Genomic DNA, 72,089 nt, shown 5'->3' on the forward strand with positions numbered 1-72,089 from the left:
TTGAGGAATCTTGTGGAAGAGTTGTGGGAACACAAAGGTGGCAGGGACTCCTCAGAAAGACCAACAAAATCAACTAAACTGGACCCTTGGAGGCTCCCAGAGACTGAATCACCAATCAAAGATTGAGCTTGGGCTGGGCCAACCCCTCCTTCACATATGTAGCAAAAGTGCAACTTAGTCTTCATGCCACTTTCCCAAGAACTGAAGTGAGCATTGTCCCTGAGGCTGTTGCCTTCCTATGGATCTTGTTTTCCCTAACTGGGCCACATTTCCTCAGTGGCCTCTGGGAGAGGATGCACCTAGTCATATAGTGATTTGTTGTGTCTCAGCCCAAGCTACCCCATGTTTGGGGGCCAAAGTGTCTAGGACGTTCTGTCAATGTTGGGACCTGCTCCAGTCCGCAGGTCAGGGTTCAGCAAGAGAGAGAGAATGGACTCCAGGAATGGAGACCAGACAGAGTGTGATTCAATCCTGTTTATTCTTCAGTCTCACTTCTCTCCAAGTCCCAAGTCTTGAGTTCCTAGTCCCTAGTTTCTAGTCCCTAGTGCCTAGTGCCTCCAAGTTCCAAGCTTCTTTCCAAGCTCCCTTCCAAGTGCCTAATACCTAATGCTTAATAACTAATTCCAAGTTGTACTCTCTAACCTAATTCCTAGTTCCAAGTTGTACTCAACTCTTCTGTCTGCCTCTTGCCTTTTATATGTCTCACTTCTAAGCCACGCCTCTAAGTCACACCTTTAAGTCATGCCCTTAGGCCTTGTCTCTAAATCTGATCTCTAAGTCACACCCTTAAGTCTCAGCTCTAAATCACAGCTTTAAGTCTCACACACCCAAGGGAAAATCCTGGGTATCTAAAGCAAGATGTTACCAGAGTGTGCTCAGCTGTTGTAGGCTGATGTAATCAAGTCTCTTTTCAGGGTATATGGCCCAAGATGGCTGCAAGGATGATAGCCGCTTTCTGTTGGCTCCCCACATTGTTGTGCCAAGTTGGAGTTGTGATACCCAGGCGGACCAACCCCATCTCAGTGGAGAAAGGCAAGGGCAATGAGTGGAGAATCTCTGGGAGAAAGTACTGAAATGAGAAGGGGAGCTGATACTGAGATGTAACGTGAATAAATTTGTTTTAAAAAGTCTCCATTTACTGTAAGAATTGTGTTGCTATTGCTAGGTCTGTTTCCCAAAGTCTAACCACAACAACCCATGAACTTGACTTCTTTTTGAGAATTCCCTACCCTCCTTAATCACTCTCTGTCTTTGGATTTCCATTGCTATGAAGAGACACCATGACACAGGCAACTCTTATAAATGAAAACATTTATTTGAGACTGGCTTATAGTTTCAAAGATTCAGTTCATTATCATCATTGTAGGAAGCATGGCAGCATTTAGGTAGACATGGTGCTGGAGAAGGAACTGAGTGTTCTACATCTTTATCCAAAGGCAGACAGGAAAAGACCTTCTCTTCTATACAGGGCACAGTTTGAGCACTAGTAACCCCCCAAGCCCACCTACACAGGGATACACTTCCTCCAGCGAAGCCACATCTCCTAATAGTGTCACTTCCCATAGGACAAACATATTCAAACAATCACACCCTTCATAATAACATGGAGACCACATGGCGTTTTTGAGAATTGGTTTTGGCACTTCATTATTGCTCCTTGGTCTCTTCTAATACTCCTGAAAAGGAGATGAAGAAATGGGCTCCATTGTTCTTTCTAACTAGAACCAGAGAATGTCTTTTACTAGCTGCTGAGTGCACCCAGGAAATAGCAAGATTTCTTCAAATTTGGCTCATAATTGTAGTAGTGGTCTTATTCTCATCCAATGACATTAACATCTGAAGGGCCCAGAAAGGTCACACCCGCCTTTCAAATTCTAAGGATAGACCTCCACTCTGGACCCTAGGGCTGAAGGGCTACCTCAGAAGGTGCACACGATCAGAATTTCCAAGGCTCTGAGGGATGCTTTTGTTTTCTGGGACTATCAGAGTAAACTGCTGTGAAGCAGCAAGCATCTATAAAGGCCTCTATGGTAAGCCATAATCTGATCTGTTGTAATCCTGATCAGGAATGGGTTTGTGTGTGCTGCTAAAGAAGTGGCTAGCACTGGCCTCAGCAATTCAGCGGTGCCTCAGCACTTCCCCCTCAGCCCCCCCCCCCCAGAAGCCCACCCCTGTTCCTTCTGGCCACCTGACTCTCCCTAAAGATGCAGCCGGTGCCAAGGCCCAAAAGTACTCATTCCAATAGCAACTCCCTAAGTGTAAACCCCCATCCTGGGAATGAAGGTATCAGCCTAAGAACAGAAAAACAAATGCAGCTTTCAGCCTCCAAGCTGGCATCCTCTCTAATGGATGGCCAAGCACGCCCCAACACAGGTGGCTTATGGCCTTGGGAAAAGCAAAAAACATACATCCTGAGAGAGAAATCAAGCCAATTAAGCGTTCCCAGGCAGTTTCGACCAGTTTGTAAAAACATTATAGCTTCACTATCCACCGTGTAACCCTAAAGCCCTCATGTAACCTGCTTGTATATATTCCCTAAACCCCTAGACACTGGGCCTATACTTTGCTCTGTGCAATTTGCGGTCCAAATATGGGTTTGAATTAAAGGCTCTTATGTTTGTCTACAGCAGATATGGCAATTCTTTGAGATCTCTTGGAAACCCCAAGACCTGGGCATAACACTGTGGAGGTGTATTCAATGGATTCCAAATATTCTCCCATCCAGTGCAAAAAAGATGTCACACTGTCTACCTGATGATTCTTATCTGGTTTTATGTCTGGTTTATCTTATCTTTGTATGTTGTGTCTTTAGCCACATTTTTTATTCTCTCTGTCCTGTTTTTGGTTGGTTAGTTGGTTAGGGTTTTTTTGTTTTCGTTTTTATTTTTTATTTTTTTGTACTTTCTTTGTTAATTAGATTATCTTGGACTTGGAGGCACTCAACAAATAGGAGGGGTAATAAGTCTAGCAAGCCTATCAGCTTTCTAACCTATTTTTTAAAAATTGGCAAAATTCACCCTCTTTTAATCAAGGGGGATTATGAATATCCTATCACCACAATCTATGAACATTCTATGAAATTGAATGGCCTACATGTAGATTTGACTGACTCTCCCAGAGCATCTTTGATTATCATATAATCTGGCAGTGGTAAATGTCACCCCTGGTAAGCTTGGCCACACAGATCAGGTTTAATACATCTTGCCTTAGCCTGAAGCAACTTTACCACCCAATCCCTGATGAAAGTCTGTCTGGTCCAATACAGGCAAGGTGGCCATGCCCTAATTGTCTGCAGATGGGCTCTTCCAGGGCCTGTAGCAGAGTCTCAGAAGCCCCCTCTGGAAACTGTTCTGCAGGACTCACAGAAGGACTAATCATTCCTCCATCCATATAAACATTGTTACCAACTCTATTCTACCCTCCTCATCTCAACCTCCATATTTGCCAGCCCAGACCCCACTATCATGACCTTACTCTGTTCTTATGTCTACATCTACCTCTGTCCTACCACCTAGCTTTTCTCTACTTCCGTCTATTTTATCAACCCTTCACAACCCCACACCCACCAAAGGATCTGGTATGATAAGTTCCCCTCACTTTTCCTTGTTCTGGGGTGACATGTCCTTCTGTTTTTGCTCCCTTATAGACATTTTCTGACAATTGTTACCTGTATGTCTGTAGTGGAATGAATATGCTTGCCTCAGAAAGTGGCACTATTAGGAAGTGTGACCTTATTGGAATATGTGGGACCTTATTATAGGAAGTGTGCCACTTGGGCTGGGCTTTGAGACCCTCCTCCTTGTTGCCTGAAAGAGAGTCCTCCTGGCCACCTTTGGATAAAGATGTAGAACTCTCATACCAGTACCATGTCTTCTTTGACAGTGCCATGCTTCCTGCCATGAAGATAATGGACTGAACCTCTGAAAGTGTAACCAGACTCAATTAAATGTTGTTCTTATAAGAGTTGTCTTTGGCTATGGTGTCTTTTCATATCAATAAAACCTAAACTAAGACAGTGTCACTTTCTCCTCTATAGATAACTACAGCATCCATTTCAGCACTAATTCTGGTTCCTTAATTTCTTAATTAATTGATTCTAATGTTTAAACGTTAGAATTTCCTCATGTGGGAACAACTACCAGGAGATTCTCTGTACCATCTTTCCTATCAAAGAACAAGAACAGATTCTTGCAAAAGCTATTGAAGGACACCCTGGAATAGCTTGAGTGGCTTATGGTCAGAAGGTAGAGGCAATTGATTGCACTTTACCAAGATCAAAACTGCAAGTGGGACTACAACACACAGAGAGGTAGAAGGACACACAGTGAGTACCACCAAGTTCTGTTAGAAGGGATACAACAGACAGCCTGAAAGCCCACTAACATATCTAAGGCAGCAGGTGTGAAACAGGGCTCCAATGAATTTCCTTCAGCTTTACTGGAACACCTCCTGGACATCTATCAGTTACATACCCGTATGTGTTACTAACTTGATCATCCATCACAAAAACAAAATCTAGAAACATTGTTACTCAATCATATTAAAGATGGTCCCTTATCAAAAATTCAAGAGAAACACACAATTCTATTTGGAGAATAAGGAACATGACTAATTTGAATTTGGAGGTAGGAGCCATTATATTGTATTGTTAAAAATAAGTTTCCATTTACTGTAAGTGCTGTATTGCTGTTGCTAAGTCTGTTTCTTGGGGCCTGATCTGCCCCAATGTATGAACTTGGCTTAATTTTGAAAAGACCCCATCCTCTCAAATCACCCTAATAATTTTGAAAAAAAAATTATTGAAAACCTACATAGTGTTAAGATTTTTCTAGCCAGGCTGTGGTGGCACACGCCTTTAATTCCAGCACTTGGGAGGCAGAGGCAGGCAGATTTCTGAGTTTGAGGCCAGCCTGGTCTACAGAGTGAGTTCCAGGACAGCCTGGGCCATACAGAGAAACCCTGTCTTGGAAAAAAAAAAAGATTTTTCTATATTTTTTTATTGCTTCATTGTCTCTCTTCTGTAAACCTGCTTTGAAACTACTTGATATTGTACTTGTTATAAAGGGCCCCAAGAAATGGATGTGCATTATTTTCTTTAACCCAACATAGGAGGCTATAGCTGGACAGCTCTGGGTTGGTCCCAATAGAAGTCAAGCTTGCTTTAAATTTGACTCAAAAATATGGCAGTGGTCTTATTCTTGCCAGGTAGGATGAACAAAATCTAGTTTTATGATCCATAGAAAATGAACATTTAATTCAAAATCTAATGGAGAATTCATAAAAATACACTGTGCTGTGGATTGGTGAGCACCAGAGTGAGCACTTGCCTAGCTTCTAAAAGGATATGCAGTCCCACAAAACCCAGAGGAGGGTGGACTCTCAGGAGCTCTAACCCACCCAGGATTTTAGGTAAGGAGGAAGCAACACCTGCCCCAAACAGGGAGTAACTGGGACCCACTGGGACCCATTAGGACCCAGGAACTCACTCCTGGCCAGGGGCACCGGTTCCTTCCAGTCTGTGCCTGAGCACTGAGCAGATCTTGAACTTCAGCTCTACACCCAATCCCACAAAACCCAGAGGAGGCAGGACTCCCAGGAGCTCTAACATGCTCAGGAACATAGGATCACAGGATCACCAGATCTTGGGAGATTGGTCACACCAGGGTTTCTGGATCCTAGAAGCAACCTGACTCACAGGAGCTCTTACACCTAGGATCACAGGATCACAGGATCACAGAGACAGCTGGACTCTGAGGAGTTCTGACACAAGCAAGATAACAGGAAAGACAGGCACCAGTCAGAAACAGTGAGTGCAGGTACCACTAAAGATAACCAAATGGCAAAAGGCAAGCAAAGAACATAAGCATCAGCAACAAAGGGTACTTGGCATCATCAGAACCTAGTTCTTCCACCATAGCAAGTCCAGAATACCCCATCACATCGAAAAAGGAAGATTCAGATTTAAAATCACCTCTCATGATGATGATAGAGGACTTTAAGAACTACATAAATAACACTCCCAAAGAAACTAAGGAGAACACAGGAAAGCAAGTAGAAGCCTTTAAAGAGGAAACTCAAAAGTCCCTTAAAGACTTACAAGAAAACACAACCAAACAGGTGAAGGAATTAAAGGAAATGATTCAGGACATAAGAGCAGAAGTAGAAATGATGCAATCTCCATCAAAATTCCAACTCAATTCTTCACAGAGATAGAAATAGCAATTCTCAAGTTTATTTGGAATAACAAAAAAAAAACCAGGATAGCAAAAACTATCCTCAACAATAAAAGAACATCTGAGGGAATCACCATCCCTGACCTCAAACTGTGCTACAGAGCAATATTGATTTTAAAAAAAACTGCATGATATTGGTACAGAGACAGGCAGGAAGATCAGTGGAATAGAACTGAAGATCCAGAAATGAACCCACATACCTATGGTCACTTGATTTTTTTACAAAGGAGCTAAAATCATACAGTGGAAAAGGGACAGCATTTTCAACAAATAGTGCTGGTTCAACTGAAGGTCTGCATGTAGAAGAATGCAAATCAATCCATTCTTACCCTCTTGTACAAAGCTCAAGTTTGTTGGGAGCCGACTTTTAGCTGAAAGCAGTTATCAGCTTTGCAGCCATCTTGAGCCATATACCCTGACATGAGACTTGGATTACAATAGCCTACAACAGCTGAGCACACTCTGATAACATCTTGCTTTAGATACCCAGGACTTTCCTTGGGTGTGTGAGATTAAAGGTGTGTGACTTAAAGGTGTGACTTAGAGATCAGATTTAGAGACAAGACCTAAGGGCATGACTTAAAGGCATGACCAAAAGGCATGGCTTAGAAGTGAGACATATAAAGGCGAGAAGCAGACAGAAGAGAGATCAGAGAATCAGACACTTTAGAGAGTACAACTTGGAGAACAATTTGGAGTAACAGAGATTCAGACACTAGGAGTAGGAGTAGACATTAGACACTCGGAAGAGAACAGGATTGAGTACAACTAGGAACTAGGACCTCAAGACTTGGGACTTGGACTAGGAAGAGAGACTGAAGAATAAGTGGGATTGAATCACACTCTGTCTGGTCTCCATTCTTTGAGTTCATCCTCACTCTCTTTCTTGCCGAACCCTGACCCACAGACTGGAGAGGCAGCTTGGGCTGGGAAACAGTGGCCGCCAAGCATGGAGTGGAGAGGGCCGCAACATTTTTGGTGCCCCAGGTCAGGCCTCAACATTTTTGGCACCCAAATGTGGGCTAGTGCAGTTCTCAACATTTTTTGGCCGCCCAAACATGGGACAGCTCGGGCCTCAACACAAGTTCAAGTGGATCAAGGACCCTCATATAAAACTAGATACACTGACACTAATAGAAGAGAAAATGGGGAAAAGCCTATAACACATGGGCACAGGGGAAAAGTTCCTGAACAGAACACCAATGGCTTATGCTCTAAGATCAAGAATTGACAAATGGGAACTCATAAAATTGCAAAGCTTCTGTAAAGCAAAGGACACTGTCAATAGAACAAACCAGCAACCAACAGACTGAAAAAAAAACTTTACCAAGCCTACATCTGATAGAGGGCTAATATTCAAAATATACAAAGAACTCAAGAAATTAGACTGCAGACAATCAACCCTATTAAAAATGGGGTACAGAGCTGAACAAAGAGTTCTCAAATGAGGAAACTTGAATGGCTGAGAATCACCTAAAGGAATTTTTAACATCCTTAGTCATCAGGGAAACGCAAATCAAAACAACCCTGAGATTCCACCTCACACCAGTCAGAATGGCTAAGATCAAAAACACAGGTGTTAACAGATGGTAGTGAGGATGTGGAGAAAGAGGAATACTCCTCCATTGCTAGTGGGATTGTAAGCTGGTACAACCACTATGGAAAGCAGTCTGGTAGTTCCTCAGAAAATTGAACATAGTATATACCTGAGCACCCAGCTGTACTACTCCTGAGAGAAGACCCAAAAGATGCTCCAACATATAACAGGGACATATGCTCCACTGTGTTCATGGTAGCCTTATTTATAATAGCCAGAAGCTGGAAAGAACCCAGATGTCCTTCAACAGAGGAATGGATACAGGAAATGTGGTACATTTACAGAATGGAGTACTACTCAACTATTAAAAACAATGAACTCATGAAATTCTGAGGCAAATGGATGGAACTGGAAAATATCAACTTGAGTGAGGTGACACAATCACAAAATAACACACAGGGTATACACTCACTGATAAGTGGATATTAACCCAAAGGCTCACAATACCTAAGATACAACCCACAGACCACATGAAGCTCAAAAAGAAGGAAGACTGAAGTGTGGGTGCTTTGGTCCTTCTTAGAAGGAATAACAAAATACTCATGGGAGCAAGTACAGAGACAAAGTGTGGAGCAGAGACTGGAGGAGGGACAGTCTGGCTTTATTAGACATATGCTCCTGACTCCCACCTTTGCTTGCCTATATCCCAGATGGGACCTGCCTTGCCTCGAGTTTTAGACCCTGTGGGACAAAGAATCAAAAAGAGAAATTATAATGACTCTTGCATTTTTTAAAGGTGACCAGTTATTTGGTCTCAATCATGTACTGGTCTAGAAATAAATCCAATATTGAAAAAAATAATCTTCATTTGGAAGGTGGGATCTGGACATTTTCAGAGACATATTTGGAAGTTAGCTGCAGTTCTCTATGGTGTTATGATAGCAAGAGATAAAGTTAGGACAGGATCAGGATTTCAAACAATGGTTAGTGCATATGTTAAGACTCTTATAATTGTCAAGCTAAATTTGGTTTAGTCTCTTTTACAATATTTATTGTAAGTTGCATTGACTATATACTTTCTAATTGTGTTAGTGTGTTGAAACCTGGCATGTCTGTCTGTTATGGGGGTCTATCAACCAGCTTTTATCTTACTGCTGTGAGGTATTAGAAAACCTTGATTCTCTGAAAAAAAATTGAAAGTGCTGGAAGAAGTGAGTTAGACTTTAAGCAAAAGCAAGAGGGTAATGGGCTTGATTATTGGTGGTATAACAGCTTTAATTACATTAATTGCTAGCACCACTGCTTCTGCAATTGTTTTGACACAAGAAGTTAAGACAGCTATTTTGTTAAATATTTTGTTTTGCTAGAGCAAAAACATGTTACTACTCTGTCGAGTATACAAGAGGATTTATATAGGTGTTTGGAACTATTGATTGATGTTCTATATCCTATTCAAATTATTAGAAGGAGGTTCAGGGTTTAAGAGTTAGGAGCTATCTCAAGTGTCATGACAAATACCATTGGAGTGGTGTTACTTCTAAAACTTACAATGATAGTCATTATAATTAGAAAAAAGTTTAAAGATACCTATAGGGTTTTTTTCATATTTCTAACAACTCTCTGGATGTTTTAACTTTGCATAGTGAGATTATAAATTTAAAGAATGCTGCTCTTTTGAGCTTTGATGCTGTAGATAATGCTGATAAAATTATCTATGGCTTGACGTCAGTATTTCCATTTTGGTCAAACCTCAGGGTGCACGCCTTGAATCCCAGCACTTGAGAGGCAGAGGCAGGTGGATTTCTGAGTTTGAGACCAGCCTGGTCTACAGGATGAGTTCTAGTACAGCCAAGGCTATACAGAGAAACCCTGTCTCAAAAAACCAAAAAAAAAAAACAAAACAAAGCAAAACAAAACAAAACAAAAACAGAAAAACACACATATCAGTGCTGAGAAATGGCTAAGAAATTCACATTCAAACATGAAGACATGTTTGGTGAGATTTTTCTCTTTCTCTACAAATTGTGAACAATTTGTTTAAAGAGTAATGGGAAAGGCAACTCATATAAAACATCTAATTGGGGCTGGCTTAAAGTTTCAGAGGTTCAGTCCATTATCATCATGGTGGGAAGTGTGGCATAGTATAGGCAGACTTAGTGGTGGAGAAGCCAAGCATTCTGCATTTTGATCCACACGTAGCCAGGAAGAGGCTCTCTTCCACACTGGGCTGAGCATGAGCACAGGACCTCAAAGCTTACACCCATAGTGATATAAGTCCTCCAACAAGGCCACACCTACTCCAAAGGCCATACTAGTGCCACTTTCCATGGGACAATCTGATTAAAAACACCACACAGGGTTTCTATTGCTGTAAAGAGACACCATGACCAAAGCAACTCTTTTTATATTGGTTATTTTATTTATTTAAATTTCAAATGTTATCCTCCTTCCTGGTTCCTCCCCCCACCCCCATCCCATCCCCTGTCTTCCTTTCTTATAAAAAAAAAAAACCATTTAATTGAGCCTGGCTTATTTTTAGAATTTTAGTCCATTGTTATCTTGCTGAAAATATGGCAACATCCAGGCAGACATAGTGCTAAGAGAAGGAGCTAAGAGTTCTACATCTTGATTGGCAGGCAGCAAGAAGCAGACTGGATCACATTGGCAAACCTTGAGAATATATGATCTCAAAGCTATGCCTCCACATGAGAACATTTCCTCAAAAAAGGCCATACCTCCTCCAACAGGACACAGCTGTTAACAGTGTCACTTCTATGGCCAAGCATTGAAACACATGAATCTATGGGGTCCATACTTATTCAAGCTACAGCTGTGCTCTGTAAATAAAAAAAAAAAAAACCTAAATACAGGATTTTCTACAAAATATTCTTTAAGTATCATTCAATACTAAAGTAATAAAACTCCTTAAGTAACATTTTCAATTAGCATAACTTGATTTTCACCACCAGTAATCACTACTCAACTGAAACTCAGACTGGCATGGAACTGAAGGATTAGAATGACTATATATTAAACTACTGAGTTTCTTAACCTACCATGGAACAAAAAAAATTTAAAAAAAAGACTTATACCTACCAAATGGATAAACATGGAGGATAAAGTATAATAGAATGTTCTTTTCTCCTTGGCCAAGTGAGATGTGAAAATCATTCACACAGAGACCACAGGCTTGCAAAATAGGTTTCACTAGAAACCTAAGGATCAATAAAGACTGGAAGCAAGCAACTAGACTGATACAATTTTTTGATACCAAGCATGGTGCACAGGTCTAGGCATTATCCTTCTTCCTGAAAGGCATGCACAATAACAAGGAATATCATCATATAATTCAAAGGGGATCTATGAGTAATTGTGTTGGTACAGTGCCATTATTCTAGAATTCACAGAGAGAGGCAGGGGCAGGGGCAGGGGCAGGGGCAGGGGCAGGGGCAGGGGCAGGGGCAGGGGCAGGGGCAGGGGCAGGGGCAGGGGCAGGGGCAGGGGCAGGGGCAGGGGCAGGGGCAGGGGCAGGGGCAGGGGCAGGGGCAGGGGCAGGGGCAGGGGCATAGGCAGAGGCTTGATCTACCAGGTGTTCTGAAACAGACAGGGCAACAGACTAAAACATTTATTCAAAAAAAAAAAAAAAGCACCAAAGCAATTCAGCCATACATGAATGAAAATAGTGCCTTTGTTGTGCCAAAGAGAAAGAACAATTACAAATTTTAAAATAGAATTAAGTGATCAGAATGATTTAACATTGTTTTCCAGTTTTGTTCTAATCTATTCTGCATTTTCCAACTGCAAATATAGTGTGGCCTTTGTTCTCACTGCATCCGCACTGCAAGGTGTAACATCAAGAACTTAGCATATGAAGACACATTTCTGAAAGCAGTATTTACATCCTAGTACACATACATCTCAGATGGAAAATTAATGTGGAGTAAAGATTTGCTTAGTAAATGCTAATGTTTTCAAACTATACTGTGGGATTCAGTAAATTACACTTCAGATTCAATCAAATCTGCACTGGTTCTTCACGGGACTAATTTCTAAACAGCTCTTAGGGTGTGCCTAATCTCCAGGCACAAAGGCCACATGCTTGAATTGTCAGGCGAAACAAAAGGGGAGGTAGAAAGCACGGATTAGATTAAAGTCCAAGATCATTGTAAGTCTCATAATAGCATGAAATTCCTGTTTTCATACAAGAGAGAATTCAATTCCTCTTCTAGATTATTCTCCTATAAATATCCTGGAAACTATAAGGTAAATGAAAATAATCCTCATAAGCACCAGTTCATATGATCTAAAGTTTACTGATCTAAAGTAGAGATATTCACAAGAGAATTTTGAACTTTTTCGGTGCAGTAGCAGATCACATCTCTGGTTCAGTCATATGTCTGTTTCCTAACCCTGTAGCTCCACTGGAATTCTGTCCCTGCCCTCATTGCACAGCTGACTCATGATGTCTTCAGGCTGTCCCACAGGGTGTTCTACAGATGAAGGAAGTTTCTTGTCCCTATAAGATCCTGTCTGAGTCCTGTTTTGGCTGCCAAAAATTTAGCTCCTGAAGTACCTCTAGGAATGACCAGCAGGTTTCTATAATTGGGCTTTTACTCTGACCTTCCACAAATACTGCTGAATGTTCCATTCACAGAGACCTCTGTTTAATTGCTCATCAGCCCTCTGATATGGTGATTGTCCCTGTTCCACAGACTTGCATCCTTCTCAATCTGTCTGTGTTCTTTCATATAATTCCAGCTTTGAAACAGCCTGGACCTGTTTTGTCTTGCCTAACCACAGGCATACCACCACCACAGACAAGAATTACACATCTTAATGGTTACAAAATGAAGAAATCAATATTTTGTGAGAAGTACAAGATGAGATGCCTTTTCAGTGTGCAAAAGTTTCTAAACTTGACATGGCACTAGAAATCTGTACCAATTAAGAATAATGATCTCAGGGTCAGCTCACAGTGGGTGCATTGGTGCTTGCCCATGGAATAAGTTTCAAACTGGGCCATTCCTTCAGTTCCTCCAGTTTAATTTCGTGATTAATTTTCTGGTATTTCTATAGCAGTAGCATAGTTTAAAGATTTTTATGAAAGATTTGAAGTGGAATATTTGTGAAAGACTTGTAGAATGGAATTTCTCATGTAAGACAGGCCACGAGGCTACCACAGGGATTTCTGAAGACCATAGTAAACACACATTCCAATGGTCTTTGGAATTTAGACACCACTCTTGTGCCTCCAGGTGGGTCTACTCACATAAGAATACCTTTAACAATATTGTAGTATTGCAGCATTAGAAAAAGGTGGAACCACTGTATTACAGAAAAGGAGTTACAGTTAGCTAAAACAGGGGTGATGTGCTCAATGTTCCATGCTCCATAGTAATGGTTGGTCACGTTATAAGGGTTCCATTTGAATAGAATGTATAGGACTCAGGAGCATCCTATGTAAGGCTGCTATTCCCAATTTTCTGAGAACTGCTAAACCGATTCCTGAGTGGTTGTTCAGTTTGCAATCCCACCAGTAATGGAGGAGGTTCCTCAACAGCATGTGCTGTCATTTGAGCTTTTTATCTTAGCCATTCTGAGAGGCATACGATTGAATCGCAGAGTTGTATTGATTTGTATTTCTCTAATGATTAAGAACGTTGGAAATTTTCTTTAAGTGTTTTTCAGTGACTAGAAATTCCTCTGTCAGAAAGCAACAATGCCAAACAACCAGAGCCCCCCAGGGTCTAAACCACCAGCCTGGGAGCACATAGGGAGGGACCCATGAATCCAGCAGTATATGTAGGGGAGGATGGCCTTGTCGGGCATAGGTGGAAGAGGAGTTTCTTGGTCCCATAAAAAATGAACACAGAGTGTGTGGGGGAATGTGAGGGTGGAGAGGGGGTAGTGGGGCGGGTAGGTGCGGGCACTGCCTCATAGAAGCATGAGGAGGGGGGATAGGAAAGGAGGTTTCTGGGTGGTGGAAGTGGGGTAAGGGGATAAAATCTGAAAGTTAAATATAATACCCAATTTTTTAAAAAAAAAAAAGAAGAAAAAAGGGGAAAAGGAGAAAAAAGAGAAAAAAGAAAGAAAAAATAGGAGATTTAATAACATAAAGGGAAGGATTTGGAAATATAGGAGGCAATTTATGTTAATGGAAACAGCATCATAGAAACTGGAAAATCACACCCTCATAGAAGCACAAGGAGGGAGGATGGGATAAGGGGTTCCTGGGTGGTGGGGGAAATGGGATGAGGGGATAAAATTTGAAATGTACATATTACAACCAATTTTAAAAAGGGAAAAAAACAAAGAAAAGTTGCTAGAACCAACATCTTTAAAAAATGTCAAACATCTAGGAAAAAAAAATTTTCTTGATACTAAAACTTGTTCTGAGAATTGTATATTGCAGAATACACACCCTTGGTGTATCTACTCATCAAGCATACTGAGCAGACCTGCCCAAACCTCTGATGTCCTGGAATTCCATCTGGATGCAGTGAAGACACAGCATCAGAGGCTTATCAATTTACTCTTCCCTCCACCCCTCTTCTAATATCTCAACGCCCATAATCAGCTTGAAGAAGCTAAAGAAGAGTCAGCGCCCCTGTTCCCTGGGCTTGGGGACTAAGGTGGTTAATTCTGTCTTTCTACGGAAAAGTAGTGGTTTTGTTGGAACAGGGAGGATTAGCTAGGACTTATTGCATAGCCATAACCTATGGTAGAAATCTGTATAATTAATATCAAGATGAAGGTATAATTTCTTAAATGGTACAAAATTTACTTTGATTTCAAATTTAAGGTTTTCATTGGTACGAGCTTCTTATTGATATAAAAGTGAGATGAATATTGATACTCTCATGGGCATTGTGCCTGGTAGCTTTGGTTTGAAATTTACCAGCCTGGATAGTCATAGACCTTGTGGATAGGTAGACTTGGTGGATAGTACCAACTTAGATAGTGACAAGTGATTCATTGGCAGAGTCATAGTGACCTGTTCCCTGAACTTTCATCCAGCTGATACCCTGTTCTGGAAGATATCTGTACTCGACCTGAGAACACCTACACTCTTGTGTCATCCCCTTCACAACATCCTGCCTTTATGTGTGTATAACACTTGTGTGAAAAATTATAATCAGTGGTTTGATCAGACTGTAGACAAGCGACTCATTCTTTATGTCCTTTGTCCTCCAGTTCTTTCTTCCAAGTCTTCTGATCCCAGTTCAATGCCCTGTCGGACTGGGGCAAAGGAGGGAGGGCCTAGTCCATTCTGGGTGGTGCCATCCCTGGGCTGATTGTCTTGGGTTCTATATGAAAGCAAGCTGAGCAAGCCAGGGGAAGGAAGTCAGTAAATAACATCCCTTCATGGCCTCTGCATCAGCTCCTACTTCCTGACCTGCTTGTTTCTAGTCCTGACTTTCTTTGGTGATGAACAGCAATGTGGAAATGTAAGCTGAATAAATCCTTTCCCCCCCAACTTGCTTCTTGATCATGATGTTTGTGCAAGAATAGAAGCCCTAACTAAGACAAGCTCCCATTTATTGTTCATCTTATTTAACATTATTTTGTTTAGTTACATTCCAGCCATTGACCCCACCCCAGTACTCATCCCACACACTTCTTCATCCCATTTCTCCTCCCACTTGCTTCTGAGGGAGGATTTCCCCTCTCCCTCCTCCAACTGGCACCCCCTTCCCTAGGGCATCAAGTCTCTTGTTTTGGGGTGAAACATAATGTAGATATCTCTTAAATTCATTTGTTTCATAACATCTGTTAGTTTCACTGTGTCTCCTTTTAGTTTCTGTTTCAATGACCTGTCCAGTGGTGAGAGTGTGGAGTTGAAGTCTCCCACTATGGGTCAGGTTCAATATATGTTGTGAGCTTTAGTAAAATTTCTTTTACACATGTGGGCACTCTTGCATTTGGGGTATAGATGTTCAGAATTGAGACTTCCTATTGGATTTTTCCTTTGATGAGTATGAAGTGTCCTTCCCCATCTCATTTGATAACTTTTGGTTGAAAGTCTATTTAACTGGATATTTGAATGGCTACCCCAGCTTGTTTCTTGAGACTATTTGCTTGGAAAACTTTTTTCCAGACCTTTACTCCGAGGTAGTATCTGTCTTTGTCACTGAGGTGTGTTTCTTATATGGAGCAAATACTGGATCCTGTTTATATATCCAGTCTGTTAGCATGTGTCTTTTTATTGAGAAATTGAGTCCATTGATGTTGAGAGATATTAAAGACAGTTTTTTTTTGTCAGTTCCTGTTATCTTCTTGCTGGGGTGGTATTTTGTGTGTTAGATTCTCTTCTTTTGGGTTTGTTGTGAGATGTTTACTTTCTTGTGATTTTTTTTCCCTCCTTGTGTTGCAGTATCCTCTGTAAGTCTAGATTAGTAAAATTATATTGTTTAAATTTGGGTTTGCCATGGAATATCTGGGTACCTCCATCTATGGTGATTGATAGTTTTGCTGTGTATATTAGCCTGGACTGGCATTTGTGTTCTCTTATGGTCTACATGACCTCTGTCCAGCATCTTGTGGTTCTTCAAGTCTCTGTTGAGAATTCTGGTGTAATTCTATCTGCCTTTATATGTTACTTGGAATTTTTCTCTTACAACTTTTAATATTCTTTCTTTTTCTGGCATTTAGTATTTTGATCATTATATAACAAGAGGATATTTTATTCTGGTCCAATCTAGTTGGAGTTCTGTAGGCTTCTTATACAGTTATGGCCATTGCTTCTTTGAGGTTAGGGAGATTTTCTTCTATGATTTTATGGAAGATGCTTTCTGGCACTTTGAGCTGGAAATCATTATTCTCTTGTATTCCTATTATTCTTAGGTTTGACCTCTTCATTGAGTCCTGATTTTCCTGGGTTATGAGCTGTTTACATGTTGTATTTTCTTTGTTCAATGTGTCAGTATCTTCGACGGTACTTGTTACCCCCGAGATTCTCTCTTTTGTCTCTTGTGTTGATGATGCTTGCATTTGTATTTCCTGATCTCTTTCCTAAGTTGACCATCTCCAGGGTTGCTTCCTTTTTATGTTTTTTTATTGTGTCTATTTCTATTTTTTAGGTCTTGGACCACTCCGTTCAAGTCCTTCACCTGCTTAATTGTATTTTTCTGTATTTCTTTAGGCACTTATTTGTTGACTGTTTAAGTGCTTCTACCTGTTTGTCTGTATTTTCTTGTATTTTTAAGGGAGTTACTTATATTCTCCTGAAGGCCCTCTATCATTTTCTTGAGATAGTACTTTAGGTAATTATCTTGTTTTTCAGGTGTGTTAGGGAATCCATAGATTGCTGTGGTGGGAGAACTGGGTTCTTATGGTGCCAAATTGCATTTTCTCCTGTAGATTATGTTCTTGCATGTGCCTTGCCTCTTGCCATCTCGTTATCTCTGGTGTTAACTGGCCTATGTGGCTCTGACTGGATCTGACTTCCATAGTGGCAGGAAGAGCTTTATGATCTTTGTTAGAGCTAGCCTCTTTGGTGTCAACTTCGACATTGTAGCTTCTTGTTCCAAATCTGTGATCCACACATGATCTTCCAGGTTTCTCCATTGGTCTTGGTTCACTATTCTAGCTCTGCTCTCTGTAGCATTCTAGGCTCTGGTTGACTTCACTTTACTCCTGATTGCTGTTCTTGGTGATCATCCCATGGTACTGGCATCTACCAATTTGTTAGGCTCTTCTGCTGCAACTAGGATTTGCCAAAAAACCCTTATAGACTCCCTTCATAGTGACCATGACCAAGGCAGCTCTTATAAAAGACAACATTTAATTGGTGCTAGCTCACTGGTTATGGAGATTCAGTCCATTATTATCAAGGTGGGAGTATGGCAGTGTCCAGGAAGACATTGTACAAGAGGAGTGGAGAGTTCTACATCTTCATTTGATGGTGGCTAGGAGGCTAAAAAAAGTTAGGTGTTTTGGGAAGTCACAGGTCTCTTAGCCCATTGCTGCCAACCTAGTGCTGCCTTCATCCTGCCATGTCCTACTTTCACTGCCAGATGGTGATATTGTTGTTTTCCTGAGTCAGAAACAAGTTGTTTTCTGAAAAGTATGCCAAAAGACTTCTCATTGAAGAACAGAACATTCCTGTTAAAAACTCTGTTGTTTGTGGAGAAACTTGTGGCTTTCTAAGATGTGCAAATTAGCAGTGTATTTTGGCACAGCATTAAAGAATGCAGTTACAAACCAGGCTCACAAACACATAGAAAATGAACACCTCTATGCTAAATTAAAACAGATCAAGACAAAAGTAAAAAATGAACTAAAACTGGAGAGATGTCATGTTTCAGGAGATATTAGAAAAAAGGACTGTGTCCGGCTGGCTCCCAGCCTGACCTCCATGTTCCAGCTCTCAGTTCCCACACTAATGACAGCACCAGCTGGCCAGTGGTGCCAGCCCAGGACCCACGAGACCTTGGCGTGGCTGCTGCCTGTGCAGGTCAACTCCAGGGTGTCCAGTCTCAAAAACCCAGGGAATATTCACAAACCCCATGAGGCAGATATAAGAATTCTAGTAGGAATGAGACTCTTAATGCTTAAAGTTTTATCAAATAGATTTATATATCAACAAATACTCAATACACAATATTCCCACACAATTGGAATTGTCCCAATATCTAACCTTTTGATATGAATAATTACTCAAGACTGCTTAGAGACACTTACGTCTGCTGCCATCTCCTCTTTTTCTCCTTCTCCTCCCTTCCTCTCTTGTTTCTCAACTCCTAGCCCCACCTACCTCTTCTCTAACCAATGACAGATCTCCACTGCAAATACAATGAGCAGGAAAGTCCTGCTACAGTGTCATACTAGCAATGGACTAGCAAAACTGAAAACTCACACACAAAGTAACCAGAGCCAAGAAGAGTAGACAGCAAAAAACAATCTTACTCAGGGCTGAAATATAAAGAATCAATGAAATAAAGAGTTGGTTCTTTGACAAAATCAACAAGATAGAGAGACCTTTATCTAAACTAACTAAAAGTTGGAGAGAAGTTATCCAAGTTAACTAAATCAGAAATAAAAATGGGGACATAATAACAGACACTCAATAAATCTAGAGAATCATAACACATACTTTAAAAACCTCTACTCCACCAAACTGGAGAAAATGCATAATTTTATAGATAGGTACCATATTTCAAAGTGAAATCAACATCAGATAAACATATAGACATGTTTAACTACTAGTGAAATTAAAACAGTCAGTAATTATCTGCAAACCACAAAAAGCTCAGGGCCAGATGATTTTAGAGCAAAATTAGACAACTTTCAAAGAACAATTAAAATTAAAACTCATCAATTATTCCAAAAAAGAGAAAAGAAAGGAACATCACCTGTCTTAGTTAGGGTTTTCCTGCTGTGAGAAGAGACTATGACCAATGCAAGTCTTCTAAAGAACAACATTTAATTGGGGCTGGCTTACAGGTTCAGAGGTTCTGTCCATTATCATCAAGACAGGAGCATGACACTATCCAGGCAGGCATGGTGCAGGCAAAGCTGAGAGTTCTACATCTTCATCTGAAGGCTGCTAGTAGAAGACTGACTTCCATGCAGCTAGGATGAGGGTCTTAAGCCCACACGCACCGTGACAAACCTACTCCAACAAGGCCACACCTCCAAATAGTACCATTCCCTGGGCCAAGCATATACAAATCATTACATTGCCTGATTCATTTTATTAGGCAACAGTTACCCTAATACCCAAAGTATAAAACAGTACAAAAAAAGAGTATTACAGATCAAATGCCCTTATGAATATACATAGAAAAATACTCATAAAATACTTGTAAGGAGAACCTCAGAACACATGGAAAAGATTAGCAAACACAATCAAGTAGGATTTGGCTCAGAGATGAAGGGATCATTCAAGACGCAAAATTCAATAAATATAATCTACCATACAACAAACTGAAAATAAGGCTTGGTCATGTCATTACATGCTGAACAGGCCTTCAACAATATTGAAGATTTCTTCTCCATAAAAGTCCTATACAGATAAAAGATATGAGGGAAATACCAAAACATAATACAGGCAGCTTCCAGCAAGCTTAGAAACAAGGTCAAATTAAATGGAGAGAAACTCAAAGCAACTCCACTAAAATCAGAAACAAGCTGAGGATATCCACTCTCTCCATATCTATTTAATAAAATAATTGAAGTCTTAGCTACAGCAGTAAGATGACGGTAGGAGATTAAGAAGATACATAGTGGATTGGAAAGAAGTCAAAATACCCTCATTTGTAAGTGATATGATAGTATTCATAACTGATCCAAAAATTCCATCAGGGAACTTCTAAAACACATAAATACTTTGGAATTCAAAGTAGCCTAATACCAAATTAATGCACAACCAGCCTTTCTATATACAAATGATAAAAACACAGGCAAAAAAATCAGGAAAACAACACTTTTCACAATTGCTTCAAAAATATGTTAGTGCTATCTAATTGCTCTTGATGTTTCCTTTTTTGCTTATATTTTAATGCTAAATAGTGGCCCTAAGGCCTAGTTGTTCCTAGGGATCAGAGTGTCTGCAGGCATCCAAGTGGAAGCTCTGTAACCTTGCCCCCCAAGTTATTCCCAACTAGCAAGTCAACATGCCTACAGCCAATACCTGGGCAGAAGAGAGTTGGTTTGTGGAAGGGAACAGAGAAGAACTGTGGGGAGGAAGAAGAAGGTGGAGAGTGAGGAAACCTAACGGACTAAGAGTCTTAGAATAATGGCCATTGTTGACTGGCTACTTGGGGTTAAAAGCAGCCCAGATAAAACATGGGAAACTATAACAGGATTAATAGCTGGAAAATAGACATAATAATAGCGTAGAAGATAGATATTTTCCCAGCTCTATGTCGATAAAGGCTTATTATAAAGATTATGTCTTTTTTTTTTTCTGGGAAATTTATCAGGGAAGTGAATAATCAAAGGCTGAGTAGAAACTAAGGTTGGGATTAAATATTTTGCATAACACTGCACAAGGAACTGAAAGACTTGCATTATTAAAAAAAAAAAAAACCCAGTTTTTGAAGAAAGAAATTGAAGAAGATATTTGAACTTGAAGCAATCTCCCATGCTCATGGATCAGGAGCATTAACACAGTCAAAATGGCCAACCTACCAAAATAAATCGATATATTCAATGCATTCCTTATCCAAAATCCAGCTTGTATGTTACAGACCAGAGTGATAAAGTGATGTGCCAGGAACAAATGCCCTTTCCCTTGAAAATTCACGCAGTTCTATGCCCATTTTCCTTACCATCCTGATCCTGACCCTGTGCGTAGAGTTTTACATGTCATAAACTCATGATAGCATTTTTTTTTTTCCTGGCTATCAAAATTTCTATTGTGCTATCACTGTATTTTCTCTTACATGAACTGGATTTTGTGACGATGTTTTCCTTCATATTATGATTGTTAGACTATTTTCACAGAAATATTCAGTGAAATATTCAGTAGAACACTGCCCTGTTCTACTGGTTGGACTTCCTACAATGACTTTTGTCCCTGGAGCTGCACAGACCCTCTCATCATTCTCTGTCCCAAACCTTTTAATCCACATTTTCATCTCATTAGTCTTTCTTGTACTTTTATGTATGTTTTGAGACAGGCTTTTGGGGGGGGGGGGGGGAGCCAGGCTTTTTAATTTATTTTTAGTATTTTGTGTTGGGAATGGAACAAAAGAAATATCGGAATTTAAGGTGTCGGTTATATTTTGCTGTGCGTTTTTTAGCCTTTGAGGCTTGTAGTCCAAGCTAACAAGTGAGGCTGCCTATCATCTGAGAGGTTTAGAACTCACTTTCAGATATGGTGCAGCATCCTTCCAGGGCAGCCTGACAACGGGAGCAGTGTGGCTGGAAGCCTGAGACTGAGTGGAAGGGACCAGAATCCCCTGGGAAAGGGAAGGGGCGCAAGGGGAGGGGGGCAGAGGAGGGGAGCGGGGCGAGGCTACTGGAAGAACCCGGAACGTGACAGCGAAAAGAAAAGAGCTGGGTGGATTCTACAGAAACAATTAACTGTTGATAGTCTTTAGAGAAGCTATGTCACCGGAACCAGGCTGCGGTGGGCGGGTCTACGAGAGCGGCTCCAATGATCAAGCCTAGAGTGACAGGAAAATCCTCCACTCACCTTCCTACATGAATGAGCTCCTAGGTCCCTAATTGTGGACTGGTTTCCCAGAGTGAACCGGTGTCTTAGATGTGTCTGGACCCCGAGAAACTCCTTAGACCCGGTTTCCTGACCGCGGACCTGGGAGAGTCAGCAGTCGGCAGCGCAGCGGCGGGAACCGCAGCCTGGGGACCCTGGAACCTCCCAGGTCAGAGGAGCTGCGGGGCTGGGAAACGGGCGGGAGCGGAGCAGGGGGGTGTTTTCCGCAGCTGCTCTTAGGAGGCGGCTCCCAAGGATTCTATTGTGGATACCTTACCATTGTGGGGCAGTTTGAGATCCTATGAACTGTAGTTTATAATGTTCTTTTCATTTAGCCTTACAATCATAATATAACTCGTAAAAAATCTGGTAGAGTACTTGCAATATCTGCTGTTTCCTATTGTGTCAGTTATAAAGCTCCTGGAACGTAAATTCATTCATGCTTTCTAACTCCCTTGTTTTTACTAATTGCTTATTCAAGAGAATGCCTTTGGCCCAGGTTAAGAGGCATCCATAGAGATACCTTTGTATGTAGTAATTATATGAGGAACCAGTGCAGATTTATTGAACCAAAAATATACTTTATTGAGCGCTATTGTTATGGGTGTAAACACTAATATTTACTAAGCAGACTTTTCAGTGGCCGTGATGTTTCCATCTGAGTTGTATGCAGTTTAGGATGTAAGTAAAGCATTTGGAAATGCTGAGTTTTTATGTTACACCTTAGGACTAGGCAAGCCCAGTATTGCAGTGTGAGTGTTATCAGACGGCACTATTTAAGTAGAAAACCCACTATAGATTAAAGTGTCAGAATGCATCTCTTGAATGATTATGATCACACACGTGTATCAAAAAATTGTCTCCTCAGTTGAAGAAAAGCGCTCTGACTATCCATATGTGGCCAAGCTGTTGTTTTTTATTTTAGGGTTTGTTATTCCGTGGTGTGACTGCAGACTTCTTGTAGGAGGAGTGGGAATGCCTAGATCCTGCTTTTGCAAAGACCTCCTTTTGAAGGAGTGCAGCAGTCTGGTTTCTGTGAGTGACACTAGTTTTTTTTTTTGCACTCTCCCTAGCTCCTCCTCAGGATTCCTGGGGAAATGACTCTGCATGTGTCTGTGTGTGTGAATGAGTCTCACATCTCACAGAATACAATCAAATCCTTACAGGGAAAGAGACATTTTTATTTGTGACATTTTCTCTTTCCTTCATGTTTATTTTTGTCCCATGAAAAGTTCCTGGTGCTTTCTGAAGACTCTTTCCATTATGCAGGTGTCACACTCCTCAGTCAGTCCTGCACCTGTGAGTCTGAACTAAGATCCCTGGATGGTGAAGAGAGGAGACTGTAGCAAAGGATCCAGGTATGTTAGAGGGATGGAGGAAGACTTGGGAAGTGTGGAGGCTCAAGTGACAGTGGAAAGAGAACATGAACTTGGATTTGACAGATTCTGTTTCACTTCAGTTGTTTCTAGATAATTGCACTGAGAATATCACAATATTCCTGTTTTAGATATTAGAAGGCAAATATAATCTAATATGGTTTTGTGTGTGAGGGATGCTGCCCTCCTCCCATTCACATCACTGATCATATCTTCTTACCAATATTAAATATTTTTATTATTATATTTTAATATATTATTTAGTCCGAACAATGGATGCCTCTTAGTTTTTTTCTGCTCTTAGAGTTTTAGAACATTTTGCATTGCCTTTATATTCTCAATCTTTTATGTTTAATTTCTCCATTTCCTAATATAATGCTCACAAAATGTTGATAATATTTGTTTGCTCAATATCTCTTTATAGTATTCAACTCTGTACATTACCTTCCCATTGATATCTGCTCTCTTCTGTCTTCCTATCAACTCTCAATGTTTTGCACTGCTATAATTTTGATATATTTTGATGTCACCCTTCGGTTTGATGCTTCTCTCATAGTTTTTAAAATTCTTCTTGGTTTTTCTATTTATATTTCAAAATGTCAGTAAGATTTTGGTATTTAGAATCTTAAAACCATCCTTTTATCTTCCTTCACGTGATTGATTGAGAACATGGTAGGTGACTCAGTATTTATCTTTTATGTGTTCTGCCTTCTATTGATGTCAGCATTCCAGGCTCTTAGAGTTCTTCTGAGTTTCCTTGAGACCTAACAAGGTCTTGGCCAGCCCCGTATGCATGCTGTGAGAGGATGATACCTGGCCAACCTATGTTTATAGCTAGAGACATCTCTATTTATTAAAACAAAATTAGAAGGTACTTTTTGAATAATATGAGTGCTCACTTACATAAAAAAAAAATAGGTCTTTGGTTCATGAAAATCCTGTGCCCATGCACATGTGGCTAAACTGCTGTTTTTATTTCACGATTTGTTGACAGTTTTGTGGCTGTGGACTTCCTGCAGGAGTGAGAATGTCTAGACCCTGCATTCAGGGCTTTAATTCAGAGACCCTCTTTTGGAGAAGTACAGCAGTCTGGATTCCGAGGGTTAGCATAGTTTTCTTTCAGTCTTCCTTGCTCCTCCTCAGAGTTACTGGGAAAACAACTTTGCATGTGTGTGAATTCTGTATGAGTTTCACATCTCATAGAAGAAAGTGAAATCCTTACAGAAAAAAGACACATTTGTCATGGTATTTTCTCTTTCTTTCATGTTTATCCTTTTGGCAGGTGTGAGCTTCTTTCATTTTTGTTCCATGAAAAGTTCCAGGTACTTTCTGAAGTATCTCTTTCCCATATGAGGGTTTCCCACTGCTCAGCCTGATCTGCTCACCTGTGAATCAGAACTCAGAGCTCTGGATGGCGAAGACAGAGGAGACTGTAGCCAAGGAGCCAGGTATATTAGAGGGATTGAGCAAGGGGTAGGGGTGGGGGTCTCAAGTGACAGTAGAAAGAGGACCTGAAATTGGATTTCTCTGTTTTCCCTTTAATCAATGAGTCTAGAAAATTTCACTGAGAATAATATTATATGTGGTAATATGGATTCAGTTATAGGCTGTTCAGTAAGTTGTTAGGCATCTAAGTATTCGGTTAGTTTTGAGTCTCTGAAATGACTGTTGCCCATTGAAAATAAAGTTTGTTTGACCCAGATTGAAATCAGCACTAGGCTATGGGTGTAAACCAAGACATTTGAACTTGTAGCTAATGTTAGTAGTAGATTTCTTCCTAAGACCTGAGATCTTCCTTATTGTTGGCTTTTGGCTTTGTTACCAGTGTGACCATGAAGTTTTTTTGTTTTTTTGTTGTTTTTTTTTTTTTTTTCTCCTGTGCAGCTGGCCTCAGATTGCATCAGAAAACCTTCTGTTACCCACCAAATAATCTTGCCACTGTGACACCAATGGTCTGGCCTTGCATGGCAGATTGGGATTGTAGCACACAGGATCCAAATCTGGGTATTGTAGAGAGATGGCATGAGGTGAATGCTCCCAGCCTGTGAGGTGACTTGAGGATATCTGAGAATCCCAGAACAGTGTGACAAAGAGAAAGCATACTTTCTCATCAGAGAATCCTGTTGTACTGTCAAGTAAGCTGCATGCCTGAGGAAGTGGCCTTCCTGGTAATTTCCTCGTGAGAAAAATCTTTTGTTTTACTTAAACTAAGCAATATTTAGAAGAGTTGGATCTCAGGCAGATTTCTCCGTCTGCAAGGAGGTTAAGGTCACCTTGAACTCAGATAAACTACTGTTTGAAAAACAGAAGCTAGTGAGAATTAGAAGCTGTGAGAAATCTTTATTCTGCTTGCCCATAAAAGATGCTGGAGAATTCAATAAAGAATTCAGTGTTTCACGTTACTCTGCATCCCCTGTGTCCTGATTGCTGCCACCCTACCCAGGGACCCTAATGCACTACATGTTGACAGGGAATGGACATTGATACCTCTGCCCCGTGCTTCAGTCTTCATAGCACTTTTTTTTTTTTTTTTTTTGAGACTATGAATGCTACATACAGGGAGTCCTAGATATTTGTAGACAGAATGAGTGGTCTGATTTGAGTTTTTTTTTTTTTTTTTTTTTTTTTTTTATCTCAAGAAGTTCCACTTGCTTTCTGACTCTCCTATATTGTCACCTTTTAACTTCTCTCTCTTCTTCTTGAGTTCTGTATTAATTGATGCACCATGTTGTGTTATTCCTAGTTAGAGTAGAATAATTAGTTTCCCTTTGTTGTACTGTTTGCGTTAGCTTTGACTCTCTTTGTCTTTATTATTCTGAAGTATGCTTCCTCTGTTCTCACATTCTTGAGAGCTGTTGTACTTAGCAAATGCCGTATTGTACCACAGGACTTTCATGTATCTATTGACATAGTCGTTTTTCTTCTCTCCCTGCATCTATGTATTTGGTGTCTGACACTGATTAATTTGTAAGGATTGAAACAGTCTTGCATTCTTGGTGTGAACTCAGCTTTCCTTCCATTTCCTTGTAATTTAGTGATAATCTCTGTGTCTGGGTAGATCCGGGCAACTGGCCTGTGATTGTTCTTTAGATATTTCTGTGGTTTGTTTGGGCTCACTTGCTTTGTGTGTCCAGGTAAAGCCACCATGGGATGATGGCTGTTCCTCTTCTTTGTGTTTTAGGCAGTGTGCTCCTTTTGGCTTTCGTGTAAGGCTTGTCTAAGAAAAAGAGAACTTGATGCTAATCTGTCCGACAGTCGTAGAGGAAACCCTGCTTCAGTCTGAGCACTTGCTTAATGTGTGTTCTCGTTTTATAATGTAGGAAGTTGACTTATTCACTTATTTCTAGGAACTCAAGTCTGATTTGTGTATAGCTTTTTACAGCAGTGCTTAAGGTAGTGTTGTCATCATTGTCATACATTGCTGTATCCAGTTTTTAGCTCTAGTTTTAATACAGAGTCAACTATCTTAGTTTCAATTAGGTGAACAATGCTTTGTCAGTACTTTAGTCTCTATATAGAAACAAGAGTGTTATGTTGAATTATTAGCTTATCATTCAATCTATTTTATTAATTTGTATATAATCTTAGTAATACCTTTCTTAATACTACATCAGATTGATGTTGCTCAGACATTTAAGCCCTCAGGTACATAATTATGACAAATGTCTTTTTCAACCAGTGCTTCTTGCTGCAAAATTTGTCAATATGTCTTTGTCTCTCCACTTCTGTGTGATTGTCTTTCCTGATCTGGCACTCACCCTGACACTGTAAAAAACTGTTCTTGGGACTTCATGAATTCTTTTTCACTGTTCATTGGTTTAAGTTTCCACGGTAGCTAGTTAAGTTGTTAGGGTCTGTGAATCGCTGAAGAATGATACCCCAGACTCAAATAGTACGCAAAAGCGAAAAGCGTTTTTTCAGTAAACTTACATGAGGGGTACCCACCATCAAAATGGAGAGTCCCTGATTTAGTTCAAAGACTCAGTTTTAAGGCCAAAAAGCTGAACCTCAGGGATGGATTGGTGACTATTATCCTGGTTGTCTTCTCTCTGGCACTAACTAGCTGGATGCTGCCATGCCTCTAACTTGATGATTCTGTATTAATGTTGCCTACAATTTGCCACTCCTATGAGATTTTAAACAAACTTTATGAGCTGAATTGTAATATTCTACCTTTCCAATAGGTTCACCTGAGTTTCAAGTGATAATTATCTCACACAAAGGTGGGCATGCAATGAAGCAGAAAAAAGTCCATCTTGAAGGAGGATTGAGTTGGGAAGATACACTTTCCTTCGGGGAACAGTGTACAGTAGACAATGATAGAATGGCTGTAACTTGATCTGATGTCAAGTTTACCATATTAAGAACAAGCATAATATTTGCCATATAGACTGAGCCATTGCATGGTGTGTCTGTTCTCCAGCACAGCACAACAGACATAGGAAGTACATGTAATGCATGTGCCAGGTAGAATGAAATAAAATGTCTTCTATGTATTTTCTACCACCTAGAAATGTTGACAGCATTTTTCTTACTGGGTATAAGTAGGCCTATCCTCACTTTTATATTGTATCATGTGGATCATCATATCACAAGCCATCTTTTTCATAGCCTTATCCAATGTCCCTTTTGATACCTTTACTCTCTTCTTATCTTTTCAAGAAGGAAGGCTCTCCCACTTCATGCTTTCGCTTTCCTATAGCTGTGTTTTGAGTAGAGATTCTGTAGAGAGATTATAATGAACAGACTTCCATTTATTTCTTTAAAATATTATTTCAGTATATCAATGTTCATCAAATTGTATCTTGAAAAACCAAATCATCATCATCATCATCATCATCATCATCATCAGTCATCTCTTTTGTAATGCCAAGTAGATGTTAGTAACTGAACTGGACTTTATTGTTTTTTATTTTTACTTTTACTTTTTCAAAACTGATTTATTTTATGTATAGGACTACTCTCTCTCTACATATACACCTGCATGCCAGAAGAGGGCATCACATCACATTGTGCATGGTTATGATCTATTATGTAGTTGCTGGGAATTGATCTCTGGACTGCTGGAAAAGCAGACAATGCTCTTAACCAGTGAACTGTCTCTCTAGCCCCAACTGCACTTGAAAAGACATTACATAATCTGAACTGGAGAGAAATCTAAACTGTAGTGATGGTGGCAAATCCTTTATCTGCTTCTCAGAAAATTCATGGTGGAGAAAGACCTTCTGAATGTATGCCATGTAGTAAGTCATTGTATACATTGTGTATTAAAGAACTGAAGTGCCTAACTAATGAGAATTTGTGTAGCACTTTTGAAAAACTTAGGTCTTTGAAATACTGCCATATCTCACCTATATCACAAAAATGTCTCTAATATCTTTGGTCTCTTTTACCCCAACACACATTTTGTCCCACAGCATATAATAAATGAGTAATTGTCAATTGCAGGGTCTGTTAATATTCATGACTGTGGCCATGGAATGCTCACAGGAAGAATGGGAATATTTAGTCTGTGCTCAGAGGACATCATACCTATATGTGATGTTGGAGAATTATAGCTATCTATTTTTTGTAGGTAAGGATGCTCTTCTTATAGAATGCCTGTTACATCTTTTGTATTTACCTGCTTTGTATATATGTAAAATGTCTGTACTGTCTAAAGACCCCAGTAATGAGGAATATTCTGGTAATCAACATAATCCTATCACAGTACTTCTTTTACCTTTTTTGTGTTAGATTCTGAATGTTCTCTCCAGCTCTCTTATTTTCTCCCTCAGTAAAAGACAGCAATACTTTGTAACCGTACTATATATAGCAGTGATATGAGCAATGGAGACAGCTTAGGTGGTGTGCTGGTACTAGCCATGTGAAGCAGGCCCATGAATAACACCCCTCTGAGACCTGTTTGTCATCTACTGTCTCAAAAATTCTTACAGAACATTTTTAGTATTCTTAAACTACTGGACAGTTGGGAAATCATTTGTAGAATCCTCTTTGTCTACTGGCACTGTAATGTCTTAGAAACCCAAATGAATTCTGAAATTTTTTTATTTGATATTTTATTTATTCACATTTCAGATATTATCCCCTTTCCCCACCCAAACCCCCATTAATCACCTATCCCATCCCTCCTCCTTTTTTGCTTTTATATCATTTAATTTACATGCAAGTATTAAGGTCAGTACTAGGTGGAGGAACTAGCAATACAATAGATGTTAATAGTCAAGAACAAGCAAGACAATACACCCAGATAGTCAAAGAATACTCAGGACAATAGACAGAGTCCCGTGATCACTCCTGTGATCACTATTTCTAAGGGGTTATCAGGATGACCAATTTTTTTTTTTTTAATATGGAGATCTAACTCATAAACTAAACCTGTTCCCCTGTGAAACAGAAGGAAGAATCCAATAAGGGGGAGAGAAAATCTATAGTGAAAATCTATATTGACTATTTTGGAGGAATTGAGGTAAGATTAGTGAGGATTTCAAATGACAGTGGAAATGGGATGGGAGGAGCATGGAAGAGATAGCCCAGTAGTGAATAGCACTTGCTTGTTTTAAAAAGACATGGATTATTTCTCAGCACCTCATGATGGCTGGAAACAATCTGATGGCTTCTTTGGACCTCAGTAGGCACCATGCACAAACACAGAGCTCATTCATACATGGCGCATAACACTACTACCCATAAGCTAAAATAAAAATGTAATAAAAGTTTTTTAAAGCAATGAGACCAAATGGGACATAAGATTGATTTTGTCCCATTTGGTTTATATAGAAATAGTTCTACAATATTCTAACATATGTCATCTCTGTATTAACCTGTTACACTCAATCCTGACTTCCTTGGTAATGATTAATAATAGTAAAAACATAGTTTATTTGACCATGTGTATGTATGATGCTATTCTTATTACATCAGTATCACTTTTTTGTATACATAGCAATAATAGCTAAATTTCATTACCTTCATTTAAGTATTACTGTCTCAAGGTTTGTTTCCTTGATCTTTTAACTTTGAAGGCTTTAGTAGTTCCTTTATATTCTTTTTCTTTTGTGGTCAGTTTCCCCTGATATAATGACAGCAGTACGTTGATAAGGATTGTTTAGTATCTGCAGACTATTAAACTGTCTTTGTTGTCTTCACATTGATTTCTCTTGTCGTTTTTTAACAGTTTCTACTGTAATAATTTTAGTTGTTTTGGAAATCTCGGTTTAATGTTTGGAAGGTCTTGAATGCTATGCTTTCTCAAAATTCCAAATGTAGTTAGGATTACTTTGTTCAAAAGCAAATTGCTTTGATTCTTTAGAAAACAGAATCCTTCCTGTTGATTGTGTTCCTGTGTCTGAGTGAGGACGTGTTACCCTTGTGTCACTGATCACCTGTCATGTATGTAAGTTCTGTTTTGATTTCCTGTTACTGCTAAGTGCATGTTGATCAATGAGTATTAATCAATGAATGCAAAATTGTACAGTAAGAAGCCATTTATACAAAACCACCTATGTTATTTGAAACTTACTTGAATTCCTTTGCTTGTTTAATTGTAGAAGAAGCTGCACACTGACCTGCATGGTAACTGCAGTAAGTTGAATCCCCATTGACTCTGTCCTTCAGTTCCTTCTATTGCTTTGTCTTAAAGATTAGTTACTAGAGGATCTTGAGTGTGTACACTGACAAGGCAGAGAGGATATCTGTATGCACATTAGTTGAGAATTTTGTCTATTACTAAAAATGTGTGGCCTGAAGCTTCCAAACAGAAGATTGGTTTCAGAATGAAGCACCAGATAGATGCCAACTCTGATGGGTGCTACTCACTGAACACCCATAACAGGTACCCTGAGTGTCAGAGAGAGTTCATCATCATCTCTCATTTCATTGTTTCTTGTAAAATGAAATTTGTGTGATTATTGAGCATATGTAGAGACCAGTGCGTTGAACAGGTGAAAGGATTTCCTTTGTATGATTGGAAGGGTGAATGTGTGGGCTGTTAACTCTGTGGGGCAGCATCAGGGAGCCTGGGATCAAGAGGGCACCTGTGAGACCCTTCAATCCTGAACCCTATCCTGATTCAATGAATAGTTTTTATACAGATAATGCAGAAGACAGTTGCAGAAATGAAATCAGTTCTACTCCTTTCATGTCCGTTTTGTTAAATTTATATTACATTTAACTAAATATATATGCATATATGAGCATGATTGGGAGATTAGGAGTTGACCTGTTCATCCTCATCTCCTAAATGGCTCTACTTCTAGAGGAGATACCCCTTTACTGTCTGCTACGAACTGCCTGTAGAAGGCAGTTATGGTCCCAACCTCAGGGCTCCTCTCAGCCTTGATGAAATGCTGATGGACTCAATCTTTTGAGGCATTTTTTTGATAAACATAGAGGACTCAGGTCCAGAAGTTTTTCACTGCATATTCTCCATCCTCTGGCTCTAGCTCTTACATTTTCCCACTGTGTCTTCCAGGATGTTTCTTTGTCCTGGGTCAGAATAAAGAAGATAGAAAAAGATGACAAGAGACCTTGCACAAGTTATGTCTTATGTCGTGCAAGGTTTATGTTTTTTTATGCTGTTTTTGTAATAAGGTTTTTTCTGTGTTTCAGCTCTGGCTGTCCTGGTACTCGAGTTGTGATCCAGGCTGGCCTTGAACTCGCAGATCCACCTATCTCTGCCTCCTAACTGCTAGGGTTAAAGACATATGCCGCCGTCACCACCACCCAGTAACCTGCACAGTTATTAGCAAATACAGCATCTTATAAACAGTTTTTCCTAAAAATTAGCATGGAACATTATCAGAAAAATGTACAGCAACAAGAAGACTGACTGATGAAGTCTGATCACAGCATTTTACTTTGAATGTAAGCAGCAACTTAAAATGAATTTTGTCTTTGGGACCTTTTAGAAAAACAAGAGTAGTGGTCTCTCATAGTGCACATGACCTATCACAATCCCTGTTCTTGATTATATTTCAAAATGTGACAAGAATTCTCTCTGAAAAGAAACCTAAAATCCAGTCAGAAAATTGTTAGTGCAATTGTTTCCTTGTCTGCAGCTCTCATAAAGCACCATGACCAAAGCAACTTATAAAAGAAAGAGGTTACTTTGGCTAATGCCTCCAGTTGATGAGTCCACTGTGGCCTGGGTGGCTGCTAGGAGCACCATTTGGATGAGATAGAACGCTGAGAGATCACATCCGAAACCACAGTCACTAAGGGGGGAGAGAGAAAACTAAGCTGGCTTAGGCTATTTTTATTTCCTGAAAGCCTACCACCAATGTCATGGTTTATTCAATAATGTTCCAGTAACTAAACTTCCCAAAACCTTGTGATCAACTGGGAGCTTAACTTCAAATACATAAACTAATGGGAGATGACCTCATTCAAACCAATATAATCAGTCTTCTAATATTCATGCTAAAATTGTGCGAAAAGGTAAATTTTAGAACGTTTCTACTATCAATGTAGAAAATATACTTTTTATGTCTTGTTTGGCTCTTTTGTTTTTTATTTCGATAGCCATGATTGGCTTGCATCATGATATGGAGACTAGGCAGGCTTCCAACTCACTACTTACCTGAGCCTCCTGAATGCTGGAATGAAAAGCTTAACTTACTGTGTCTGCTGTGAATTTCATGTTTATTTTTTAAAATATTTCTGCTTTAATACAGCAAGAATCTTGCCCATTTGTTTCACCTATGATATCTTTGAGTGATCCAGCTCCTTCACCTTGTATTGAAACTCTTATGTTTGTCCTCTCTGTGCTATATCTTGGTGGACAGGCTCTTTATTGAATTACCATTAGGCGCACAGAACTCTTCATTCCTTGTTTGATTTCAGGTTGAGGATTGCTTATATCTCTATTTTTGTAGCTTGTGATGTTTACATCCTACCATTTCTTCATTATTTCCTCAGCCATTTTCTACAGCTCTCTTGTCCTTCGATCAGCTTGTCCCTGTCCCCTTTCAGTTCAGGACCTTGTTTCCTCTTTCTGTCCCTTAACCTTGTCGAATACTCTTTGGATTGTATTTTGAGTTGTGTGTCATGAATTTCATTCAAGTTGCATGTCGAAGGGAGCACTGATATTGTACTAGTGATTTGGGGTGGGTCTGATCTATCAGTGTTTGTCATATTCCTTTGGTTCCTTTAGTTGTCTTTTGCTGTGTGGCTTTAGGTCAAGAGGCTGGGATTTCAATGTTGGATGTTATGCTTAAGGGTTGATAATCTAGGGTGGGGGAAGTACTGGGCTATAGCATTCTACTACATCCAGCTCTGGTGAGAGTCCTTTCATTTTTGTTCCATGTAGTGTATAAGATTGCTACCACAATCCTACAGTTTCTTTATACCTTTGCATACGGACTGGGCTTTGATAGAAAGTGGACCTCAAGTGGTCCAAGTTAAAAATCCTCCCTAAATATCAATCTGTGCCAAGTGTATGATTTTTTTTCAAAAATCATTTCCAGAATCTTCTATCTTGTTTTCTGTTTGTCTACTATAGATGAATGGATTAGAAATACAGCTAATGTTGGGTCTCAGGTTTATGATTCTACTCTGATAGAAGAAGTAATTTCTCAGCGTTTTAAGAAAAGTCAAAATGTCAAATGTTTTAATTGTGGTAAGCAAGGTCATTTGTAATGGGATTGTAGGCAAAGCATTCCTGGACACAATGCTTTTCCTAGAGATACAAAAAATTAAAGATCTATATAGAAAAGGCTTCTGAATTGATTCTGCAAAGAAAACTAAGACTTCATCAATTAGTACGAATAGACCAAACAGAAATTTGGTACCCTTCACTAATGCTGAAATTACCCCATTATGTGCAGCAGATGAACACTGGCAAAGAGCTTGTAGTAAGTTTCTGGGAGAACTTAACAACAAATAGCCCACAAGCAACATACTTCAATTTATAAAAAGAGCTAATTGAATTCTCAGTTGTATAGTTAAAGGGACACCAAATTTTAGATACCCTACATTCTGTACTGATGGAAATAAATCAGGGAAGGCAGGTTATTAGTCAGGGTATTCCTAGGGTTTCTACAGGGACAAATGTGCAGCATCTTTAATTGGTGTTTAACTGATTGTTGTAAAGTTGTTAATTTTTTCATTTCAAGGCTACTCTTTTTTTTTATTCTTTTTTTCTTTTTTATTGGATATTTTATTTACATTTCAGATGTTATCCCCTTACCCCATTTCTCCCCCCTCCCCTGCACAGGATTCCCCCTCCTCCTACTTCTATGAGGATTTGCCCCCACCTACCCCCCCCCACTCCCACTTCCCCACCCTCGAATTCCTCCACACTCGGCATCCAGCCCTCATGGGACCAAGGATTTCCTCTCCCTCCTATGTCCAACAAGGCTATCCTCTCCTACATATGCAGCTAGAATTATGGGTCCCTCCCTATGTGCTCCCAGGCTGGTGGTTTAGATCCTGGGGAGCTCTGGTTGGTTGTATTGTTGCTCCCCTCAAACACTTTCAGTGTTTGTGTTGATCACAAACACTTTCAGCTCCTTCAGTCTTCTCTCTAACTCCTCCAATGGGAACCCCTTGATCAGATCAGTGGTTAGCTGTGAGATCTGCCTCTGAATATGTCAGACTCTGGCAGACTTCTAAGGAGACAGCTATATCAGGCTCCTGTCAGCATGCACTTCCTGACATCCACATCAGTGTCAACCTTTGGTGACTGCACATGGGATGGATACCTAGGTGGAATGGTCTCCAGAAGGCCGCTCCTTCAGTTTCTGCCCCACACTTTGTCTCCATATTTGCTCCCATGAATATTTTGTTACTCCTTCTATGAAGGATCAAAAGCACCCATACATTGCTCTTCCTTCTTCATGAGCTTCATGTGGTCTGTGAGTTGAATCTTGGCTATTTCAAGCTTTTGGGCTAAGATCCACTTCTCAGTGAGTAAATACCATGTGTGTTCTTTTGTGATTGAGTTACCTCACTCAGGATGATATTTTCTAGTTCCATCCATTTACCTAAGAATTTCTCGAATTTATTGTTTTAATAGCTGAGTAATACTCCATTGTGTAAATCTACCACATTTCTTGTATCTATTTCTCTGTTGAAGGACATCTTGGTTCTTTCCAGCTTCTGGCTATTATAAATAAGGCTGCTATGAACATAGTGGAGCATATGTCCTTGTTATATGTTGGAGCATCTTCTGGGTGTATGCCCAAAAGTGGTATAGCTGGGTCCTCAGGTAATGCTATGTCCAACTTTCTGAGGAACCTCCAGACTGATTTCCAAAGTGGTTGCACCATCTTGCAATTCCACCAACAATGGAGGAGTGTTCCTCTTTTCCACATCCTCACCAGCATCTACTATCACCTGAGGTTTTTGATCTTAGCCATTCTGACTGGTGTGAGGTAGAATCTCAGGGTTGTTTTGATTTGCATTTCCCTGATGACTAAGGATGTTGAACATTTCTTTAGGTGCTTCTTGGCCATTCAGTTTCCTCAGTTGAGAATTCTTTGTTTAGCTCTATACCCCATTTTTTAATCGGGATATTTGGTTGTGTGGAGTCTAATTTCTTGAGTTCTTTGTATATTCTGGATATTAGCTCTCTATTGAATGTAGGATTGGTAAAGATCTTCTCCCATTCTGTTGGTTGCTGTTTTGTCTTATTGACAGTGTCCTTTGTTACAAGGACACTCTTCAACCCAGATGAAATCATTCCTGATCAATTCCAGGCAATGTGTAAGGTATTTAACAGCAGCCCTTAGAATTGAAGGTTTTCTTGATACTGATAGTTTTGATAATTTTCTATTTGGAGGCTTTCTCTCTATTCTCCACTAGCAAGGGTCATGTTTAAATCTATTACTGTATCTCTACGAAAGAAAATTATGGCCACAACGGCCATCAGGGTTCTAGTGGCCCATTTGTATCATCGGGGAATTCCCATTTATAGTCTTGGGCAAAAAGTGCTCAGGAGAGACTACCTACTCCCATCAAGAACCTTGTCTCATCCTTGGGTAGTCATACCTGCCCCTATTAGACATTTAAAACTTTTATTGTCAACTTTTATTGAAAGTTGAGAGTTAGTTTTCTGTAGTAGGTTACTGACCAATGTGTTCTTGGTTTTTCTGTCTTACTGCAGGGATTGAGTGTTGTCATGCAAAGAGTTAAAGGTGGCAGGGGGTTGCCTTCTTTTTCTTTTTAGATTTGCAGTCCTTTTCCAATGCAAGCCTTTCATGTAGCTACAACCGTTGGATTTAGGAAGTTTAAGGGCAGCTGTGTCATTGGAGTGTGGGGTGTAACCTCCATCCAGTGTCTGGTCTCTCCATATTTAAAACATGTGGAGTTAGACAGTGTTTAAGGTTACAAAGGCTTAGGTGAGAAACAAGGCCTGATAAGAGGCAGTCCCAATGTCATGGGATCCACTTATTGTAATGTTCATTTTCTAGTCTTTGGCATGTCTGAGCCCCATGTTCATTCCATCCCAGATAAGAATTTTTTAGGGCCATCTCTTTTGCTCTGGGGGGGGTCTGTATTTTTCGGTCTAAACTGGCTTGCACCCTTAGTATAAAGTCCAAGAGAATTTTGGTTAGTGTTTGTTTTAGGAAGGTTAGTGAGGAGGCCTCTCCAGGTCCTGTGAACAAGAAACTTAAATGGCCCCAGGAGTGCACATAAGTGAATCTGCTGAAAGAGGACAGCAGAGAGTAAAGTCTGCTAAATCTCTGTGGAAAAGTTACCCTGGACACACAGCTGCTCTTAGTTCTAGTTTATTAGGTGAAGGAGGGGGTGCCTTTGTTGTGGTCTTATTTTCTGATTATGTAATTCATTTCTCCTAGCCTGTATCTGACATTCTCTAAACATGGTTTCCCACCTCACAAGCAGAGGACCATGGAGAATAGATAGGCATACATCTCTCCAGACTTGGGAGGGTAAAAGGTTGATATTGAAATTGCAAAATAGAGTTGATCCAAGAGGCATGAATTCCATGTTTGTGGATGACTTGTCATAATTCTTTTAAGTCTGATTTGGGGAGGAGCTACCAAGCCACCAGACATTGTCTGGATACATGTAGCATAACCACAAAGGTCCCAGTGTTTGGAGATTCTTGATGCCTGGAACATTGCAGCTGAGGAGGCTGGGGATAATTGTTCCTAAGCTCTCTGAGATTACAAAGATGCTCAGTGAGCATGGGGAGTGGTGTTGTAGGTGATGCTGAGTGTGGTGGAGGGTTTATCTGGGTGTCTTTAGAAGCCTTCATCTTAATTTGTGGTTCTTTGTCTTTTGTAACCAATGAATACTCTTAGATCAAAGAGGGAGTACAGTGAGAAGTAATGTTATGGGTCAGGGAGTAACTTCTGTCTAATTAGATCAATTGCTTTTTCTAAAGTGACCAAGTCAGCTAGTGGACAATCTTGAGTCTTCCGACTCATTTGATTGTTCCCCTTTATCTCCCTGACCTTCTTCCTCTAATATGTTGTCCGGATGCTTGAGCTGTTTTCTTTTTCTTTCATTTTTTGTTTTTTGTTTTTGTTTTTGTTTTTTTTTACTGGATATTTTTTATTTACATTTCAAATGTTATCCTCTTTCCTGGTTCCCCCCACCCCCAGAACACAGTATCTCATCCTCCTTTCCCTGCTTCTATGACGGTGTTTCCCCACACACACACCCACGCCTACCTCCCCACCCTCGAATTCCCCTACACTGGGGCATTGAGCCTTCACAGGCTACATATGTGGCTGGAAACATGAACTCTGGTTAGTGGTTTAGTCCCTGGGAGCTGTGGGGGGTCTGGCTGGTTGATATTGTTCTTTCTATGGGGTTGCAAATCCCTTCAGTTGAGGGATGTTTTCTTAAATACTGCTGGATGTCAGCTATTATGCAGAGGAAGGAGAGCAGCAAAAGATAGCCTTCCTGGACTTCCTTTTTACAAACCAGGTACTCAATAAGGGTCAAGACTTCTAAGTTGGAAATATCTACCCACAGGACCTATGGTGTGAATTGAAGTACCTCCTTCCAGAATTCTAGGCCCTTCTTTTTTGAGACTTTCAATCTTCTTGATTTAAGTAAAGCTTTAAAGGAACTAATTTGAAATTCCCCATTATGGAAAAGAGAGGAAGTGCCACCACTGGGGTTCAGCATTTATGAGGCAATTCTGCTGCTCAGTTATTGAGAAGACCTATCAAACATGAGCCTGCTGACAGATTTAAGAGACTGTCAACAGTTCTAGGGAGTTTTGAATGGTTGCTGTGTAACCAGGTTTTTTACAAGAGGCTATAGGTTTATTGCCTACACTCAGTCAGGCTGTTGGGTCAAAAAGAGGGCTGGTAACTTTTAGGCAATGTCAGGAAGTCACCCAGATAAAGAGGTGTCAATTTTTCCACAAACTGTATCTGGCCCTTTGAAGGCACAAACTGAAGGTAAAGCGGGGGGGGGGGGGGGGGGAAGGAAGGGAGGAAGGAAGGAAGGAAGGAAGGAAGGAAGAGAAAAGAGAGGAAAGGGGATGGCTGGCTGATCCTCAGGGGAAAATGCTGCCTGTTCAGTAGGGGGTACTCCAAATTTACTGAATTTCAGGGGTTCCTATTTAGGTGCCAGCTGAAGTAGCAAGCAGGGTTTGAATGGTTGTAGGTATGGTGTAAAGACTTCTGGAAATCAACTTCACTGATTAAGGTATATAACTTCATGTATACCATCAGGCATTAGGTATATAAAGGTTTTTTGGAGTTACAGGCTGAAAGGACTGTTTGGTCATAATACAGTACCTAATTAGTATACAGAAGAAGGGTTAAGCTGGGCTTATGTGCTAAACCATGGAGCACTTACAGGAAGCTTTGTGCAGAGTCATCCTCCAGATGAGGTCAGGCGTGTGTGATTGGAGACACTCTCTGTGTAAGTTCAGGCAGGAAAGAGGAAGAGGAGAAAGTGAGTCCTCCATTTTGTGCTGCAATTTGAGAGCTTTCAGGGCATGGTGAACTGCAATGTAAATAACAGGCTCTTCCACCAGCCATGAGGAATAGAATTTTTAAAAAGTTAGGTTACAAAATAGGCACCCTCATCAACTAGTGTTCTAGGGAAAAGAGAATACCCACATATAAAAGAATGAAACTAGGTCCAAAGTAATGAATTACTGAAACTTGACTGTGTGCAAATACAATATTGCATAGAAATGGTAGTAACTGAAAGTATGAAGAAACAGCCCACAGAATTGAGAAGTTTAACAGTATCTATTTCCTAGTAGATAGAATACATAAGCATCCAGAATTTATCAAGAAGGTGAAAAAAAATCCAAGCCAAATAATATTATAACCATTAAATAACAAACGACCATGCACAAAAGCAGACGAGACAGCCAAAATATAAATAGCACCATTAGGAGATGTGACCCTATTGGAATAGATATGGCCCTGTTGGAGTAGGTGTGTCACTGTGGGTGTGTCACCTTTTTCTAACGCCCTAGAAGCCAGTCTTCTAGAAGCCTTCAGATGAAGGTGTAGAACTCTCAGCTTCTCCTGAATCATGCCTATGTGGATGCTGCCATGTTCCCATGTTCATGATAATGGACTGAACCTCTGAACCTGGCAGCCAGCCCTGATTAAATGTTGTTCTTATAAAAGTTGCCTTGGTCATGGTGTCTCTTCATTATACATTCTCTAATGTTTTCTAATAGATGAGGTTATTATGATGGATTTGTCACATTCATTAATGTGTAATGTTTGGAGTTTGCACAGCTGGTTTTCAATCTTGCTTTGATTAAGTATTTGCTTGCTACGCTACCCTTTGGAAATGTAATGTATATCCTGAGCCATTGTATATTAAAAATATGTGATATGCTTTTTTCCCTATAGGTTTTTATAAGGGAATACAGTTAAGATTGTATGAATCTCAGAAGAGAATTTTAAGTCTTCATGTGTCATGAACTATTAGCACTTGATAAAATGCAGGCATAAATTAGATTTACAATTTAGGAAAAAACTCTTGTTTAGTTTCTTCAAAGCTTGAATTTTGTCTTACAAGTCTTTAACTTGCTTGATTAGTGTAAGTTCAAGATATTTTTTATTGTTTGTAGCTATTATAAAACAAATAGTTTACCTAATTTCTTGCTTAGTTCATTTGTTATTTGTATGTAGGTAGGATGGATAAATAGATGGATGGATGGGTAGATGATACATACATACATACATACATACATAGATACATACATTGAAGTTATTTATCAGATGTAGGAATTCCCTGGTAGAATGTATATGTATATATCTCCATCCTTTGGAGATAATGATACTTTGACTTCTTCATTTTCAAGTTCTTTTTTCTTGATCTCATTCAGTTCTATTATTATTCTAACTAGAACTTAATGTACTACATTGAACAGGTAAGGAATGGACAGCCTTGAGTTGTTCCTAATTTTAGTAGAATTACTTCAAGTTTCTCTTCACTTTCAATATGTTTAATTATTTTCCTTGTGTTCCAATTCTATCTGTAACTTGTATCATGAATGGCTTGGATTATGTCAAAGGCTTCTAATGCAATGGTAATATGGATTTTTTTTTCCAGTTTGTTTATAGACTGGATTACATTGATTGATTTTCTTAAATTAAACAGTTTCTGAATTTCTGTGATGACGCCTACTTGGTCATGTTGAATCTTTTTGATGTGTTCTTGGTGTTGGTTTGCAAGCATTTTATTGCATAGTTTTTGTATCTGTATTCTTAAGGAAACTTATCTCTAATTCTCTGTCTTTTAAAACAAATGTGGTTTGGATATAAAGGTGACTGTGGCTTCATAAAATGAATTTGACAGTGTTCCTCTCTTTCTATTTTGTGAAATAATTTGAGTAGTAGTGCATAAAAACTTTTTGGAAAGCTTAGTAGAATTGTATGCTAAAGCTGTCTGGCCTTTGGCTTTTTTGTTTGGGATACTTTTAGTGACTGTTTCTATTTCATCAGGAGTATAGGCCTATTTAAATTGTTTATCTGATCTTGATTTAACTTTTGTATATAGTATCTATTGAAAAAAAAATTATCCATTTCATTTAGATTTTCCAATCTTGTGGAGTACACGTTTTTAAGCAATGACCTAATGATTCCTTTGGTTTCCTCATTACCTATTTTTATGCCTCCCTTTACATTTCTGATTTTGTTAATTGGAATAATTTATCTCTATTTTTAGTTACTTTGGATATTGGTTTATCCTGTTGATTTTCTTAAATAATGAACTCTTTTATTGATTCTTTGAATTGTCATTCTTTTTCTATTTTATTGATTTTGGACCTCAGTTTGATTATTCCTTGCAACTTATTCTTCTTGTGTATAATTATTTCATTTTTTATAGAGCTTATAGGTATGCTGTTAAGTTGCTATTATAAGATATCCATAACTTTTGGATGTAGGCACTGTCTGCTATGAACTATCATCTTACCACCACTTACATTGTGTCTCATAAATTTGGGTGTGTTGTGTATTTATTTTCATTGAATTCTAGAAAGACTTTGTTTTTAATATCTTCTTTGGAAATATGAAAATACAGAAACATTCTATATAGGACTCTAGTGATATGAAAGAAAGTATCCCCAATTGGATTATAGGGAATGGTACTTTTAGAATATGTGGTCTTGTGAAGTTGGTTTGGCTTGTTGGAAACAATTTTTTACTGTGTGTTGGCTTTGAACTTTCATGAGCTCAGGCCAAACCTAGTGGCTCAGTGTCTCTTCCTACTGCTTATTGATCCAGATGTAGAACTCTCAGCCACCTCTCCAGTACTACATCTGCCTGCATGCCACCATGCTTCCTTCCATGATAGTAATTGACGAAACTTCTGATTATGTAAGTCAATTCCATTTAAATGTTTTTCTTTATCAGAGTTGCCATGGGCATGGAGTTTCTTCACAGCAATCAACTCTAACTAAGACAACATTCATCAGGGAGCTCCTTTCCCAAAACGTACTATTGTTTCACCGTCTGTTTATCCTGCCTTCTGCATGGTACACAGTTAAGGTACGTATCAGAAAGCTTTTATTAATTCTTTTGATCATCCACAAGAAGATATTTCAACAACAACAATAAGCCTCTTCTGAGAGTGTCATTCTAGAAAATTGTTATTTTACTAATGGTAACAAATATAACCAGAAATTGGTTTTGGGATATTTTCAATCATACACTAATCTCTGTTAGCTTAAGTTGTTCATTTTCTAGTGAATCTTCACATATGTGTTAAATATGGGCAGGTCTTGAATTAAAGGCTCAAAGCATTTTGCCCATCAATATGTGAACACCCAAGAGAAGTCTTATACACGTAATGATCTTGGGAATGATTTTTGAATCCTCACACTTTTTTTTAACACAAATGATACTACAGAAAGTTGAAATAAGATATCATAACCACAAATATTACTCTATTGGCACACTGGAGAAAAACTTTATGAATATAAAACTGTGACAAGTGCTTTAATTTATGTTCAAACTTCAAAGTCCAATAAGGAATCCACCCTAGAAAACAGTGCACAAAAGAAGAGACTGATAACTACTTTGATACTAAATACAACTTTTGATAAAAATGAATCCATATTAGAAAGAAATCCTACCAATGCAGGAAATTCAACAACAATGGGCTGCCTTCCAGGGCGAATGTGACAGGGACAAGCTCCCTGCATTCTCCAAAACTGGAAGCCAGCTACAATTAAATGTTTTCCTTTATGAGATATGTAGTGGTCATGGTATCTCTTCACATAGACTCTTCTAGTTGCCTATGAGACAGTCTTCTGTTTGCCCTCAGAACAAGATGTAGAACTCTCAGCTCCTCCAGTGCCATGCCTGGCTGGATGCTGCTATGCTTCCTGCCATGATGATAATGGACTGCATCTCAAACCTATAATTCTGCACCTATTAAATGTGCTTTATAAATCTGCCTTGATCTTGGTGTATTTTTCACAGCAATGGAAATCCTAACTGAGTAATACATGTAGCAGTGTATCAGTCATAGATTCCCTTCTCGAGCCTGTGATCTTTCCAGTCATTGACTTTCGGCTGGCTTCGAATGCCAGCTATATATTTCCTTTGTGGGATGACCTCAGTTAAACTAGAAATGCTTCAGTCTTGGCATTATTGCATTGGTGGACATGTCTTACCTAACAGGGTGATGTTGCAGCAATAGGTGTCAGCATCTGAGAACATCCAATGCTGATTCTTTTTGTGCAGTAGTCGTTTGAGCAGTTTCAATGATACGCCAGCATATTCAAGACATTTTTAGACAATAAGAGGTCTGCTGACTTCTTAGCATATTCCCTAAGGTTGTATCAAACCAAGTGATATTTTCTTGTATTTTTATATAGCTTATTATGAGTATTATCAGATTGGACCATTCTTGTAGAATGTTTGTAGTTTTTGAATTGAAGAATTATTGTTTTCTTAATTATGTAATTTTGGAAAATATGCCTTCCTTGTTTTCTTATTTGACACATTAAAAATATTCTAAGTCTTACTAGATCTCTGTAAGCATGGAAGCACTGTGATGAGTTAGTGTGGAGACATTGCACATCCTTATCTTTCTTCTGAGTACAGTCGTCTTCAGATTTTGTAATGACAGGTTCAGGATGTTGGCTATGATCTTGATTATGCTGAGATATGTTTCTTCTGTTCTCATGTTTTTCAACACTTCACAGTGAGCCTATATGATAATTTGCCCAAGGCCTTTCATGGATATGTTGACATGGATATGTGTCTCTCTCACTAATTGTACATATTTTGTACTTGAGTTCTCTGGTTTGCAGGTGTTAAAACAGTCTTACATCCTTGACATGAAATCAACTTGAGTTCCCTTTCTGTATCCATTAGAGAGAATATTTTTGTTAATGTACATCTTTGCATTTGGTCTATGATTGTTTTCTTTGTAAATAATTTTTTGCTTATCTGCTTTCTGTATCAAGGTAAAGCCAGATTTCTGTTATGACTGCCTAACATGCCTTTTCATTCTGCATTCTGCAGTATTCACTTTGCAAGATTATTGTAAGTTTTTCTAAAAGAATTGAAGAACTCATTGCTGAGTCTGTCCAGTCCTTAGACATTGTCAGCGGGAACACTGTGTCAGTACTTGCTCATTGCCTGGCCTAGTTTTATAGCATAAAAGATTTATTTTCACTTGTTTCTTGGAAATCATCTTTTCATTTTCAATTCTCAATAATTATGTATAACATTACACAGCATGTCATCTATCTTCTGTTTCCCATTATCACCCTAAACTACTGAGGTAGTGGCATAGGAAGAGACAATCCAAGCATCTGTTAAATGTCTGAAGAAGTATTTGACATGAGAGAAAGATACATCAATGTAATACATAAAAAGAATTGCATATATACAAATATCATGGTTATGACATTGTATAGTAATGGTATTTCAACATTCAAAAATGAGTCCTTGTTTTTGAGACACTCATAAACATATGTATATATGTATTTATCTATTCATATGTTTGTATGCCAGTGTGTGAATGTATATTTATAGGTATATATGACAGGAGTCCCATGTTACACATCCTTCCTTTCATTGGAACTACAAGGGTTATCATCATAGAGGAAGTCCATAACAACCAGGAACTGAAGGGTCTCACTGGAGTCATATTTATTACTGATTTGGAACCTGAGAACTGCCTGAAGCAATACCAAGACACAGACATATGCATGTTCAGGAAGATGTTTCCAATGATGATAGGATTTTGACAGATTTGGCATAATGGCTGAATCATTCCAAGGGCGTACCCTGAATTGATTCACTTTATATCTGTGCACAATCTCTTATGTTTATCAGCCATCAGAGAAGTTCGGCCATGCCCAACTCTTGATGATTCTGCCTTGGCATTGCCTAGAACAGTTGCTCTCAACTTGTGGGTCATGACCTCTTGGGAGTCAATTGGCCCTTTCACAGAGTTCACCAAACAATACTATAAAATACATATTTCTGATGGTTTTAGGAACTGATACACCAGTCTCATATCAGTCTACAAGTGAGTCTGCCATATCAACTTATGAAATCCTGGTACTGTTTTGAAAGGTCAAAGAATTAAAATGTGGAGAACCACTTAGACCATTTAGCATATGGGCATTCCATTTAAAAACAGATACTAGATTCTAGTGTGATGGCTAATGAAACTCTTTACTTTTAGGCATCCACCTTAGTATTCACTAGCTATTTGTCTCTGACTCTGGTCCTTGAATGATATGTTCCCAGTACTAGTGTTTTGCGACAGGTTTACATATGCTCTGTGCCTATTACCTGCAGAGGTTTGAAAAAGGCCTGCGATTGTAGTCATTTTCCTTGCTATATTAAAAATATCATTCTATGCTCTTTTGTCTGTAAGAATGTTAACAAGTTTTCTGGTATCTTTTTCATTTTTTGTGTCTTTTCATATGAACTAGCATTGTCTGTAATAGAGTTGTATTAATTTTGGCTTTTAATTTTTGAAACCTTGATGTGAAATTTCAATTAAGAAGAACAAGAATAAGGATGAATGCTTCTCTGGTAAATGCTCCCCAGGTCAGAGTCCTGTCCACATTTCTTTGAAAATTACTTTTATTATTTAAACCATTCAGGACTTTAGTTCTCTTGCTCTGGTAATCCTATCTAAAGTGTTTTCTGTGGTTTATCTTTGTTCTTCTTCAATAATCAAAATTAAGTCTTTTGATCTTTCACTTATAATGAGATAAACACAGCCTTGTCCCATTATATTTTTACTGGATTTAATACTGTGAGGACATAAATTTCCATGGACTGAAGACCTGCAGTTCTGAAAAAGAATAAATGTATTGTAAGTGATGCTCAAAAAAATATTTTGATGGCTAATTTCTACATTGGATAGACTTGTGTCCTTTCAGATTAGTGGGAAAGTACAGTCTCATGTGTATATTTCAGGATTAGTCAAGTTTCCAGAAATAACCTTGTGGCTATGGATTTGCACATATCTAGATACTGACATCACTGAGCGATAGATACATGGAAGAACAGAATTTATGTAAGAGTGGAATTAGAAGACATTCACTATCTTGAATCCTAATAGTAAATATTTCAGTTCCCTAGTGGCAGAGATGATGTAAGGAATATATGGCTTTCTTTTGCTATAAAACTGATGTCTTTGAGAGGAGATTCAGATTATAGTATTCTGGTATATCTTTTTGTCATTTCATGTCTCATAGTGATCATGGGTGTTCACACATGAAAAAATCTGTTTGTCTTAAAAGAGATTCTGCCCACTGCTCAGTATGGTAAGTTTGTCAATGTACAGATGAGTGTTTTCTTTTTCTCTTTTATTTCATTTCTTTTTTTTTTTTTTTTAGAAATAGTGTAAACACAACTGTCTCTACGTTTGTGTATAGCAACACATGGTATGTATTAATAAGAACTTTCTGGAGAGTACTGTGTTGGTACTGTGTATACGCCACCAAGTTTCCCTCTTAATTTGTTCTCTTCTATTGTTTAACATGAAGAATGTTTCATGCACGTTATGTTTTTTCTCTACCTCAAGCTATGTATTATGTAGGTAAAAACTCTGAAGTGTTGTGGAGTTGTTTTTTAAAATTAATTAATTAATTAATTAATTTAATGCATGTGAGTACACTGTAGCTGTCTTCAGACACACCAGAAGAGGGCATCAGATCCCATTACAGATGGTTGTAAGCCACCATGTGATTGCTGGGAATTGAACTCAGGACCTCTGGGAGAGCAGTCAGTGCTCTTAACTACTGAGCCATCTCTCCAGCCCAAGTTGTTTCTTTACAATAATATTTTTAAAAAATATATACATGTTCATCTGTATATTTTTGTGTACTCTAAATGATACATTATGCCCCTGAATAAAGTGCAGCATTAAGTCTGTGGAACTGAAGTCAGGTATGATAATCAGCTAAAATGGGTACAGAAAGAAAAGAAAGTTAAAATTACAAGATTCATATTTTCACTTAAGTCAATCTCATGAGCAATAATGTCTTAAAATTTCCTGAACAATTAGTATAATTCTCTCTCAATTTAAAAAGTCGACTTGGTCTAAGAAAATGGTTCTACTTGATCTGAATGCACCATCTCATGCACCGTTTATTTACAGATACATATCTAATTATTCTGTAGTGAAAGACCATATGGAATTTATATATATATATATATATATACATATATATATATATATATCACATATGTCTAATAGTGGTTTTTCTATTTACTTTGTGGTTGTAAATATAGTCTCATAAAATACCCTTTACAAACTAAAATTCTGTGTGATTCTGTGTGTCATTTGCAATGAGGAATGTGTTCTGTGCTATTATGCCTCTTTTATGCTTAAAGAAATAAAAAAAAATGTAACTCTTAATTCATCCAACAGTTCTGCATTTCATATTCAACCTTTTTGTTACAGAAAATGTACTTCATTGTACCTAGGCCTTAGGAAGTCAGCCTAGGATTTTAAGATGTGTCAGGTGAATCGCAGCTGCAGACAGGATTTATATAGTTTCCATAGTTCTGCAAGGCTGAAAGTTGTAGTATTTAGAAGCCCAGTATTACATTGTAACTTCACCATATGTGATATGACACTGGGATTCTATTTGACAGCAGCCCATACTTCATAAGGGTACATTCTTGCAACTGGGCTACAAATGTGTATGTTGTATCCTGTACAGGTTTGCTGATTGTGATCCTATTGTGTCATCAGAGAAACAGAGAAACAGAAAATACAATGAAGAATATGACTATATATAGCATCTTTTCTTAAAATCAAACTTCAGTTTTCTTTTATTTATGTTGGTATGTTTCCCTGAATGTATTCATATGTGCTGTGTATTCCTTCAACCTTTAGAGTTCGGGAGAGAGCATTGGATTTCAAAAATTGGGATTAAAAATCTGCCGTGAAGTTTCAGGCGGATGCTGGCACACAACTATGGAATATAGAATCTAAACTGCAGACAAATTTTCAAATAATGTTATGATGGCAAGTCCTTCATCTGCTGATAAGGTCTTAGGAAACATCAGAAAATTCATGAAGAGGAGAGACCTTATGAATGTAAGCAATGTAGTATGTAATTCTATACATTGTATATATAAGAGCAGCAGTGCTTAGCTTCTGATACATTTCTACAGCACTTCTAAAAAATGTTTGTCCTTGAGTATTTGCCATGGCCAACCTTTGTCACAAAATACCTCATATTCTTAGGGCTTTTATTTTTTACCTAGGAAAACACTTTAGTCTGGCAGCACATGGTAAAAGGGTAATTTTCCATTATAGGGCCTGTTAACATTCAACGATGTGACTGTGGACTTCTCAGAGGAGGAATGGGAATGTCTTGACCGTGCTCAGAGGGGACTGTACTTGACTGTGATGTTGGAGAATTACAGCAATCTATTTTTTGTGGGTAAGAATACTCTTCATGTAGAATGCCTGCTTCATTCTCTAAATTTAGCAATTGTGTGTTTACATAAACTCTCTGAAATGTCTAGAGACTTCCCAAATAAGGAAAATTCTGGTTACCAACATAACTTTCTCATTGTTTTTGTTGTTGTTGTTTTATTTTGGTTTTTTTTTTTTTTTAACATTTCTTTCCATTCTTTGGAAGAGGAATAAGTGTTATCTTTTGTGTGATCTCTCTAAACCACTTATCTATTTTAATCAGCAGTTCCAATTGGTTAATTTTAATTTTACTATTGCATTCGGGTCTTCACTTTGTTATGAATTTGAAAACTATGGAGGCTTTTAAATAGAAGAAATGCTGTTGGTTGTGAGAATTTTGCTGTTGCTTATTTACTTTTCAACATGTGGTATCTATATTTAGTACAGACACAGCATGGTCTTTATATTGTGAATTCCATGCCAATGTGGTTTACATAATGAATTTCTAGCTGACCAAAACTATAGAGTGTCACTCTGTCACAAAACATAAATAAGATAATAGAGAAACTTTGTTTATATGATCCTACAGAGAGCTCTTTTCTGTAATTCTCAATCACCTTTTCATCTTACCCTTTACAAAGTACAGTGTTTAAATAAGAATTATTAGGCTATTGCTGTTTGCTGCCATTTCATATAGATGAGATTTCTGATACTTCAGATCATCCTTGTAATGACTGTGACACAAGAAAGGCCTCTCTTGAGAGCTCTATCCTTGCAAAGCAGTAATTGGCCTTAGAAAACATTAGCAAACACGGGACATTGTCTTACTTATCCATTAATCGCTGTCATCTCTACACTTTTTCAGAGAATCATCACACATGTCATAAATATGAGAATGTTCAAGACACACAGCATATTGTTGATGAGCATGTGAATATCCATGAGAAGTCTTATAAATGTCCTGAGCTAGGCAAAATCATTCATAAATCCACTGAATGTACACCTTATAAAACTAACCTTGGGGATACATCTATTGAATCATCAAAACGAAACAGACATGAAACTGGAAACACCAGAGAACCTTGCCAATCTAAAAACTGTATAAACTGTTTAAATTTGTGTTCTAGCATTAGTGTAAATCAAGGAATCCACATAGGAAAGAAAAAACACAATGGCACAGCAATTGATAAGGTTTTCCACTCTAAACAAAAACTCATGCTGAAACAAACCAATAATGGAAAGCAAACTTACAAATGTAGTGAATGTGAGAAATGCTTCACCAAGAAATGTGATCTTAGAATTCATCAGAGAATTCATACAGGGGAGAAACCTTACAAATGTCATGAGTGTATTAAATCTTTTACCCAGAAATGCAATCTTAGAAGACATCAGAGAATTCATACAGGAGAGAAACCTTACAAATGTCATGAGTGTGACCAATGCTTTACCCACCAATGCAGTCTTATTATTCATCAGAGAATTCATACAGGAGAGAAAGCTTACAAATGTACTGAATGTGACAAATTCTTTGCACGCAAAAGTGAGCTTAGAAGTCATCAGAGAATTCATACAGGAGAGAAACCTTACAGGTGTAGTAAATGTGAAAAACATTTTACCACCAAAGGTGAGCTTAGAAGTCATCAGAGAATTCATATAGGAGAGAAGCCTTACAAATGTAGCGAATGTGGCAAATACTTTACCCAAAAAGGCAGTCTTATTATTCATCAGAGAATTCATACAGGAGAGAAGCCTTACAAATGTAGTGAATGTGACAAATGTTTTACCCAAAAATGCAGTCTTATTTTTCATCAGAGGATTCATACAGGAGAGAATCCTCACAAATGTAGTGAATGTGACAAATGCTTCACCCTCAAAAGTGATCTTAGAGTTCATCAGAGAATTCACACAGGAGAGAAACCTTACAAATGTAGTGAATGTGATGTGTCTTTTATCAAGAAATCCAATCTTAGAAGACATCAGAGAATTCATACAGGAGAGAAACCTTACAAATGTACTGAATGTGAAAAATCCTTTACCCACAAATGCAGTCTTAGTATTCATCAGAGAAGTCATACAGGAGAGAGACCTTACAAGTGTAGTGAATGTGACAAACGCTTTACCAACAAAGGATACCTTGTAAGTCATCAGAGGAATCATACAGGAGAGAAACCTTACAAATGTGATGAATGTGACAAATGTTTTACCCACAAATGCAGTCTTAGTATTCATCAGAGATCTCATACAGAAGAGAAACCTTATATATGTAGTGAATGTGGTAAATTCTTTAGCCACAAATGTAGTCTTCGCACTCATCAAAGAATGCATACAGTAGACAAACTTTACAAATGAAGTGAGTTAGACAAATTCTCTACCAAGAGTATATCAGAAAATATGTACTGGAAAAAGCCTCACAAATGTAATGAATGAGGAAAGGTCTTTACCTCTATTGCAGTTCTAAGAAAATATCTGCACATTTATAAAGGAGAAAAGTTTCCAGCAGAAAAAAATGGCATGTGATTTATCCAAGCAGTATTCTTTGCAACACTTGAGGCTCCATCTGCAGAATTATCATGAATACAAGAAACTTGTGAATGTCTTTAAGTTATGTTCAAATCTTATGAGCTATGCTGGGAGAAACACTGAAAATGTCACATTGAATGAAATTTTTTATTACAACTTTTTAATTGATTACCCTCAAATATTTTATAATGATGACAAAATTAAGAAGCCAGAAGTATGTGGAATTGTGTAACAGTTTCCTAGACACTGAACTAATCCATTGCAAAAGGAAACTGATTAAGTTGGGTAATGCACCTCTCAAAATAGATAGTTAATGTATGTTTATGTCAAATAAAAACTCAGATATATTATTGTAGATTGATGTCTGTCTTCAGGTGAGAGCAGACAAAAGATAAGGCTAGAGCCTGTGATTTGGCAGTGTAAAATGAAGGCAGGCTGAGAGTTTTAGAGTGGGGACAGAGATGGACAAGGAGGGAGAGAGGAGGACAGAGATGAAAACACAAGATGGAACTTATCAGAGAGGAGGATAAACCTGATCCACATGTCTTGAAAGAGTCACAGGTAGCTAATGATATCATAGAAGAGCTATAGAATAATATAGGCAATTTGCCCCATCTAGGAGTGTAGCTTGTGTTTATATCCATTAAGTTTTGAGTTCTTTGTGTGTGGGCATTTTGGGAGTTGAGAATTTATTGATATAAGTCTGACTGATAAATTGCAAGCCTCTGGAGTTTTGACTTTGTTGGGTTATGGGGATTTGTGACAGCTAGCCACAGGGGTTGGATGGCTGGGAAGATACAAGTGGTTTGGAGGCAGGTGAACTGAAACAGGGAAGACTGTGACTTACAGCTCCCAGTGGGGAGTGGGATACCATGTTACTGGAGCATAGCCAGCAGTAGCGTGGATTGTTTTATAATTACATACTACAGATGGTGGTCCACGTGGGAGGTGAGAATCCACTATTAATTTAGGAATTCTCAGATTGATCACACAGGGAAGCAGGTCTCAAAGGAGGGAAGAAGTGGTTTCTCAGCAAGAGGAAGAGTCAAGTGGTAGCTCAAGCATAGGAACCTTAAACAAAAATACACAGGGGCAGGCTCAGCTCACAGGCTCTGAGGTCCCCTGCTGTGAAAAGAGACAAAATGACTACTCTTGAGGCAGAAATCCAGAAAGTAAAAGCTACCTGCTTCCTACAAGCTTGTAATCATAGGACAAAATTTTAAAGTTTGGTTAATTTGTTTGGAAAAATACAGATTTTACCCATGTCACATGTGGAATTCTGCCCACGGTTCAGAACTAGTACAAGGAAAAATACATTGGCTTCAGGCAGAGAGCAACTAGGTTGAAACTGACTGCTTCCTATAGGCAGATATTATAGAAGTGTGATTTATTTACTTTAAAGTTGGTATAATAAAGTCTGCAGGATAACTCATATTCTTCAAACATGAGCTCCATGGGAATTTTTGGGTTATATATCGTGACAGACAAATTAAGAGAAAGGTCTGAGAATAGGTTTATACAGTAAGCAAAAGATTTTTTTTAGGATAGTAGGAAGGTTGTATGAAAACAATAGTTTTAAGTAAGGTTTAAAGGCCTGTAAAGTAACTCATATTCTTTGATTGTGGACGCCACAGGTATTTTGGGGTTAATATCCTGCATGACAGATTAGAGAAAGCCTAAGAATAGGCTCATACAGTACTTGTGTAGTTTACTTCATTTGTTTTGGATTGTTTTAGTTATCAAAATGTGTGTGATTTTGAGTCTTATGGTTGTTTTATTAATCCTCTGGGAGAGAGGTCAAGCTAAAAGTTTTCCTAGTTACTGGCTAAAGGACATGCTGATTGGGGAGAAAGGCTTTGTCTTTGGGGTTTTAGAAAAGATGAATAGACTCTGCTTACCTTCCAGCGTTATATGGATCAGATTTGGTAGAGGAAGACCCCCTGAGGAACTAAATTCAAGGGAATTAAACAAAAACGGTAAACATTCTTTGTACCATCCTTCACATGGCACAAATGAAGACTTATGATTGGTTATTATTAAAATTGGCTCATAAAAATGACTGTCTTTCACATGCTCAAAGAGCAGAAGTTCATCCTACCTAGTCTGTACACCCTACACTGACTATAACACCCATACAGATAGATAACCTTGATAATACTTAAATTTTGTTTTGAGATTTGTATATTAGAGAATGTACAACTTTGGTGAGATTCATCATCAGACATGCTGAACTGACCTGCTTGAACTCCTGATGTCATAGATTTTCAGACAGATCCAGTCAGAATGCAGACATCACAGACTAATAATAATTGTTGATGTGGCCTTTTTAAGCCCCCTTTTTCCATACCCTTCCCCCTGCCCTTCAACAATATCTTAATGTCCATATTCAGCAGGAGGAAGCTATGAACAGTTGCCATCCTGGGCTTGGGTGTCTGCAGGTAGTTATTCTAAGGTTGTCTTTCTGGGGAATTTAGAAATAGTCATAATTTAACAGGGAGGAAATAGCTAAAATTGATTGTGTAGCCATAATCTCATTTGGTAAAAATCTTTATAGTTATTATTTAGTTGAGGTTATAATTTCTTACACTGGCACAGAATTTATTTTGATACAGAATTAAGGTTTTTATTGATATAAAATTCTATTGATACAAAAATTTTAAGAATACAAAGCTTAGACTCAGTCCTTTTATAACTGCCTTTACAAACTGATTTTAGATAATTAAGCATACGAGCTAAGAGCCAGATAGCAAATTTATAGCTCTGAGATAATTGTTATGGTGTTTTCAAGATATTTTAATTAGAAATAGCTGAGAGTAGTTAAAGGACAACATTCCAGATCAGTTTGCATAGTTTTCAATAATGTCAGAAATCCACAGAATGTGACGTTTAATGTTATTTAGTCATTTGTTGTTGAGACATATCTGCTCCTGACAGCACCCCATTCTTGGGTTCAAAGAAGAAACTGAGCATCTATACCTCTGTACATTGTGGCAAAGTAGCTACTGGGCAGAAATTGCCTCTTCATCTACAGTCAAATTACTGTCCAGAAAAAGGAGACTCTATATGGAATAGTTGACTGACTATCTTTGCCAAGATAGGGTAATTCAGTCCTTCATAATTCTGCTTTCCAAAGGTCTGTCAGATGACCCTGGACCAAACAGCCACAATTTGATGCTCCAACATGTTGGCTAACAGGGTACTGTATAGGTAGGCAGCTGTCTCTGCAATGTTTCAGTTCTGTCTGTTTCAGTTCTGGAAGCTATGTTAGGCTTCCTATAATTTCAGGTAAATTTTATGTTGGTCTTGGAATTCTGGGGGGGATTGAAGACTGATTGTAGTCTCATAGCCAATCCCAGCTGTTTAGCATTGAGAAAGATATAGACTTGGGAGGATGGTTTTCTGATAGTATGCAATGTAAATCAGGATATAAAAGGTGTAGAATTATAAGCTTTTTTAAGTTAGGATAAGTAGATGGCAGAGTGCTTTATTTAGTCGACAAAAATGGTGGGCTGGATGTTAAGTGTATTTATACGTTATAAATTATAGAATAATAATAGTTGTACTCAATTTATGTCTGAACCTTTCAATTGAAGAAAAGGGAGGAAATGTAGATTGTTGTCCATCTGCAGGTGAGGGCAGGCAAAAGATAAAGCTAGAGCCTGTGATTTGGCAGTGTAAAATGAAGGCAGGCTGAGAGTTTTAGAGTGGGGACAGAAATGGACAAGGAGAGAGAGAGGAGGACAGAGATGAAAAGACATATCAGAGAGGAAGATGAACCTGATCCACATGGCTTGAAAGAGTCACAGGTAGCTAATGATATCATAGAAGAGCTATAGAATAATATAGGCAATTTGCCCCATCTAGGAGTGTAGCTTGTGTTTATATCAATTGAGTTTTGAGTTCTTTGTGTGTGGGCATTTTGGGGGTTGAGAATTTGTTAATATAAGTTTGACTGATAAATTGCAAGCCTCTGGAGTTTTGACTTTGTTGGGTTATGGGGATTTGTGACAGCTAGCCACAGGGGTTGGGCTGTGGATGGCTGGGAAGATAGAAGTGGTTTGGAGGCAGGTGAACTGAAACAGGGAAGACAATGACTTACAGCTCCCAATGGGGAATGGGATACCGTGTTACTGGAGCATAGCTGACATTAGCATGGATTGGTTTTTAATAATTACATGAAACATATTATATGTCATGAAAATGGATTTGAAAAATTGAGCCACCAAGATAGGATGTTCTTTGTCCTGTTAATATGCCTACAGTTATGCAGTTTCCTAACGGTGTCCAAGATCCGCAGCCTGTACCATTTGATGTTTTCAAATTTCAGAATTTCTACTTTCTATGAGTCTCTTTGGCTCTGGTCAACAACTCCTTGTCCATAGTCCTGTATGCAACTCCAATAAAGCTCCTTGTTTCAACAAATTTGACTTGATTGTTTTCAGTTTCCACTTGGTGTGTGTGTGTGTGTGTGTGTGTGTGTGTGTGTGTGTGTATCAGAAAATGTACCTCTCATATGGGTTGCTTAGGAAAAAAATCTATTTCCAATGGTCTTAGGACTGAGACACTATTCCTTAGTATCCAGGTGAGTCTGCCTACATTAGAATACTTTGAATTATATGACACTGCTGTTGCATTAGGAACATTTGAATCATTGTATTAGAGAGACTGCATTTGTATTAAATGAAGAGGGAAGATTGTGTTTAATGTTCCAGGCTTACTTTCATAATAGTACTAGGTTAAGTTAAAATGGCTCCACACAGACAGAATGTAGAGTCTTTGCAAGCCTGAGAGATCAGGCTGTTCTCTTTTTTGAATTCAAGAATGAATGAGAGAAATGTCCACCAAAGAATAAATGAAAATAGGATTTCAAAATTGTCAGTGACAGACATCATCCACTGGGCTGTGTCACTTCATGGATCTCAACTCATACTAATACCCTTTGATTCAACCAAACTACAATAACCCTCAAAGCAGTGGTACCTATGAGCAAATCACACATATCATTGTGGTGTCCTCCTGTTCTTTTGTACCTTAACACTCCACTGTGTATGTCCCAAGGAATGAATTACATTTGAGTTATATTTGTTAAATAATTTACAGAATAGTAATATTATACCCATCCCAGAACATTCATCCTGAAAAAAAATTACCTCAGTAATTGGCTTTACTAAGGTATTATCTTTATTTTTACAAATAATGATGCTGAAGCTTTTTTTTTACACTCCAGATTATATCCCTCCCCCCTTCACCCTTCGACGAGGCTGAAGCTTTAATGAGCTAGCCTGTGAACAATAGATGAGGTACATGTTTATGTACAGTTTAGAAATCCCAAAAGTGTTCTGGAAAATCATTTTGAAGTACTAAAAAGAGGATAAGGTCTTTACTGCAAGCCAAAGCATTATATTTGATATTGATACTCAGTTCAGAAAGATTTAGAAAATTTGCACCTTAGGCAAAGTGGTATGTTACAGTGAACAAATCCATATCATTACATAATTTGACACTAATTTAAAAAAAAAAACACAGAAGTCATTTAACTCATGAGAAATCACTAAGTTAGAACATTATGTTGTCCTCAGTATTGAGAGTGTGTTAAAACGTGATCTCATAATTAGCATCTTGAGTAAACAGAGACCAATTCTTTCTAATGATCACAATAAATAAATAAATAAATAAATAAATAAATAAATAAATAAATTCTATTGTTGGGGGCCGACTTTTAGCAGAAAGCGGCTATCAGCTTTGCAGCCATCTTGAGCCATATACCCTGACATGAGACTTGGATTACAATAGCCTACAACAACTGAGCACACTCCGATAATCTTGGTTTAGATACCTTGAGATTAAAGGTTCGTGAGATTAAAGGTGTGTAATTTAAGTATACAGTATAGAGATAGAAGTATACAGTATAGAGATAGAGACAAGACCTAAGGGCATGATTAAAGGTGTGACCAAGAGGCGTGGCTTAGAAGTGAGACATATAAAAGGCAGAGACAGAACAGATCAGAATCAGACTGAGATCAGAGAATCAGACACATCAGACATTAGGTAGAGTCTGCCCTCACCCTCGCTCTTGCTGAACCCCGACCCGCAGAACTGAGCTGCAGCTTGGGCCGGGATACAGTGGCCGCCCAAACATGGGTTGGCCCGGGCCTCAACATTTTGCCTGGGCTGCGACGTTTTTGGCTGCCCCAACTAGTGTGGACCCCAACATTCTATCAACTTCTGCATCCGGGACATTGAAGCTCACACCAGGCTGTTGAACCTTTGGTGTCTGGAATGACCCTTAACAACCTGGAAATTGCACTGAGCTGAACAGTCTCTGGTCACTCCAACTTTACATGTTCAATGGATCTATGCCCCACTACTTGATGACCTTGAGATCATTATCACAAATCATCACAGATTTCCAGCATCATGGTAAGTTTCAAACATGCACAATGACAGACATCTGACTTGGTGTTTTCCACTCAGTATTCATTTTGTAACCATTGATACACATACTTGTTTATGGTGCAACAAGCATATGGTGAGGATGCACAAAATAAATCCAGGTAGACTCACAGAGAGTTATCTGGAAGAGGTCATGTGGGAAAGATGAAATTCATTGTGGCAGGAACAATCAACATATCAGAGGGTTGATGGCCAATTAAAGGGAGTCTCTGAAATTGGGACATTCAGGCATATTTGTGGAAGAGCATAATAAAAGCCAGATTACAGTAGCCTTGGATGAGCATTCCTAGAGGAACTTTCAATTGGTGCATTTATAGAAACTCACCAGGATTTAGACAGTACCTTGCAAGTGATAGGAAACTACTCTTTAGCTGCAGATCACCCTGTGGGACATCGTGGAGAATGGAGGCATTCGGAGTAAGTAGAAGGTAGCATTACTTGGTTGGAACTGGTTTGTGATAGGTGGAATCAGAAGAGTGACTAAGGGCCTGAAAGCTCCTTTATCTGAGGAATCTGGGAGCCAGAGTATGGAACCAGGAATAGATGACACTAGCTTGGGTCTCACAGTAATGTGAAAACTCTCATGTGCAGTTGTGTGTGTTGACCTTGGAGCAATCATCAGTCACCAGAGCAGTGAAGGGAACCACAATGCAGAGGCCATGTTAACTCCCAGGTCAAAGGAGCTGCTGGGCATGCAGGAACTAAGCCAAAATGAGATCGTTTTTTTCACCCAGGAGAGCAACCCAGTGAGAGCAGATTGTTGAAACCAACCATGATAATCACAGTGAACCAGCAGTGTTTGTTTTGTTTAAGGTTGTTTTGTGTTTTTTCATTTGTTTTGTTGTTTACTTATTTTTTTTTGCTTATTTACTTTACTTCCACCCTCTTGGTCATTCCATTCTACAATCCTTCCCCCATACCACCTTCCCCTTCTCCTCTGAGCAGGTGGAGCCCCTTCTGGGTATCCCCGCAACTTTGGAACTTCAAGTCTCTGCCAGGCTAGGTGCTTCCTTTGCCACTGAGGCCAGACAAGGCAGTGCAGCCAGAAGAACATATCCCACATTCAAACAACAGCTGTTGAGATAACCCACATTCCAGTGGTTCAAGAAGTATATGAAGAGCATGGTGCACATCTGCTTCATACATGAGGGGAGGCCTAGGTCCAGCCTGTATATGTTCTTTGATTTTTGGTTCAGACTGAGAACCCCAAGGTCCACGTTAGTTGAATCTTACTTAGAAGGGAGAATAAAAAAGTCATGAGTCAGATGCATGGTGGGAAATGGGAGGGAGGGGAATTATGGAGGGAGAATGTGGAGTTCCGGATCAGGTGTGGGTATGGACAAGAGATCTGGCTAAATGACCATGAAAATGAATGGATATCTGCAACTGAAGGGGGTAAGGAGGTAGGGGGCATTTTCAGGACAAGACAAAGACCTGGGATAATGGAGGCACCCAGGAATCAATGGAGATAACCTTAGATGTGACTCACCATATTGGAGGTATAAAACCTGAAAAGGACACCTTCTGTATACAGGCAGGAACCCCAGTGAAGCTATAGAGACACCAACACACCCAAAAATCTTTCAATCCAAAATGAATCCTGTCAATAAGAAATGCAGGCATGGTGGAGGCAGAGAATGATCAAATGGTGAACCACTATCTAGCCCAATTTGAGACCCATCCCATGGGCAAGAAACAATCCTTAACAATATTAATGATACTGTTATACTTGCAGACAGGTCCAAGATGTTCTTGAGCAGCTCTACCAAGCAGCTGACTTAGGTAGATACAGACAGCCACAGCCAAACTGGATGGACCTCGGGAAGTTTGGAAGAATAGGAGGAAGGATTTCAGGCCCAAGGGGGATAGAAACTCAACAGGAAGTCCAACAGAGTCAACTAACCTGGATGCTTGGGCCTCTCGGAGTCTGAACCACCAACCAAAGTACATACATAGGCTAGAACTACACCTCTCATCACATATGCAGCAGATGTTTATCTTGGTCTTTATGTGGGTCCTGAAAAATTGGATTCAGTTCCCCCAATAAAATGACATAGGATAACAGAATGGATGTGGAAACAGGATCCATCATTCTGCTGTATACAAGAAACACACCTCAGCAATAATGATAGATACTACCTCAAAGAAAAGAGCTAGGAAAAAAATTTTCAAGCAAATGAACCCAAGAAACAAGCTAAAGTAGTCATTCTAATATCTAAGAAAACAAACTTTCAAACAAAATCAATCAAAAGAGACAGGGAAGAAAACTTTATACTTATCAAAAAAATCTCCCAAGATTATATCTCAATTATGAACATCTATGTCCCAAAGACTAGACTAGGTGACACACATTTGTAAAAAAAATAAAAAAATGCTAAAGCTTAATTGTACATCAAACTGTCAAGAGCCATAATGGGACAAGCTAATAATTAGCAGGTGATTACCCTGAAATGCTTGCCTCATATTATTATATAATCTGCAACAAGTGAGCCTCCTTCCAGCAAGGCTGTTGGGGACTTGTTTTAGGAAAGATTCCTGCTATTAATATGTTTTTCCTATTATTATCATTATTAAACATATGTAACAACCACTAAGCAATAGCACAGTCCTTTGGAGCAGATCTACTGGATGATCTCTGGGTCAGGGAAGAAATAAAGAAATGAAAGACTTTCTGGAACTCAATGAAAACCAAAGCACATCATACACAAATTTATGTGACACAGGAAGAAATAAAGAAATGAAAGACTTTCTAGAACTCAATGAAAACCAAAGCACAGCATACACAAATTTATGTGACACAGTGAAACCAGTGCTAAGAAGAATGTTCAGTTCCCATGCATGTGTAGCCTTTTACTGTTTCTGTTCTTGTTGAAGTCCAGCTTTAATCCATGATGGTTTGAAAAGATAAAAAGTGTTATTTCAATTTTCTTGTATTTGTTAAGACTTGCTTTGTGATTGACTATATGGTCAATTTTGGAAAAGGATCCATTAAGTACTGAGAAGAAGGTATATTCTCTTGTTTTTGGGTGAAATATTTTATATGTCTCTTAGGTCTGTTTGATTCATAATATATGTTAGTTCCATCATTTCTCTGTTTAGTTTTTGTCTGGATGTCCTGACAATCAGTGTGAATGGGGTGTTGAAGTCTCCCACTAATAATGTGTGGGGTTGGATGCTGGGGGCCTGCCCCAGCTTGGTGAGAGGAGAAGGTGAAGTCTTCTTTCTTGTTGGTTCTTCTTGAGGCAGTGGAGGGGGATGGGAAGAGCTAGGGTTATACTATTGTAGCTGGCCTGCCCTCTGCTATCCTCTGCCCAGAAACTGCAGCCTCTGGCACTTTACACCTCAGCTCAAGGATTGCAAAAGATTAGGTAAATAGCCTTGTACTATCCTAAAAATTTCTTCTGAGGGTAAAAGACTGCAGGCTTAGGTGATTAACACCTGTAGCCTAACAGCAGAGAATTAGGCAAACAGCCTTTGCACTCTCAGCAGGAACTGCTGGGCTCTAACTTACTTCTGCTAGTCTGACTTCAAAGGAGGAAAAGACACTTAGAAAGGTTGCTATAGTGTTTATTAAGTGTAAAAAGTGTCCTATGAATGCTATCTGATGGGAAAGGTGGAAAGGTCCTAAGTGGGGAAAAGAAAAAAAAACTAATAAATAAAAAGGGGAATATGAAGTAGAAGTTTCTAAATATGTCAGGTGATACAAACTGATATGGTGTTTGGCTGAAACAAACTCACATGGTGATGCCAACTCACATGTTTGTTTGGTTTTTTTGCTGAGGCAAGACCTGTAGGAGGACACATTATGTTTGGAGAAAGTATAAATGGGACTCAACTGACAATGACAGCAAACTTACACAGCTAGTACTGCAACACTTTGTTGGTCTTGAGTCTTTATCATAACTGATCTTCATTTGGTTGAGAAAAGCACAGTAGAGGACTCCTGGCATCCTGGCTAAACCTAGCCACTGCTGCTGACTTGGAAGAGGGCTGGTAATTTCTTCTAGATTATGTCATAGCTGCTGATTCATGTTTGGTATCTTGACACTACTGTTAGGTATCGTGACAAATGGATATTGAAATCACTCCCAAATAATTACTTCTAAACAAATCCACATTCAGTTATCCTATTTAACATCAATTCTCGCCTACTTTTGGATGCTGGGCTACAAGGTGGGTTGAAGTATTTGAGAACCTTTATTAAAAGTGGGTTTTACAAAAGTCTAAGCCTACACATACCAGAGATGAGCAGATTTTAGGTGTCAACAAATCAACAAGTACATGATATTGAATGCCAAAGATGGGGGGAAAAACTACAATCTGCATCTCTTCACAGAAACATCAATTTTATAACAAGAGCAAGCCATGGTCCTTCAGTTGACTGTACACTCTAAAAAGTTAAATGCTTAGTATCAGGATTCAAGACAGTTTGACTTTAAATGTACTTCTCCTTAAATGATGCCAGCAAAAAAGTTCATGATTCCATGTCCACTTACATGAACCTGGTTCTGCAAGGTCATCCCTGAAATGCAACCTGTGTGGTAAAGTAGGACTTCCTTCCTTATGAATATATAAGGACACAAGTCCATCTTCTCTAGCAACTGGGAATCAATATATTCTTATATTATCTCTTACAAAGAAACAAATTCAGAACTGTAGGTCTTAGGTTCATGAATAATATTTCCCTTCACAATTACAAATGAAGAATGTTACAATTGAGTCAAGGTTGTGCTACATTGTAGACAAGATTTAAAGCCTTAATCTTGATAGTCACAATGAACAAATACATAGGAAGCAGTTTAGAAGATATTACCAGAAGCAGTGAATTAAAGACTGAATGATTTCCAACAACAACAACAACAACAACAACAAAATAATTTTGAAAGAACTGTGGACATGAAACTTACCTGGCTTGCATTTTTTCAGAGAAATAGTTATCTTTATCTGTTGCTCCTCTCTGAGTTTCTGTCTTAGGAACAATACCAGAACTCTACTTGATATTTGACACCAAGGTGTCAAAACTATAAAATTAAAATTGATACAACTCTGATTAGGAAGAAAAATAATCCTCATATAAACACCCAAAGCCCAAATAAGAGCATATGACCTTATGTCAGTTCCACATACAGGAACGTATGGAAGGATATATTTAAAGTGGTGAAAGAAAGGACCTGTCAATAATGTTACTGCATCAAGAATAACTGGCTCAAAATTTCATGAAGACAGAAGAGAACTTGAAGAAAGTTATGAAATAAAATGGGTCATTTATGAGAGCATCCTGGCAGATCATAATTAGAGCAAAGTATACAGGGAAGAATCCAAGAGAAATAATCCTTGCAAAAACAATTACAGACAAGTTTCAAGTATGGAAATAGACACAGAGATTTTCCCCCTAAGGTACACAGAAACAGAATACAAGTTGATTTTTATACAATAAATGCAAGACTGTTTCAACACATAGAAACACATCAATATATTTCACCACATATTTAGGCTCAGTGTGAGAAAGAACATGACCATGCCAATTGATTCATCAAAAGCCTGTAGAAAAATAACACCTTTTTTTCCAATAGAAAAGCTCTATTGTGAAAAACAGAAGAAAACATTCCACTATAACAAAGGTGAGACAGCAAACTAAGTTTAACATCTCACAAAATTAGAAAACTGGAAATATTCCATGCTAAACAAATGTGTGAGTGTCAACCTCTACACTATTAATGCAACAAGGAGGATGAGAGAACGCCCCACTGGGGTTGGGGGACAATTTTTAACAGATGTAATCAGGAATGTCACAAGAAATGTTTCCTTAAATATACTGCAACAATTCAAAACTTACAAATATATCAGATGTAGTAGTATAATGTCTTTAGTACTAGAACACAAGAAGCAGATGCAGGCTTTGGGAAGGAAGCTAAAATGAGCTACATGTCATGTTTCAGTGTTCAAGATCAGAAAGGGCTACATATTAAGAAGTTCTTAAATCTAATTTTATTTTTAAATTAGTCACTTTACATCCTGCTCAATGCCTTATCACAGTATTCTCCAAAATTGACCATATAGTCAGTCAGAAAGCAAGCCTCAACAGATACAAGAAAATTTAAATTATTTCTTGTATCTTATCAGACCACCATGAAGTAAAGCTGAACTTCAACAATAATAAAACCAGTGGAAAGCCTACACACTCATAGAAACTGAACAACTCTCTACTCAGTGATCTTTGGGTCAAGGAAGAAATAAATAAAGAAATTAAAGACTTTCTGGAATTCAATAAAAATGAAAGCACAGCATAATCAATCGATGGGACACAAGGAATGCAGTGCTAAAATGAAAGTTCATAGCACTAAGTGCCTCCAAAGAAAAATGAGAGAGTTCTCATATCAGCAATTTAAAAGTACACCTGAAAGATCTAGAAAAAAAAAAAAAAAGGCAAGCAGTCCAAAGAGGAGTAGAAGGCAGGAAATAATCAAACTCAGAATTGAAATCAATCAGTTAGAAACAAAGAAAACAATGCAAAGAATCAAGGAAACCAAGATCTATTTTTTTTTTGAGAAAATCAGTGAGATAGATCCAAATAAACCCTTATTCAAACTATCCAAGAAACAGAGAAAGTATCCAAATAATGAAAATTAATAATGAAATGGAGACATAACATCTGACACTGAAGAAGTTCAAAGAATCATTAGGTGTTACTGTACTCCACAAAATTGGAAAATCTAAATAACATGAATGATTTTTTTTAGACAGATGCAACTTACCAAAGTTAAATCAAGATTACATCAAGTATTTAAACATCCCTATAACCCTTAAAAAAGTAGAAGCAGTCACTGAAAGTCTCCCAACAACAACAATAAAAAAGCCCAGGGCCAGGGGGTTTTAGTGCAGAATTCTACCAGACATTCAAGGAAGAGCTAATGCCAATATAGCTCAATCTAGTCCACAAAGTAGAAACAGACAGAACACTGCCAAACTCATTCTATTATGGCATAGTCACCCTGAGATCTAATTCACACAATGACTCAAGAAAGAAAGAGAATTTTAGACTGATTTTTCTTATGAACATAATGCAAAAATACTCAATAAAATACTCACAAACCAAATCCAGGAACTCATAAAACATATCATTCATAAAGACCAAGTAGGCTTTCTCCCAGGGATGAAGGGATTATTCACTATATGAAAACCCATCAAAGTGATTAAACAAACTGATATAAACAAACTGAAAGAAAAAAATCACATGATTATCTCATTAAATGGTGAAAAAAACCCTTTGATAAAATCCAACATCCCTTCTTGTTAAAGGTATTACAGAAGTCAGGAAAACTGGGCATATAACTAAACATAATCAAAGCAATATACAACAAGAAAATAGCTAACATCCAATTAAATAAAGAGAAACTTAAAGCATTTCCAGTAAAATCAGAGACAAGTTGGCCCACTGTCTCCCTATCTTTTCAATAGAGTACTTGATATTCTAGCCAGAGCAATAAGACAACAAAAAGAGATCAGGGGGATACAAGTTGGAAAGGAAGAAGTCAAAGTAATGCAATTTGCAAATGATATAATAGTATACATAATCAATCCCAAAAATTCTACCAGAGAACTCCTACAGCTGAAAAACACCTTCAACAAAGTGGCCGGTAACAAAAATTAACTCTGAAATCAGTAGCACTGCTTTATACAAATGACAAACAAGCAAAGAAAGAAACTAGGAAAGCAACACCCTTCACTATAGCTGTGGATAATATAAAAGATCTTGGTTAACTCTATCCAAGCAAGTGAAAAATCTGTAGGACAAGAATCTCAAGTCCCTGAAGAAAGCTCCTGAAGAAGACACCAGAAGATGGAAAGATCTCCCATGCTCATGGATAGGTAGGATTAACATAGTGAAAATGGCCATCTCACCAAAAGCAATTTACAAATTCAATGCAATTCGCACCCAAATTCCAACAGTTTTTTTTTTGTAGACATTGAAAGGGCAGTGGTCAACTTAATGTGGAAAAACAATACAGCCAGGATAGCCAAAACAATCCTGAACAATAAAGTCTTTGAGAGATCATCATCCTTGACCTCGAGGTGTATTATAGAATAATAGTAATAAAAACTGCATAATATTGATGAAAAACAGACACAATGATCAATGGAATTGAATTGAAGGCCCAGAAATTAACCCACACACCTATGGACAATTGATTTTTCATGAAGAAGCCATTGAGCTTCGTTTTTATTTTTCCATGTCTCAGGAAATGTAGCCAATGTTATACTCTGAATGTCCTATCTAGCTCTCTTAAGCAATCAGTTGTCAGGGAGTGAAAATAGAAAAAGAAAAAAAAAAAAAAAACACAGAGAGTAAGATGAAGTCAGGAGGATGGATAGATCAACTAACAAGAAGTAGAAGGAGGGATATTCAGTTTGAGGGGTTTTTGAGATGACAGGGAGGAGACTTCCATTTTCTTTTTGTGATGTTTAGTGAGGAGGACGGTCAGCTCTGTGCTTTCTTGGCTTCTCCTATATAGCAGTCCTTCACCCTAGTTTCTGACTACTAAGTCTCCGTTAGTTAAATCAAATGATTGAAATTTTGCTTAAAAACAAAACAAACAAACAAAAACAAAAACCCCCAATAATTGGGCCCTTAGTTCTCATGACCTATCATATTACCTATTTTTTATTACATTTTAGAACATGACATGCATCAGGAAATGGTTTATTATAATTGTTTTTTTCTACTGCTTTTCTAAAGCAACAATGACTAAGGCAATACAACATGAAACTGAAAGAAATAGTTTACTTGAATGAGTAGAAATGAAAGAAATAGTTTACTTTGGCTAGTGCTCCCAGATGATAAGAGTCCATCAAAGTCTTGAAGGACAGAAAAATGACCTCTTTTGAGGGGCCACTGGTGTCCTCATCTCCTCATGGTGTGAGATCAGGGGTTGAGCTAACAGGCCTGAGACTTTCTGGGACTTGAAAACTCCAAACACCTTTAGGAATCATGTGGCATGTCCTGGGAAAGTCACATGTCATCAGTGCATTGGTAATAACTGCAGACCTTGGTACTTGTTAGGTCCAGGAGCTGCAGGGCTGGTTGATATGCAGAAATGGAACATGGATCTTATGAGTTTCTCTGTTGCTCATAGTGATGGCATTCTCACATTTTTGTTGTGGATATCTTACTGTTGTTGGTAAGTTCTTGTGTACTGGCATTTATCCTTTCTTATGGTTAGCAAAATATTCTCTTAAAGACGATCTTGCAGCATTAATTGAGATACTGATCTGTCACACAGTGTTTTCTTTTCTATTCTGGATACAATAAAGCTTTTGTTACTCAGTGTAACTCATCCTTTCCAACTTCCATTTTTTCTTACCACTAACTTATCTAAGAGTGGCACTTAGAATGTGAATTCTCATCCTAAGAAGCTTTTAGTTATTAATCACATAAAGATTATCTGAAATTGTGAGTGGATTCTAATATGTACTTTTGCAAGCTACATGGTTACAGGTACAATTGTTCACATTTACTCTATAACATCTTACTATTATTTTTGCATCTGTGATGTATGCACATTATGTTAGTAAACAAAGGGCACAATTATGTTGTTTCCTTGTGTTTTATTTTTTTGATGCAGGGTTTCTTTACACAGCTCTGCCAGTGCTGGAACTCGTAATGTAGACAATGGTGGCCTTGAATGTACAAAATTAGCCTGTCTCTGCATACACAATGCAGGGAGTAAAGGCCTGAGTCACCAGGCCCATCTTTAATATTCATTGTTAGGATTGCCTTTCAAATTACTGGGAGTGTATATAAGTTATGTATGGAGGGGTCTCACGTTTCATAGAATACAGTAAAATTCTCAAAGGATAGAAAACATTTTAGTGAAGATTTCTCTCTTTTTCGTGTGTGTCCTTTTGGGAGGCATTAGGCTCCTTTCATTTTGTTTCATGATTAATTCAGAGCGTGAGTAGGGTACAGCATCATTACCATGATCCTACTGTTTCTTTGTGCCCTTCAGTATTGGCTGAGCTTTGCTCAGAAATGGCCCTTAAGAGCTGGAGAGTTGGCTCAGAGGTTAAGAGCACTGACTGCTCTTCCAAACGTCCTGAGTTCAATTCCCAGCAACCACATGGTGGCTCACAACCATCTATAATGAGATCTGGTGCCCACTTCTGGCACACTGTTGTACATGCAGGCAAAATGCTGTATACATAGTAAGAGAAGAAGAAGAAGAAGAAGAAGAAGAAGAAGAAGAAGAAGAAGAAGAAGAAGAAGAAGAAGAAGAAGAAGAAGAAGAGGAGGAGAAGGAGGAGGAGGAGGAGGAGGAGGAGGAGGAGGAGGAGGAGGAGGAGGAGGAGGAGGAGGAGGAGGAGGAGGAGGAGGAGGAGGAGGAGGAGAAGGAGGAGGAGGAGGAGGAGGAGGAGGAGGAGGAGGAGAAGTAAGAAGAAGAGGAAGAGGAAGAGGAGGAGGAGGAAGAGGAGGAGGAGGAAGAGGAGGAGAAGGAAGAAGAAGAGGAGGAAGAAGAAGAGGAAGAAGGAAGAGGGCCTTAAATTACCCAAGCTAAAATGCTAGCTAAATATGAGTCTAAACTATATGAGTATTAGGACTATATGAGTATTAGGACAACATTTCCAGAATTCATTTTTTTTCCTCTTTATCTACTGAGCACAGCACTGTGTTAGAATGCAGGCGTTTGCTGTAGAATTTCCTCCCTAACTGCCTTTCTTATTCTGCTCTGCCAGATTTGTTCACCATGGAGCATAAAAAAAGAGCCCTGGAAGATGAAGAGAGAATGCCAGTAGCCAAGGATGTAGGAGGCATTCAGGCAAGAGTGGTATGGGGTTCAAGTGACAATGGAAACTGGACATCAAATCAGTTTTGCTACATTCTCTGGTGTAACTTTAAGAACTCAGCATGAAAAGACATATTTCTTAATGTAGTATTTATGTCTTAGAGCACATAGATTTCAGATTTAAAGTTGATGAGGAATTAAAATGTGCTTAGTAATTGTTAATGTTTTGGACCATGACTAAATTCCTGAGACTCACAATTTGTAGTATCAAATTGTGCTTTTCTAATATAGTGCTTTGGAGTTGGAATAAATACTTATCCTATTTTTTCGAGGATTTCAAAATTATCTTCAAGCACACTCTTGGGGATTTCTAAACTGTACATGAGCATATATACACATTGTTTGTTCATATGTTATATCTTTCAAATTTCATGCTTTATAGATATTTGTATGGATTCACACTTAAAATTAAGGTAAAGAAATTTTTCTTATTCAGATTTTTATTTACTGCCCAAACACTGCCCCCTTCATCATCCCCACTCTCAGAGACCTTCCCCCCTTCTCTACTGAGAGGGTGGAGCCTTCTGTGTATCCCCCCCCCCCAACCCTTTTGCATCAATTCTCTGCCAGACTAGGCACATACTCTCACACTGAGGCCAGACAAGGCAGCTTTGTTGGGGAATGGATACCACAGTCAGGCTACAGCTTTAGGGACAGCTCTGTCTGAGGGCCCACGTGGAAGCTGAGCTGCGCTGCACGTCTGCTACATATGTGCTGAGGGCCTCATTTTAACCAGCATATGTTCTTTGGTTGGTGGTTCAGTCTCTAAGAGCTCCCAAAGGTCCAGGTTAGTCGACTGTCATCCTGTGGGGTTCCCATCCTCTTCGGTACCTTCAATGCTCCCCCAACTCTTCCACAAGTGTCTCTGAGCTATGTCCAATGTTTATCTGTGAGTAACTGCATGTGTTTCTGTCACCTGCTGTGTAGAGCCTCTCAGAGGACAGCAATGCTAGGCTCTTGTCTGCAAGTATAAGATGATATCATTAATAATGTCAAGCATTGGTGCTTGCCCATGGGATAGGTTTCAAGTTGGGCTAGTTATTGGTTGGCCATTCCTTCAGTTCCTCCAGGTTTATTTCATGATTAATTTTCTGGCATGTCTATAATAGTAGCATTGGTTAAAGAATTTATGAAATATTTGAAATGGAATATTTTTGAAAGGCTTGTAGATGGAATTTCTCATGTAAAACAGGCCGTGAGACTACCATAAGGCTTTCAGTATTTGCCCATGTGCAGCAGAGTTCTGAGATTTAATGGAACATGACTGGATCATTTGGTCTAAGCATTAGTTCGGAGGCATGCATAGAGATAACCCAGTTTGGGGTGATGTATCTCACTGACAGTTTTGTAAACATATTTTCACACATTCCTTTTCACATCTCTCTCTCTCTCTCTCTCTCTCTCTCTCTCTCTCTCTCTCTCTCTCTCTCTCTCTTTCTCTCTCCTCTGTGAATGCAACAAAGAAATCAGGCTCTCAGAGGCTTCCTAAGCCTATACATTCTGTTTGTTTTGAGCCCTTTTAGCTGAATCTAGTACTCCTATGTCAGTAATCCTGGAGAGGTTAGTATCAGCAGTCTTCAATAAGTTTGTTGACTCACATGGTTTCTCTATTACCAATTTTCTGGTATAAATAAAATTTGGAGGAACGACAAATTGGGTTATAACATATATGTAGAGTTGTTTCCTGGGGACATACAATATGCAATCACATCTAATTACCCCAAATGGGAACTGGCGGTAGAAACAAATATGGATGCCACTGAATTGCAACATGTTGAATTAATGAGCTTTATTGGTATTACTTAACAGAATTCCGAGGAAAGAGCCATTTACAGTAACATTTAGAGTAAAGGTTCTCAAAGATAATTGCTACCATGAAACTCTTATCTAGCTTGTGGTATAGCTTATGTACCCACGACACCTAGAGTACACTGCACATTTGCTAGAATAGGTTAAATGGTGCTCTATCTTCATAGCTCAGTTCATAAAGCCTCATCTAAGCAGCATGATTGGTGTGAGTTTCTTCATGGGTGTTAAATATAATGAATCCTGTCCAATCCAGGGACTTTCTTGGAGTTGTGTTGAGTGGTATATTTCCTGGCTTAATCAACTTCCTGTGAGGATGGAATATTTCAGTCTCTAGGAAGTGTCACAACAGCACATTCTTCAAGCCTCTCCAGTTAGTATTCATTGTGAAATATTAGAGGTTGAAAAAGTATCATGTTTCAATGAAATTTTTACACATTATCATATATTCAGAATTTTTCAGAGTATGAGCTTTTGATATTTTCTAAGATTTTAACATTTTATTGGGTTTCTCAGGTTCCTCTTCTTCAAAATTAATCTCTAGTGTTAAGCCTCTAGTCATCCTTAAGGACATAGCTTGGATAAAGCCCACACCATATTATTTACAATGGACACTTTTCTCCATAATATGAATTTTCTGTTGCTTTCATAGACATAAGTGGTAGGTCAAGACTTTGCCACATGCAATACATTCAACCTCTATGAGTTTTCTGATGTAGTGTAAGATATGAGGCAGTAGTAAAGGATTTCTCCCATTCTCTATATTTGTAAGGTTTTTCTCCTCCATGAATTATTTGATGTGTTTTAAGAGATATGATTGGCAAAGTTTTTCTCACATTCATTGCATTTGTAAGGTTTCTCATTTGTATGAATGTTCTGATGCAATCTAAGAGCTGAACTAATGGTAAAGGATTCCTATTGTTCAGTGTATTTATGCGGCTTCTCTCCTATATGGAATGTTTAATGTCTCCTAAGTTGTCGTTTCTGGTTAAATCCTTTGAAACATTTATTACATTTATAATTTTTCTCCATTCTATAAACTTCTGACATTTTTTAATACTTTAACAGTAAATGATGGATTTTCCATAATCATTACATTTGTACGTTTTCTAACTTCAACATGATTCTGTATGTCTTTCAAAGTCTGATGCATAAGAGCATTTACCACATTCTGCAAACATATCTGGTTTTTCTTTTCATAATGCATGTTCATATGTTGTTTGTGTTATGGCATGCAAAAGGCCTTACTACATACTGTACATTTATAAGGTTTCTCTTCTGTATGAGTTACTTTGCATCTACTAGGGTTTGAGGATGGCTTGAAACATTTCCCACATACACAGCATTGTAACAGTTTCTGTTCACTGTGGATTCATTTCGATGTGGGATTTTGTTCAGATTCAGAAGAGTTATCATCCCCTTTATGTTTTTCCTTTACAGTTTGGATTTGTAAGATTTGACTAATGATTGTGTTATGATCTTAGTAACAGATTTCACATATTCACACCATGCAACAGCTGTCTTGGGAGGCTTATTGCGAAAAAGAGGTTTCCTCTGGGTGAGGGTGGAATGAAGAAAAGAGTGGAGACAGAAGAAAATGGCCTTTTATGAGGAGATGTAATACATATGCAGTGGGAGAATACATGACCAGTGGCAACAGTGTGAATGTGTCACATGTTGGCAGCTAGTGATGATTTATCCTGTCGTCACTGCATCCTTTGAGCAGGCAGTGGAGATGCTTGGTTGCTAACACTGTCCTCTTTTGTTTATTATAAAATAGGAGGACCTAGAAATGAGTGATGCTGAAGAAGAAATAAGGATGTTGTGCTCTTTAGAGTACTTCCTGTT

The 72,089-nt window shown here is 38.5% G+C and overlaps 1 protein-coding gene across 1 annotated transcript; it reads left to right on the forward strand.

Annotated features, from left to right (window-relative positions):
- The first annotated feature begins 21,901 nt into the window (after nucleotides 1–21,901).
- LOC143440914 (uncharacterized) lies at nucleotides 21,902–55,563 on the forward strand. Its single transcript, XM_076927838.1, has 9 exons — nucleotides 21,902–22,100; nucleotides 22,857–22,966; nucleotides 23,201–23,289; nucleotides 24,590–24,755; nucleotides 42,123–42,257; nucleotides 46,586–46,633; nucleotides 48,094–48,297; nucleotides 48,520–48,646; nucleotides 49,487–55,563. Exons 7-9 carry the CDS (start codon nucleotides 48,220–48,222, stop codon nucleotides 50,968–50,970), a joined length of 1,689 nt encoding a protein of 562 aa, XP_076783953.1. The 5' UTR covers nucleotides 21,902–22,100; nucleotides 22,857–22,966; nucleotides 23,201–23,289; nucleotides 24,590–24,755; nucleotides 42,123–42,257; nucleotides 46,586–46,633; nucleotides 48,094–48,219; the 3' UTR covers nucleotides 50,971–55,563.
- The last annotated feature ends 16,526 nt before the right edge of the window (nucleotides 55,564–72,089 follow it).

Source organism: Arvicanthis niloticus, chromosome 30 (genome assembly GCF_011762505.2).
Source record: "Arvicanthis niloticus isolate mArvNil1 chromosome 30, mArvNil1.pat.X, whole genome shotgun sequence".
Taxonomy (NCBI): Eukaryota; Metazoa; Chordata; class Mammalia; order Rodentia; family Muridae; genus Arvicanthis; species Arvicanthis niloticus.

Coding starts and splice junctions, on each gene's coding strand:
- LOC143440914 (XM_076927838.1), top strand. CDS start 48,220: ATGATGGCAAGTCCTTCATCTGCTGATAAGGTCTTAGGAAACATCAGA. Junction 48,298..48,519: donor AGAGGAGAGACCTTATGAAT/GTAAGCAATGTA, acceptor TTTCCATTATAG/GGCCTGTTAACATTCAACGA. Junction 48,647..49,486: donor CAGCAATCTATTTTTTGTGG/GTAAGAATACTC, acceptor ACACTTTTTCAG/AGAATCATCACACATGTCAT.